Source organism: Kogia breviceps, chromosome 18 (assembly GCF_026419965.1).
Source record: "Kogia breviceps isolate mKogBre1 chromosome 18, mKogBre1 haplotype 1, whole genome shotgun sequence".
NCBI classification, from domain to species: domain Eukaryota; kingdom Metazoa; phylum Chordata; class Mammalia; order Artiodactyla; family Physeteridae; genus Kogia; species Kogia breviceps.
This window is the reverse complement of record NC_081327.1, coordinates 9,574,525-9,646,613: the sequence shown is the minus strand read 5'-3', so window position 1 is coordinate 9,646,613 and position 72,089 is coordinate 9,574,525. Positions and strand designations below refer to the sequence as shown.

At 41.6% G+C, this 72,089-nt stretch overlaps 1 protein-coding gene across 7 annotated transcripts; it reads right to left on the bottom strand.

The window, feature by feature from the left end:
* Positions 1–13,877: 13,877 nt before the first annotated feature.
* Positions 13,878–66,633, bottom strand: LOC131744718 (zinc finger protein 112-like). Of its 7 annotated transcripts, XM_067020148.1 has the most exons (8): positions 66,273–66,610; positions 65,353–65,410; positions 59,624–59,868; positions 55,974–56,120; positions 31,344–31,388; positions 28,232–28,358; positions 26,435–26,530; positions 13,878–17,301 (listed from the first exon to the last, which is right to left on the bottom strand). In XM_067020148.1, exons 4-8 carry the CDS (start codon positions 56,040–56,042, stop codon positions 14,801–14,803), a joined length of 2,838 nt encoding a protein of 945 aa, XP_066876249.1. In that variant the 5' UTR covers positions 56,043–56,120; positions 59,624–59,868; positions 65,353–65,410; positions 66,273–66,610; the 3' UTR covers positions 13,878–14,800. The 7 variants fall into 7 exon arrangements, with proteins under 7 accessions (XP_066876249.1, XP_066876250.1, XP_066876251.1 ...); XM_067020149.1 differs by lacking the exon at positions 59,624–59,868 and having other exon boundaries at positions 66,598–66,633; XM_067020150.1 differs by lacking the exons at positions 59,624–59,868; positions 66,273–66,610 and adding an exon at positions 65,550–65,583.
* Positions 66,634–72,089: the final 5,456 nt, after the last annotated feature.

Below are 72,089 nucleotides of genomic sequence, written 5' to 3'. Positions count from 1 at the left end.
AAGAGGATATGAAAATCCAGCAATTTTTCTTATAAAAAGTCAAGAATTAAAGAGATTTGCAAAAATGTAAAACATCGCTACTCTTCTCATTAAATATGTATATGGAAATACCGTTTTCTCATAAAAGCTAGTTCTGCTATAGGTTTATTTTAAAAAATACATTAATAAAAATTTTTAAAGTAATTTTTTTAAGGTATTACTATTCCTGAACAGTAAATATACTTTTCGTAGAGCCACTCTAAATGTAATTTGTATAAAGCCCTTAGACTGGAACTTAACAACTAAGGCTTAATTACGGGCATCGCTCACAACCAAATAAATACACAACCTACCTTTCCTCCCATTTATGTGAATATCTTTTACAGAAGACGAATGCCAAGTCCTACTCACGTGGGGCCCTGGGCCAGGAGCCAAGGGGTTACTTACTCCCTGCACTTCGGTGCAAGTCCTTCTTGTGAAGTCAGGGCTGGGGAAGGAAAAGAGGCTGTGAAATATCACCATTGCCCAAATGAACTACAGAGAACATTCCAAAGCTATTAGGAAGGTACTGCTATCAACCCATTTAACAGATGAGCACACAGAGGCATAGAGAGTTTAAATAACTTGCCCAATGTTATACTGCCAGAAAGTGGCTGACAGGTGGGGGAGGCGAGTTGGGGGAGTTGAGCGCGGGAAAGACCGCAACCCGGGCCCGCGCCCAACTCCGGGACAGGAGAATCTCCCCAAACTCGAGACGACTTCGCCTAAGTGAACTAAAACTGTCGTGCTTACACCTAAAATATCCGCTTTTTCCCTTAAACTCACAACCGGGTTGCTGTTGCGCGAGAGCAACTCGAAGAAGTTCCGAAAGGTGGCGGGACGCGAAACCAACAATCATTATAAGGGAAAAGATGGTCATAACCTCGCCCACCTGGGCCGGAAGTTCCTGCAACTACCAGGAGCCCTAGATCAACATTTCCCAGAATTCCCCATCACGGCCCTTTGGGAACGGAAGTGCCTGGGACTACACGGAGTTCCTGGACTACACTTCCCAGAATGCCCGAGGAGGACAACATCCACAGCCCCTCCCATCGGGGGCGGAAGTGCCTGCGAGTACTCAGAGCTCCTGAGACGTGTTTCCCAGAATGCCGAGGGGGAGCGCTGTCCACGGTCCTGCCTGCCTGGGGCAAAAGTGCTTGAGGTCATTGGGAGCGCCTGGACCACACTTCCTACAGTGCCCTACGGCAACAATGACTACAGCCTTGGCTTCCTGGGCGGAAATGTGGATTACTATACTGAGTACATAGATTAAATTTCCCAGAGTCCTGGAGGGAAAAATATTCTATAGACATGTTTTTCTGGAGCCCAAATGTCTCCAAAAGAAGCCAGAGCTTCAGTGGACTGAGCGCCACTAACCTGCTTGCCTGGACAGAAGTTTCTTTTTCTAGATCTGGATCTTCTAGACTAGTTTCCAGAGTGGCTGCACGGTGGTGTTTCCTGCCATGCGCCCTTTGGTGTTACAAATAATTGGGTTCAGTTTGGATGAATTCTGTGCCGCTCGTTGAGCCCAGTTTTCCCTTTTCTTTTTCTCACTCCGCCCCCGCTTCTCATATAACTATACTAATAAGCTGTTGTCAAGGAAATATGTTGTATAGGAGAGAAAAGTGAAGCTTGAAATATGGAAAGAAAATAAAAATCATCACAGAGTGGGAGCGACGTGTGGGTAAAGAACGGAGATCTTGAAAGAGGACTGGCCTGAACTGCACTGAACAATTTAAGGAACACAAGATCTCAGTCTTACCTTGACTGGATTGCCTTCTTTGTTTCATGTGTACCTGGATGCATCTGGAACTCTTAACGGTGTCAGCTGGGGTGGGCTGTTGATTCCAAAGTACCAAGAAATCACAAAAAGGCAAATGTTCATCAGGTCATAATGCAGAAACATTAAAAACTTCCAGCATTTTCTTGGTTTTAATTTCTCACTTTAAAAGTGAATGAAAGCTGCACTGGCAGGGAACTGGAATAAACACTGCAATATTGAAAGGGGTAAATCCTATATAAAACCTTGAGAATATTTCTTTTTTGAGTTTATCTTCAGATATTATATGACCTACTACCAATCTGCTCTTTGCACAGTAAATCCAATAAATTAATAATATGCTTTAGTATTCCACAAGCCAGCTGAAATCAGAGAGGCCATGATTTATCCTGTGAGATATGGGCTCAAGTCCAGAAAACCTGTAGAACAACAAAAACTACCACCAACACAACCAAAACCAAACCAAAACAAACAAAAAACTCCGAACCCAGAAAGGTTGTCCTGTCTACTTTTCTCTTGGATAAGAATGAAATATTCTATTATGAAAACTTTAAAAAACACCAGTGGGGAAAAAAGTTAAATGTGCATAAACTCATCTTACAGATTAAACGTTATTGATGTGTTGCCCCACATGCTTCATCTAACTCTTTTTTCTTCCTTTTTTATTACTGAAATAAAGTACAAATCCATGACATCTTGTCATTTCTCCCTAAAATATTTTCATATATTTCTCAAAAACATAAGGACATTTATTTGCATAACCACAATATTATCACACTGAAAAAATTAATAATACCTCCTTAATATTAATTTATTCTATCCTTATTTGAAAGTCTATGCTTATCTTTCAAAAGTCTTTCACACTTGTTTTTTTTTTGAATCAATATCAAAACACGTCCATTCATTGCATGATTGTTGCACAAGTCTCGTGACTCTCCTGCATCCTCTTGACCTACTGAAGAAATTATATCAGTTGTCATGTAGGATTCCCATACAGTGGATCTGTCTGACAGCTTCCTGGATCTGTCATTTAACTTTTTCCTCAATTGCTGTTTTATGTGGAGGACTCCGAAGCAATGCACACTGAGAGTAAGAGTGAAAAGGGAAGTAGACTTTCAGCCCAACTCTGAGTCATCTTTATCCCCTGAGAGTGTATTAAGGAAATCCTGGATTGCTGACGGCCTCACAGCTAACTGTCGGAAGAAAATGACATTTTCTGTGGAAGAAAGACATTATCATCCTTGGTTACAAATTATCACTACGTTAAAAACTATAACATAGGGACTTCCCTGGTGGTCCAGCGGTTAGACTCCGTGCTTCCACTGCAGGGGGCACCAGTTCGATACCTGGTGGGGAAACTAAGATCCTGCATGCTGCATGGCAAACAAAACAAAACAGAAAAACAAAAATAAAAAAACTACAACATAAATAATGGACAAAGTAAATTTTAACACCAAAAAACTATGCTGGAACTAGTATAGGATACACCATAGTGATAAAAGATTAAATTATTCAAGAACATAACACAAATATATATCTACATACATGTAATAAATATCCTCAAATATATTTTTTAATCTGGCAAAACTAAAAGGAGAAATATTCTGATTATCTAATAAAATACACGCACGTGCGTGCGCGCGCACACACACACACACACACACAAACAGTAAAAAGCAGTAAGTATATGGAAAAATTAACCCAATTAGGAAATCTGATCTAATTATATGTAGAATACACATCTGCTCAGGTACATATAGAATGTTTACAAAATTTGACCATATGCATAAATATGCATATTTAGCATAAATATGCATAAATAGCAAATTTCAAAACACTTTAATAGGGTTTCCCTGGTGGCGCTGTGGTTGAGAGTCCGCCTGCCGATGCAGGGGACACGGGTTCGTGCCCCGGTCCGGGAAGATCTCACATGCCGCGGAGCGGCTGGGCCCGTGAGCCGTGGCCGCTGAGCCTGAGCGTCCGGAGCCTGTGCTCTGCAACGGGAGAGGCCACAGCAGTGAGAGGCCCGCGTACCGCACAAAAAAAAAAAAAAAAAAAAAAAAAAAAAAAAAAAAAAAAAAGGAAAAGAAAACACTTTAATAATATAAAGTATATTTTCTGGATAAGGTGCAATTAAGCTAGAAATCAGTAATGAAATCCTTACTAGACAATTGTACCATGTCTGTAAATTAAGAAAATCAATCTTAACCATGAATTCTTTTTTCTTTTTAATTTTTTGCGGTGTTGGGTCTTCGTTGCTGCCCACAGGCTTTCTCTAGTTGTGGAGAGCGGGGTCTACTCTTCATTGCAGTGCATGGGCTTCTCATTGCGGAGGCTTCTCTTGTGGAGCATGAGCTCTAGGCACGCAGGCTTCAGTAGCTGCGGCACGCAAGCTCAGTGGTTGTGGCGCACAGGCTCTAGAGCGCAGGCTCAGTAGTTGTGGGATTAGTTGCTCTGCAGTATGTGGGATCTTCCTGGACCCGGGCTCGAACCCATGTCCCCTGCATTGACAGGCGGGTTCTTAACCACTGTGCCACCAGGGAAGTCCCAGACTAAGCATATTCTACCCTATTCCCCCTCCATTTACAAGTAAAACCCCTACACAGAAAACACAAGGAAACTAATAACATTCTGAAAGGTGGAAGAAGACTCAGACTGGCTAGGGACATCAGGACTTGAGGAATAATCTGACGGTGAGTTCCCTGGTGTCTGTCAGTGTGCAAATCCCTTGCAGGAAAGAACCCTTCTGACTAAGTCCATTCTCCTTCAGGGAACCACAAAAAGCTGCACTACTTCCCCTCTTCACTCAGCCCTACTGTGCTGGAGAGTGTGGGCAGCGCCTTGTTTTCCATTCCTGCCCTGCACGAATGAGGGGCTACAATCCCCTTCCTACGAGGAATTTTGGAGACTGAAGTGCAGCCCTGCTGACTATCCTCCATATCATGCACAGGCACTGAGTAAAAGTCAGCAAAGAGGAAGCACCTACCACATCCCAGCTAGAAAGGGAGAAGGATTTCAGAGAGGATGGAGCTGGAAAAGGGGACTTAAAGTACCTCAGAAAAAAGAAAAAAGCTAAAGAAAGAAAGAAAATTAAGGGAAAGAAGGGATAGATTAAGCAAATGTGGCAAAAATCTTTATCGTGGTGGAATCTGATGGGAACAGGGGAGTCCACTTTACTACTCTTTTTGAGTGTTGGCAAATTTCACAGCAAAAACTCAAAAAGTAATCAGAGCCCAATTAGTTCAAAGTCTTCTATTTTTGTGAAATAAAGCAGCCATCTTTATCTCCCTCAGCCTGTTTTTTTTTCACTTCTGCAATCAGGATGTGTCCACTTCATGAGAATAGGAACACTGTATTTAGGAAAAATAAAGCAAATCCCAAGTTACCTGGAACTTGGTAACATATCCTATTTTTGAAGAAAAACATAGTTGAGGGAGAAGGAAAAACCTATGACATCACTGTTGCCTGCCCAACCCAAGTTAGTTAGGTAGGGTCTACACAGGTAGGATGAGAACATTTAACTAGCTGGGCCTATTTGGTCTCTCTCACCTGTATAATTTCTTTACACATCCTTCTTCCCAAGTTTCCCCTTCCTCTTTTCTCACCTTCCAAGCTCCTCATGCCCCTATCCTGGCCTCTTACATGACTCTCACTTGCTACTGAGGCTTTCGGGTCATGTTCTTTCCCTTTTCTTAATTTCCTGAATGCCATCAGCTAGTCCTAAACAACTTGAACACGAGGCTACAGAATTGTCTTCTTAGAGACATCTCAGGGGAAATGCCTGTTAACAAAGAGTGGTGTCTTTTCTTGCTTTCATTTTCTGGAACTCTACTATTGTTCTGTTAGTTCTGTAGCCTGAGGAGAAGCTTTAAATTAGCTGAAATCTTAAATCTTGGCTTTCAAAAATCTCCACCAAAAATTTGATACTCAGGTTGTCTAAACTTTTTTTTAGAAGAGTGACAAACATTCATCAGTAGGACGTAAGTAATAATACATAAACATAGTAGAATACTATGTATGCAGCCCTTAAAAGGATGTAGCAGATGGGACTTCCCTGGTGGTCCAGTGGTTAAGACTCCACGATTCCAATGCAGAGGACCTCCGTTTGATCCCTGGTCGGGGAACTAAGATCCCACGGCTGCACAGTGCAGCCAAAAAAAAACAAAAAAAAAAAAGAAAGAAAAAAAAGCAGAGGTTTTAAATTTTGATGAAGTCCAATTTATCAAATCTTCTTTTATGGATCATACTAAAAACTCCTTGCTTACTTGAGGTGACAAAGAAAACTGTCTCATGTTTTCTTCAAGAACTTTTATTGTTTAGGATTGACTTTTAGGTTTAAGATCCATTTTGAGTTAATTTTTATATGGTGTGATGTATAGGTTGAGATTCATTCTTTTGCACATTGATGTTTAATTATTCCTGCACACTTTAATGAAATATTATTTCTCTCACTGAATTGCCTTGGCACGTTTTTCAAAAAACAATTGACCATACATATGTGTCTATTTCTGGACTCTATCATGTTCTACTGTTCTATGTGTTTATCCTTTCACCAATAACACATTGTCCTGATTTACGGTAACTTTGTAGTAAATCATTTTTTTAATCATATGTTCTGTTTTCTTTAATCTACATGTACAATATTTGATTCATGTTTGTTCATTTATTTATTTATGGCTGCACTGGGTCTTCGTTGCGGTGCGTGGGCTTTCCCTAGTTGTGGTGAGCAGGGGCTACTCTTTGTTGAGGTGGGTGGGCTTCTCATTGCAATGGCTTCTCTTGTTGTGGAGCACGGGTACTAGGCGCGCATGCTTCAGTAGTTGTGGCACATGGGCTCAGTAGCTGTGGCGCACGGGCTTAGTTGCTCTGCAGCATGTGGTATCTTCCTGGACCAGGGCTTAAACCTGTGTCCCCTACAATGGCAGGCGGATTCTTAATCACTGCGCCACCAGGGAAGTCCCTGTAGTAAGTCTTGAGATCAGATATTATGAGTCTTCCAACATTGTTCTTCATCTTTTAGTATTTTTAAAGCTACTCGTTTCATTGCTTTTTGTATAGATTTTAGAAATAGCTTGTCAATTTCTGCAGTAACTCCTGCTGGGACATTGAGTGGGACTATGTTGCACTTATAGATCAACTTAGGATAAACGGCTTAACAATATCGAGTCTTCCATTCCATGGAACAGGTCACATCTCTTTGAGTAGTCTTCTAAATCTTTCATCAGTATTTCATAGTATGCAGCATAGGGATCACACTCACCCCCACCCCACCTACCAACACACACACAAATTATATATTGGGGGCTACTGAACTGGTACTGCTTTTTTCTTTCTTAATCTGTTTCCAGTAGTTTAAGACTAACATAGTGATTTTGTATATTGACCTTGTTTCCTATGACTTTGCTAAACTCACCATTTCTACTAGCTTTTCTGTTGATTCTTTGGACTTTTCTACATAGAGAATCTTGTCTTCTGCAAATAGTTTTATTTCTTCCTTTCCTATCTGTATATCTTTTCTTTTTCTCACTTCAGTGCACTGGCTCTTAGCTCCTGTATGATGTTGACATGGTGGTGAGAATAGAAATCTTAGACTTGCTTCCAAACTTTGGGTGAAAGTATTCAATCTTTCACCATTAAAAATGATGTTATCAGTATTTTGTCAACATTCTTTATCAGCTCAAGGAAGGCTCCCTTTGATTCCTAGGTGTTTGTTTTTGTCTGAAGTCATAAATGGATGTTCAATTTTGTCCAATGCTTTTCCTTCATCTATTTCTTTTTTTCTGTGGATACAGTGAATTAGGCAGTTTGATTTTCATATATTGAAACAATCTGCATTTCCAGAATCTATACCACTTTCATGATGCATTATCCTTTTTATAAATTGCTGAATATGATAATATTTCATTGAGATTTTTGTGACTTTGTTCATGAAGGATATTAGTCAACAGTTTTCTGTTCTTATAATGTCACTTGGATTTTGTTATCAGGGTAATGCTAGCTTTGTAAAATAACTTAGAAAGGTTTCACTTCTATTTGTTTTGAAGCTTTTTGGGGTAGAATTAGAATCATTTTTTCCCTTACGTTTGGCTAGATCTTGCCAGTAAAACCATCTGTCCCTAAATTGTCTTTGCTGGTTTTTAATCTGTAAATTCAACTTCTTTAGGAGATACAGGACTATTCAGGTTGTCTACTTCATGTGTATGCATGGGTAATTTGTGTCTTTCAAGGAACTTGTACATTTTGATTAAATTGTCAAATTTATAGGCACAAAGGTGTTCCTAATATTCACGGGGACCTCAACACCTAGAAACTATGCAGTGGGTGGACACTCTGGGATGGTTGCTCCAGGTGGGAGGCAACAGGTATCACTTGCTCAATATAGTTTAATTACTTTGGGGTCAGAGAACATTGTATAGTTTTACTTCTTTTAAACTTGGCATGGCTTATTTTATGGCCCAAAATATGATTTATCTTGGTGAATATTCCAAATGCACTTGAAACGAATGTGTACTTGATCACTGTTGGATGAAGTGTTCTCTAACTGGCAAATACGTTAAGTTGGGTAGAAGTGTTGTTCAAGCCTTCTCTGTCTACTGATGTTCTGTCATCTTGTTTTTATCAATTACTAAGATAACTACTGAGGTCTCCAACTATACTTGTGCTTTTCTACCAGGTTTTTCTTCATGAATCTTGAAGCTCTGTTGTTAGATGCACACACATTTGGCACTGCACCCCTTCCTGGTATATCCTTGATAATATTCCTTGTATGAATTCTTTGTTGATATTAATATAGCTAGTCCAGCTTTTTCTTTTTTCTTTCTTTCTTTCCTTCTTTCCTTCCTTCCTTCCTTCCTTCCTTCCTTCCTTCCTTCCTCCCTCCCTCCCTTTATTGCTGTTGGATCTTCGTTGCTGTGTGCAGTTTTTCTCTACTTGCAGCTAGCAGGGGTTGCTCTTTGTTGTGGTTCATGGGCTTCTCATTGAGGTGGCTTCTCTTGTTGCAGAGCATGGGCTCTAGGCACGTGGGCTTCAGTAGTTGTGGCACACGGGTTTAGCTGCTCCACAGCATGTGGGATCTTCCCGGACCAGGGCTCAAACCCATGTCCCATGCATTGGCAGGCGGATTCTTACTCACTGTGCCACCAGGGAAGTCCCCTCCAGCTTTCTTTTAACTAATTTTAGCATGGCATGCCTTTTTTCCATCCTAGTCTTTAAATCTACTTATCTCTTTATATTTAAAAAGGGTTTCTTGTAGAAAACATAGAGCATATAGTTGGGTCTTGCTTTTTAATCCAATCTGACAATCTCTGTTTTAAGGGGTGTGTTTAGAACATTTACATTTAATCTAATTTTTGGTATCACTGGATTTGGACCTACTATCATGCTAATTGCTTCCTATTTGTGCCATGTGTTATTTGTTCAATTTTCCTGTCTGCTTTTGGATTATCTTTTAGAATTCCAACTTATCTCCACTACTGGCTTATTAGTTATATGCCACTTAAATTTTTGAAATGGTTGCTCAAGGGCTTATAATATGCATCTATTATTTTTCAGTCTACCTTCTAATAATATGATGCCCATTCACATAGTATATGACAGCTACTTCCAATTTCTCTGCCCTGTTTTGTGGTATGTTACATTTTATTTTTATATATGCTATAAACTCATAAAACTTTGCTCCTATTTTTGCTTTAGAAAGTTGTATTTTCCAGTGATTAGAAATAAGAAAAATTATTTTATATTTTACTTCCTTTTTAACCATTTTAAAACTTCTTTATTAGATCCAAGTCTGTTTCTGATATGATACTCTTCCAGCCTATGGAAAATTCCTTTAATACTTCTTGTAGTGCAGATCTGCTAGCAGTATATTCTATTAACTTTTGTTCATATGAAAATGTCTTTATTTTGCATACTTTTTTGGAAGATTTCTTTCATGGGCTTGGAATTTTTGATTCACAGTATTTTGTTTCAGAATATTAAAGATGCTACTCCAATGTCTTCTGGCTTACTTTTTTAAAAAAAAATTTTATTTATTTTTGGCTGCATTGGGTCTTCATTGCTGCACACGGGCTTTCTCTAGTTGTGGTGAGCAGGGGCTAACTCTTTGTTGTGGTGCACTGGCTTCTCATTGCGGTGGCTTCTCTTGTTGCGGAACACGGGCTCTAGGCACACGGGCTTCAGTAGTTGTGGCTTGCAGACTCTAGAGCACAGGCTCAGTAGTTGTGGCGCATGGGCTTAGCTGCTCCGCAGCATGTGGGACCTTCCCAGACCGGGGCTCAAACCCGGGTCTCCTGCATTGGCAGGTGGATTCTTAACCACTGCACCACCAGGGAAGACCCTGTTTTTTTTCCTTTAAGTTGGGGAGATAAGAAATCTCTCTAGTTTTTATTTATTTATTTATTTATGGCTGTGTTGCGTCTTAGTTGCGGCACATGAGATCTTTGTTGAGACGTGTGGGATCTTTGGTTGCAGCATGCGGGCTCTTTGTTGTGGCACACAGGCTTCTCTCTAGTTGTGGTGCGTGGGTTTTCTATTCTCTAGTTGTGGTGCACATGCTCCAGGGCACGTGGGCTCTGTAGTTGTGGCAAGCAGGTTCCAGAGGTCATGGGCTCTGTAGTTTGCGGCATGTAGGCTCTCTAGTTGAGGCACACAAGCTCAGTAGTTGTGGCACACAGGCTTAGTTGCCCTGCAACACGTAGGATCTTAGTTTCCTGACCAGTTATTGAACCCGTGTCCCCTGCATGGAAGGCGGATTCTTTACCACTGGACCACCAGGGAAGTCCATTCTGGCTTACATGGTTTTTAACGGGAAGTCTCCTCTCTTCCTCATCTCTGTTCTTTGTATGTAATGCGGCTTTTATCTGTCAATATTTCCTGCATTGTTCATTTGCTGCTGTTTGGCAATAACGTGCCTAGTTTTTTGGTTTTTGCATTTTTTGTTTTAAAATTCTGCTTGTGTATTCTTGAATTCCTGGATTCGGTGAAGTCTTTTATTTAAAAAAAATTCGCAGCCACTATCTCTTGAAATATTTTTCTTCGCATTTTCTCTCTCCTTTCACCCTGGGTTTCCAATTATACGTAAGTTTGACCGCAAAAAGTTTCCCCAGGCCTTCCCTGGTGACGCAGTGGTTGAGAGTCCGCCTGCCAGCACAGGGGACGCGGGTTCGTGCCCCAGTCCAGGAGGATCCCACATGCCGTGGAGCGGCTGGGCCCATGAGCCATGGCCACAGAGCCTGCGCATCCGGAGCCTGTGCTCCGCAATGGGAGAGCCCACAACAGTGAGAGGCCCGCGTACCAAAAAAAAAAATTTTTTTTCTTTTCTAGCATTTCCCATTTGATTCTATATTAATTTCCACTAAATTCCCTCATCTGTTCATGTATATTGTCTGCCCTTTTCATGAAAGCATTTAACACATGAACCAGTCATATAAAATTCTCTGGCATTTCCAAAATATAGTCATCTCTAAGTGTGATTTTATTGATTGGTCTGCTGTCTCTTGGCAGAGGGTTGTATTTTTTTTTAATCTTGTAATTTTTTTACTGAACGCAAGATACCATGTATCAAACAGTAGAGACTGAAATAAATAGTATTTTTGCCTGCAACTGGGCACACCTGTTCTGCCAGGATGTTAGGGTGGGGTGTTGAATCAGTCTGGTCAGGAATGAAGTTGAAATTGGATTCTGTTGTTGCAGTAGTTATCTTCAGTACACTGCTTCAAAATTTTCTAATGTTACCTTGTGCTTAGGGTGGGGGCTGGAGTGCTGGAGGATTTTCCTCAATGTTCCTTCTCCACCTTCAGCTTTTGGCTATCCCTATGCACCTGTGCCACAGAAGGATTCTGTCCATGTTCTTGCCTTTTCCCCAATGTAGCCTGTTACTGCTTGTCACGAGGAGAAAGCTAGCATGTTTATGGGAACCAGGGATGTTCTGTATTGTCTTGGTTTAGTCTTAGTCTTGAGTGGGGATTGGAGAGATCAGACACCTTGTGCATTTGGGGGAGCTAGGACTATGTAACACTAAAAATGAGACAAACTCTCTTCTCTAGGCTGTGAACAATAAAGCAGGTGATACTTTCATTTGTGAGCAAACTGAAGACAAGAGCTCACATAAAAGGATGAGGTAAGAGACTTAAAGAAAAGCAATATAAAGTCTCCTTGACTGACCCAGACCCAAGTCTTACCTTACCTGCATCTCTTCACTTATACAAACTGAGAAACATTTTTAGTCTAAGCAACTCTGAGCTACATTTTGTTACCTACAACTAAAGGCATCCTAACTGATAGAACCACCATGAGCTCTCATGATCTTCCTTTGGAAGTGATCATAGTAAAGAAATGCATTAGAAGCCCTGAATTTCTGATGATACTGTGAAACTTGAACTAGCACCTTGGAAGCCAGGTTAAGCCAGTGCCTTGGTCACCCCATTCATCCAATGGGCTGAAATCCGACAGAAAAACTATGGTGCACCAATTTATACTACTGAATTGTACTAGAACATTTAAGGCTGCATGGGCTTTGAGACCTAAAGAAATTTTATAGAAAGGTAAAGCTGCTGACACCTAATTTATCTGTATTCTCTAGAGACTTTTTGATGCCATCTAATGAAAGAGAGTGATCACATTATGAGTTCTTAACTATAAGGGACAATATCTCAGTAGCTTATTGCTTTGGCAAAATGTTAACTGTGAATTTTTAAAAATAAAGTACAAGAAACACTAAGCCAAAATTCTGCTTGCCACAGAAAACCACTGTATATAGGACAGTGAGTTATCTTTCACAGATAAGCTATTAAGCATGTATTTGAACATATATGTATACAGACCTAGGATAACTGGATATTATGAAGGTACAATCCGCATTTTTACTAAACAAGATGCATGAGTCTTCTCTGTCATTTTAGATTGATTTCATACTTTCTGTAGGTCCATATTGTAGGAACACAGAGATATTTAACTAAACTCTTATTAATTTCCAATTTAAAAAATTACCCTTATGTACACATCCTTTCTGTTAAAACTGTTTTATCTTAAATTATTATTCTATGATTTCCAGATGGGTACGTACACTTTACATGTTGATACATATTGTATGACTCTTCTCTAACTAACTTGTATTTTTCACTCCCTCCAACAGAATGCATTGTTCTTGAAGACAGAGACTAGCAAGTAAAAGGAAATCTTATCCTAATAATCAATACATTTGAAAAAATGTTTAGAAAAATTCAATATTTTTCCTTTCTTTACTAAAAATAGAATTACCATATGATCCACTAATCCCACTCCTGGGCATATATCTGGACAAAACTATAATTCAAAAAGATACATGCACCCCCTATATTCATAGCAGCACTATTCACAAAGCCAAGACATGGAAACAACCTAAATGTCCATCAACAGATGAATGGATAAAGAAGATGTGGCACATAAATACAATGGAGTACTACTCAGCCATAGAAAAGAAGAAAATAATGCCATTTGCAGCAACATGGATGTAAGTAGAGATTATCATACTAAGTGAAATAAGTCAGAAAGCAAAGGACAAATAACATATGATATCACTTTTATGTGGAATCTAAAATATGACACAGAAGAACCTATCTATGAAACAGAAACAGAATCACAGACATAGAGAACAGACTGGTGGCTGCCAAGGGGAAGGGGGTTGAGGGAGGGATGGAGTGGGAGGTTAGGGTTAGCAGATATAAGCTTTTATATATAGAATGGATAAACAATAAGGTCCTACTGTATAGCACAGAGAACTATATTCAATATCCTATGATATATCATAATAGAAAAGAATAAAAAATAGAATGTATATGTATGTATAACTGAATCATTTTGCTGTACAGCAGTAATTAACATAACATTGTAAATCAACTATACTTCAATAAAAAATACTGATATTTTTCTTTCTTTGTGTGAGTGGAAGAAGTATGGGGATGTAAAACTTGACAAAATTAAAGTCCTCCAAACTTGTCACAGATCCTGCCTAAGGAGGTCTGAATTGGACAAAGGCTAGAACTCTTAGAAATCAGTCAGATCAAAAGGATTTTGATGGAAATATGGAGACTAAAAAAACAAGTATTGTAATTTTGACATTTATTAAGAAAGTATTTGTCATTAGTAACCATTTCTGCCACTTTCCAAATATTACAGTAAAACTCTGTCCTAACACACAGAGCAGGAGTAAAAATTCAATTATGTGAAATGTAGTGTTCCATTTTTGTAAAGTTAACCAGAAACATTGTTTTATCAGTTTGTACTGTCCTTTAAAGTGTACACAGGTGTACATACTCACAGCCAAACTTAAATGGATAGTATACTGTAGAGAAAGAGACCAAATGGTAAGAAACTCAGTTCATCCCTGCTTACACGAGGGACAAAGGGAGAGAACCAATCCCAACAGGGTTGCAGCCAAATTCATGTAATTTCAGATTGCAATATTGCTGATACATTTCAAATAATAGTTACTTGAAGTGCTTACATGACTTGCAGTATTCCTCCTCCAAATGCATTTTTAAATGACTTTTGGGGGAAAATAAGCTTAATAAAAATTTCAAACATGATACCTTTACACACTTTTAGTCATTTAGCAAAAAGTACTGAGCACCTAATATCGAGTTCTGCAGTGTCGTGGCTTTGGAGACTTCACAGTGCTCGAAGCCCCTTCTCTCATTAACTTTACATTCCAGTGGACATGGATTTAGGCATGCTCATCACTGTGCTTCTGTTAAAATCCTGACTATACTCCTATCTTTTTTAAGCCCTAGTGCAACAACAGGTTAAAGTCACGTGCAATGACATGTTAAAGTTCTCACAAAATCCCGTATGGAACCCCTCTCGTTAGATGTCTCTGCTGTGTGGTCTCCTGACTATTGTGAATGTTGATGTTTGGCAGAAACATTACCTTTTCATGAAAGAAATTCTTTTTCTACTATAAGAACTGGAGTGAATGGAAAATTTCAGCTCTCATTTAAGGACTTCAGAACGCAACAGAATACCATTTTACAGAATTTCACTTTTGTATGGATTCTCTGAAGAAACATAATCCTTACCATACTCTTCACTTTTATAGAATGTGTCACCACTATGGACTCTTTGATGAATTAGAAGACCTGAGCTCCAACGGAAACCCTTACCACATGCATCGCATTTGTATGGTTTCTCTCCTGTGTGGACTCTCTGATGAGCCTGGAGGTTTGATCTCTGACTGAAGCCCTTACCACACACCTCACATTTGTATGGTTTTTCCCCAGTGTGGACTCTGTGATGGGCCTGAAGACTCGAAAACCCACTGAAACCCTTACCACATTGTTCACATTTATAGGGCCTCCCTTCTGTGTGGACTCTCTGATGTGCTTGGAGGCGTGAACTTTCACTGAAACCCTTTGTGCACACCTCACATTTGTATGGTTTCCCTCCTGTGTGGACCCTCTGATGTGCTTCAAGGCGTGAGCTCTGACTAAAGCCCTTCCCACACATCTCACATTTGTATGGCTTCACTCTGGTGTGGACTCTTTGATGACCTTGAAGATATGCTCTCTGACTGAAGCCCTTCCCACATACCTCACATATATATGGTCTCTCGCCAGTGTGGACACTCTGATGGCTTTGAAGGTACGATCTCTGACTGAAGCTCTTACCACACTCATCACATTGGTAGGGCTTCTCTCCTGTGTGGACTCTCTGATGGGCCAGAAGAGTTGAGGCCTTACTGAAGCCCTTATCACATTCTCCACATTTATAGGGTTTCTCTCCTGTGTGGACCCTCTGATGAATTTGAAGATTAAAGCTCCAACTGAATCCCTTCCCACACTCTTCACACTTGAATGGCTTTTCTCCAGTGTGAACTCTCTGATGGCCTTGAAGGTGTGAACTCCGACTGAATCCCTTCCCACACTCCTCACACTTGTACGGTTTCTCTCCGGTGTGAACTCTCTGATGGCCTTGAAGGTATGAATTGCGACTGAATCCCTTCCCACACTCCTCACATTTGTATGGCTTTTCTCCAGTGTGGATTCTCTGATGGGCTTGAAGGTATGAACTCCGACTGAATCCCTTATCACACTCCTCACATTTAAAAGGTTTCTCTCCTGTGTGGACCCTCTGATGAACATTAAGAATTGATCTGTGACTGAAGACTTTACCACATGCGTTGCATTTGAATGGCTTCTCTCCAGTGTGGACTCTCTGATGATCTTTAGGTTTTGAATTCCAATTGAAGCCATTCCCACACTCCTTGTAAGGTTTCTCTCCAATGTGAATTTTCTGATGGCTTTGAAGATATGAATTTTGGCTGAAGCTGTTACCACATGTATAATGTTTATATGGTTGTTCCCTAGTGTGGACTATCTGAAGGCCTTGAAAATGTGAGGCCAGACTGAAGCCATTACCACACACCTCAGAATTGTAGGGAATCTCTTCCATGTGAACTCTGTGCTGAATGTTACAATCTGAGTTACAAATGAAACCCTTCTCACACTCCACATCTGTGTATAGTTTCTCTTCAGTTTGGATTTTCTGATGGGCTCGAAGGCAAGAATTCTGGTTAAAGACATTCCCATTCTCCTCAAATTCATAGGGCTCCGGCTCAGTACGGACCCTAAAACTACTACTAAGGTCTAAGCTATGACTGAAGACCTTCTCATAAATGTTGCATCTGTTGGACATCTCTCCTGTGTGAGTAAGTTCATATGTGTTACGAGAGGAGCACTGATTGACATTCTCACCATATTCATATTTAAAAGGCACCTCCTCTGCGTATACTTTCTGATGACACTGCAGATGTGAACTCTCAGAAACACAGTTATCTCCTCTACAAACACTTTGATGAGTATGAAGAACTGAACTGTAACTACAGTCCTTTCCACATGGACTGTATGTACGGGCCTTTCCTACTAAGTATAACTGCTGAAGAACTTCAGAGCTGGAGTCATTGTTGAAGGCTCCTCTGTACTCATTACCAGGGTAGGGCTTTTGCCCTGTCTGAATTAAGTCTTGATTAAGCAATGAAACTTTCATGACGTCTTCTCCACAGTCATGGCAGCTATAGTTTTTTTCTGTCCTGTGTACACCCAGATTATCATTGTGATGTGAGATCCAACTGATACCTTCAGACATACAGAAATCATTTTTCATGGAAATTTTCTGACATCTACACTGATAATTACGTGACTCTGTAAGATACATTTTCCTCCAAGAATGCTGGGCTCTCCAAGAGGGAAATTCTTGGCTTTTTATGTCATGGGAACCATCTCCTATATGAGTCAATACGTAGTTCTCATCTTCAGAAATCTCAATCGGTATTCCTGCCCAAACTTGGCAGGGGGAATCACCTTGTTTTTGCAGCTGAGAAGTATTCTCTTGAAAAATTTTCATGGACTCTTGATACCCGGTTAATCTGCCTGCACCTTGTTGCCAGGTCTGCCAGGTGGAAAGCTCTTTGGGGGAAAGGCAGCTTAATCCCACTTCTTGAATACTTTCCATATTATGTTGACTCTTGGTTCCTATAAGAATAAAGAGATTTTAGATGTGTACACAGTGAATGCTTTTATTCAGAGATTTCAAGATTTTGCACTTAGATGATGATATGCAACTTCAATAAACTGGAGGAAAATTCACGTTACTATCTCTGATGATACTTAGAAAATGGCTCATCTTGGGCTACACCAGTAAGTAGGATCCACAGAATTCAGGCTATCTGCGTGCCTCCAAATCAGGGCTTTGCGACACAACCTGGACATTGAAGATGGTGGCCCTGTTCAAAATGCCTAGTTAAACCATACACATATTATCATGGGCTGCCTGGAGATTTCAAGAAAACAGAAGGGGATAGTCTCAAATTGGAAAGAGTATAGCTTCAAGTGGATAAATGCTTTTTTCCCTGATAGTAATGGGCATGGTAACGTTTTTGTTTGTTCTTAAGAAGAATGCATGTTAAATGCTGTGCAGATGAAGGTAAAAGTAGATCTTTAATCTATGCTCGAGGCATCAAACTGCCTATCTCTAATTCGCACTTTATCTTCATGAGACTAATAAGCTCTTCTAAGACACTGTAAGCCATTATCAGTTTTAACTCCTTTCAAAAGGTATTTTGCAATTATCAAGGGCCATGGTGCAGGTCAGAATGTAAAACACGGTGACAGAATTCAACTCCAAAGACATCAGAAAAAAATGGAGGCTGAGGGAAGCATAGGCAAGTTTTATGGCACCAGTAGGTGTCCTTTGTTATCAAACAAACAAAACTCAACGAACATTGACTTTGGCTTGCACCATTTTGCTGGAAAATTACTTTAATGTTTAGGGAATTTGAGGCTCCAGAAGAGTTGAAGATGGGTATGTTTGGGTGGAAATGGCTTGTCCCTTAGTTATGAAAGCTCAGATTATCAGCAGGCAGAAGATCTTCATATCCTGGTGAGAAGTATACTCCCTGAGGACCGGTGGTCCAATGGGGTTGAAGTAATAACATGCACTCTCCTAACACTTGGCAGTACATTAATTCTCTTTCAGCATCCGGCGGCGGGGGGCGGGGGGGGGGGCGGAAGCAGTAGAAGAGGATTTTTTTCATAACATGAACATTATCCTCAAACATAATAATTCTTTGTGTTTTTCTGTCTCTCCACACTGGGGTGGATTACCCGTAAGGACAAGCACTTTGCTGCATACACAGCATTACCCTCTCTGCCTGTAACACTCCTAGCGAATAGTAGTTGCTCAATAAGCACATAATGAATAGATCACAGCTTGAGTTACTCTCACTGACAGATCTGAAAGTGCATTTATGTGTTATTTTTCATGGGAAGGGAACTGGTGATGGCAATTTTAATGCAATGTTGAAAGGCTGTATGAGAGGTAGGGCTACACTCAGATATCACCTGCTGATGAGAAAAGCAAAGGTCACAAGAATCTTGTGGATTGTGTCTTTTTTTTTTTTTTTTTTTGGTGCGCGGGCCTCTCACTGTTGTGGCCTCTCTCCCGTTGCGGAGCACAGACTCCGGGCGCACAGGCTCAGCGGCCATGGCTCACGGGCCCAGCTGCTCCGCGGCATGTGGGATCCTCCAGGACCGGGGCACGAACCTGTGTCCCCTGCATCAGCAGGCGGACTCTCAACCACTGCACCACCAGGGAAGCCCTGATTGTGTCTTTTTAATTTTGAAAATAAATGGTGTCGTTTTTCTTGTATAAAATCTTTCCTGTAGCCCCACCCTATGCCCAATTTTTAAAAAAATTAAAAATAAAAGGCCACACTGATGATTGCGTGGCAGCAGGATCTGGGGCAGTGCACTGAGTGCAGGGTAACACTTTACGGCATGTCTATGAGTACTCATCTCAGTACTTTAAAAAAAAATGCCAACCAACTATATACGCCAATAAAAAATTAATTTAAAAAATGCCTAGTGATGTCTTTGGTTTCTCAAAAGCAAAGCTTTCAATTACTATACTAATATTTTATATAATAATGAAATGAAGGGACATAGTATACGAGGCATGTCAAATAAAGTAAATAGCTTTACTTCCCTTTTGGCAAATGTGTCTTTCAAGGAATTGGTCTATTTCATCTAGGCTGTCAAATTTGTGGGCATAGAGTTTGTTCATAGTATTCCTTTTTTATTCTTTTAATTCCCACAGGTTCTGTAGTCATGTTCCCTCTTTCATTTCTGATATTAGTAACTTGCATTTCTGTGATATTAGTAATTTGTGTCTCTTTTTCTTAGTTACCCTAGCTAAGAAGCTTATCCGTTTTAGGCATCTTCTCAAAGAACCAGCTTTTGGTTTCATTGATTTTCTCTACTGATTTCTTATTTCCAATTCTTATTCTTGTCTTCTACTCACTTTTCTTCTGCTTACAATTTGCTTTTCTTTTTCTAGTTTCCTAAGGTGGAAGCTTAGATGATTGATTTTAGACCCTTCTTCTTTTCTAATACATGTATTCAACGCTATAAATTTTCCTCTAAGCAGTGCTTTTGCTGCAGCCCACAAATTTTGGTAGGTGTATTTTCATTTTCATGTAGTTCAAAATATCTTAAAATTTCTCTTGAGATTTCTTCTTTGACCCATGTGTTATTTGGAAGTGTACTGTTTAATTTCCATTTGAGGTTTCCCAGTTATTTGATGTATTGACTTCTAGTTTAATTCCATTGCAGTCTGAGAGCAGGCACTGCATGATTTCTATTCTTTTAAATTTGTTAAGGTGTGTTTTATGATTCAGAATATGGTCTATCTTGGTGAATGTTCCATGTGAGCTTGAGAAGAAGAGTTCTTTCTAATCATGTACATTAACAATGGCTACAACATCCAACTCTATGCCACAAAGCTATCATTTTAGAAGCCATTTTAACTCAGTCTATAGGAAAAAATATACTCCATACCTTGTTTTATTGTGCTTTGCTTTATTGTGCTTTGCAGGTAGAGTTTCTTACAAATTGAAGGCAACCCTATGTTGAGCAAGCCTACTGGCACTATTTTTCCAACAGAATTTGCTCATTTCATGTCTCTGTGTTACATTTTGGTAATTCTCACAATATTTCCAACTTTTTCATTATTATATTTGTCATGGTTATCTGTGATCTTTGATGTTACTACTATGACTCACTGAAGGCTCAGATGACGGTTAGCATTTTTTAGCAATAAAGTATTTTTTAATTAAGGTATGTGAACTGTTTTTTAGCATAATGCTATTGCACACTTCAAATAGACTACAGTATAGTATAAACATGACTTTTATATGCACTAGGAAACCAAAAAATTTGTGACTTGCTTTATATGCAATATTTGCTTTATTGCGGTGCTCTGGAACTGAACCTGCAAAATCTCTGAGATCTGCCTGTTTGAAAACAAGAACAGGGTTATGTGGGGTGGAGACAGAAGAAGTGAAATGCAGAAAACAAAGACTATTCTAGCATAAAATGGCCAGCCTATCACAGCCTGAGATCAGATGTCACCACTGTAAATGATCAAAAAAGTAATCTAAAAATTATAGGAAGAAAGTAATTAAACATATGTATAATTTAAAAAACAGATGTGTCATATTTTATTAACAACATGCCATTTTATCCATATGTACTTTATGGCTGCAGTTAGTTAATGCAAATGTAGTAAGTCTTCTATTAAAAAGGAAATTCTGGCAAGGAATTGTAATGCTAGATCAACATGATTGGCATGTGTAAGACATCATAAGGTATTTATGAAAGGCTGCATTAAAACTTAAGGTTTAGTTAAGGTTAACATATAAGGTTAAGTTACGACTTCAGCAACTCTTAACCCAGTGATGTTTGATATTCTAATTAAGCCATAAAGGAATTAACATTATCAAAGGAAATAGCTGAGAACAGCTATGTGAGAACTACCGACAGGAATGGTGTTCAGATCTAGCTGGAACCAGCAAACTACCAAGGAAAGAGAAGAAAAAGCAAGATAATTTGCAGGGAGCACCTTATTACCTGCAAGATGGAGATTAGTAAAAGTAAGTATTTCCTGGTTAATGAAGTAGATGGCTTTGCTATAATTAGAGATGACACTGGAAATGAAAAACAGGAATAATATGCTACGGGGGAAAAAAAAAAAAAAAAAAGCCCAGAAGCCCTTGGTTTATACAGCAATGATGCTTGCCTGGCTCTACGGACCAGAAACTTCCCTTTCCATCCCTGCTGGGAGTTTCAGATCGCATCAGCGGCAGTCGGCAGTATGAAGGTACAGCGTTGGTAAAGGATCACCTTTCAGATCCCAGCCCCTGGAGATCGTGATGCCTCATGTCAACAACAGGTGCAGGTGGCTCTAACAGGTTGCTGACTCTGCACCTCTGATCAAATTAATCAGGCAATTTCATGAAACAGGTTTTGTTTACTTCTGTGGACAAGCTGATTTTATGTTACCGTGGACTACAGATCATCTTCTTCTCTCCAAGTAAAATTATTTTTCTTATCACTTTGCAACAGAAGACAAAATTTAATCACTGGCAGAGAAGGCTGGAAACAGATTATGGAATATTACTGGATGTATTTGGAATGAATAGCCTATAACAGCACAAGAACACTAATGGTGGGAAACCATTAGTGAGGCTTAAGATCAATTTAATAGATTGCGACATGCAATTTTAAAAAGGACAGAAGATATCACAGTTGTACTGCAGGTCAGGGTATCACTGTATAAATGCTTGTTTCAGACTTGCAGATATGTATACACACATAGGTCTGTACTGGGTTACATCACATACTGAAGGCCATGGCCAAAAAAGTATGAAAACCACTTGTGTAAACAGTTGAGGAAGGTATAAAGTTTGTAATGAAACAATTATTAAGGCTCAAACGCAAAGTTCAAATGCGGAAACTTGGAAAAATATCAATAGGTAGGTTTGTACCTCTTAGTTTCATGCCTACAAGGACTGAAGTTTCACAACACTGGGAACAAATTACCACTTGAGATATTCTTTCTTTCCCTCAGGATGTATGAAACCTGAGAGTACAACTTCTTTTTTCAGGTTATAATGGTCACCAGTTGAAAATTATACACTAGATCTTTATGGGGATGAAGGCTTGAAAACTGTCTAAAATCTACATTAACATTTGTTTATTTAATGGCTAACGTGTACAAAATAAAGATGAAGAAAGATATACTTATTTTTGAATAGGTGATGAAAAGAAAGAGAGGGGCTGGTCTTCCTAACTCTTGTTTTTCTCACCTTGAATCTTCCTTACCTGGTCTGAAAAAAAAACTAGGAAATTTATGCAGATGCTGACTTTGGGAGAGATGGATGGGTTGCGACTTGGAACATCTTGCAAGGAGATGGACAGTTAAGAAGCCATTACTGGGACTGCCCTGGTGGCGCAGTGGTTAGGGATCCACCTGCCAATGCAGGGGACACAGTTTGAGCCCTGGTCCAGGAAGATCTCACACGTTGCGGAGCAACGAAGCCCATGAGCCACAACTACTAAGCCTGCACCCTAGAGCCTGTGAGCCACGACTGAGCCCACATGCCACTACTCTCATGTACCTAGAGCCCGCTCACTGCAATGAAGAGTAGCCCCCACTCACCACAATCAAAGAAAGCCCACGCACAGCAACAGAGACCCAATGCAGCCAAAAAATTTTTTTTAAAGCCATTATTTATTGACATCGTTCTATTTCCTAGTGGAAACTGAGATAGTTCTTCCGCTAACAGAGTGGTTGTAAGACTATCATTTTTAAAATATTTCTTTGCCCACGTCAATTAAATTAGCTCCTAGAGGCTGCAGGAAAGTCAATGGGGATAATTATGTCTCTCTTGGTTACAACTCCAAAGTTAAAGCTCAGTAAGGGGACTTCCCTGGTGGTCCCGTGGTAAAGAATCCACCTTCCAATGCAGGGGACGTGGGTTCGATCCCAGTCAGGGACCTAAGATCCCACATGTGTGCCACAACTACTGAGCTCACATGAGAGAACCCGCCTCAATGAGAGAACCCACGCGCAGCAAACTACAGAGCCCAAGTGCTCTGGAGCCCATGCACCCTGGAGCCCGCGCACCACAACTAGAGAGAAAACCCGCACACTACAACCAGAGGGAAGCCTGAGCACTGCAACGAAGAGACTGCGCCATAATGAAAGGATCCCGCGTGCTTCAACAAAGATCTCATGTGCCGCAACTAAGACTCGGCGCAGCCAGAAGAAAACAGCTCGGTAGGATGGTTTTTTTCTCTTTGAATCTCTGAGTCACCAGGTAATTTATTCCACAAAAGTAAAATCACTAGTACCCAACGACATTTGGATTGCTGTACTTTCTATATTAGCAGTAAAAAAAACAAGGGGGACGGCGGAGAAATGAATGCCCATCAATTAAAAAATGGGTAAATGATGCATGTTATAGCCACATATTGGATTATGTAGTGATGATTATCTTAAAAAAGAGATAATCTCAGATTGGGAGGGATTTCTTGCTCAAGGTACCATGAAGGAGAAAAAATAGTATATTAAAAATAAGAATGTACATTTTCAAAATTTTGCATTAATATAAGGTATATACATGTTAGTATATGTAAAAAATTAAATAAAAAGATACTTTAAAATATGACATTACATTGCTACTGATGCTATCAGGCAGGGGGACTGGCACACTATGGCCCTAGCCCTGTTTTTGTGCAGCTTAAGAACAAGAATAGATTTCACATTTTTTTAAATGCTGTAAGAAAAAACAAAGAAGAATATGTGACAGAGACCACATATGGCCAGCAAAGCCTAAAATATTCACTATCTGGACCTTTAGAGAAAAACTTTGCTGACCCCTGCTCTAGAGAGTGCATTGCCTGTTATGACTCTGAATGTTAACTGAGATGGAAACAAAAAATTATAGAAGTGAAGTAATTTGTTTTGAAATTTTCAATTGACTCTCCTTCTCACCCAGGAGCATCCTTAGCTACACAGGTGTGACCATGGCTTCTGACACCAGGGTCTGAGGACTCAAAAACATCACTAAAATATCTGGACTAGCATATATGTCCAACTTGGAAGTTCCACTTCAAAAAGAAAATTACAGGCCAATATCTCTGATGAACATAATGTAAAAATCCTAAACAAAATATTAGCAAACTGAATTCAAGAACGCATTAAAAGGATCATACACCAAAATCAAATGGGATTTATTGTAGGGATGCAAGGATGGTTCAACATCTGCAAAGCAGTAAGTGTGATACACCACATTAATGAAATGAAGGATAAAAAACATTTTATCCTTTATCAAAAGCAAAACAAACAAAAGCAAAAATAAACAAGTGGGGCTACAGTCAAACTAAGAAGCTTCTGCACAGCAAAGAAAATCAACAATAAAACGAAAAGGCGAACTACTGAATGGGAGAAAAATATGTGCAAATCATATATTTGATAGGGGTTATATCCAAAATATATAAAGAACTCATACAATTCAATAGCAAAAAACAAACAATCTGATTAAAAAAATGGGCAGAAGACCAGAGTAGACATTTTCCCAAAGAAGACATACAGATGGCCAACAGGTTCATAAAAAGATGCTCAACAACATTAATCATCAGGGAAATGCAAATCAAATCCACAATGAGATTATCACCTCCCACCTGTTAGGATGTCTATTATCAAAAAGACAAGCGATAACAAATGGTGGCAAGGATGTGGAGGAGAGGGAGCCCTTGCACACTACTGGTGGGAATGGAAGTTGGTGCACCCACTATGGAAATCAGTATGGAGGGTCCTCAAAAAATTAAAAATAGAACTATCATATGATTCAGCAATTCTACTTCTGTGTATTTATCTGAAGAAAATGAAAACAGTAACTCAAAAAGATATATGGGGCTTCCCTGGTGACACAGTGATTAAGAAACCACCTGCCAATGCAGGGGACATGGGTTTGAGCCCTGGTCCGGGAAGATTCCACATACCATGGAGCAATTAAGCCCGTGTGCCACAACTACTGAGCCTGTGCTCTAGAGCCCTCAAGCCACAACTACTGAGCTCATGTACCACAACTAATGAAGCCCACATGCCTACAGCCCGTGCTCTGCAACAAAGAGAAGCCAGCAATGAGAAGCCCATACACCACAATGAAGAGTAACCCCCACTCACTGCAACTAGAGAAAGCCCGTGCACAGCAACAAAGACCCAACGCAGCCAAAAATAAATAAATAAAAATAAATAAGTTCATAAGAAAAAGAAAAAATGTATGCACCCCCATGTACACTGCAGCATTATTTACAACAGTCAAGATAAGGAAACAATCTAAGTGTCCACTGATGGATGAATGGATAAAGAAAATTCAGCCATAAATAAAAATGAAATCTTGCCATTTGCAACAATACAGGTAGACCTTGAGGTATCTGAAGACAAATGCCGCTCGATCTCTCTTATATGTGGAATCTAAAGTCACCACCCCCCACAACAAACACACAAAACCAACCAAGCTCACAGATACAGAGAACAGACTGTTGGTTGCAAGGGGCAGGGGTTGGGGGATGGGAAAAATAGGTGAACTGTTGTTTTTTTTTAATTTAAGTAAATGGAATAAATTTTTTTTAAAAAAAACCAAAGCTAGGTCAAGAGACTGTTTAGGTGTTAGGGGATGGGACGGTGAGAAGAGAGGACAGAATGGGAAGATAAAGAGCTGGGCATCTGAATGAGGAAGTTAATGCAAGAGTGTCTCACTTGAAATTGCTGCATGGGAAGGGTCAATTATAATGTTGGCACTGATCATTTTTGATATTTCCTTTAGCTAACTGGCTATTCATCTTTTAGGAGTAATGGCTACCTATCCATGAATACTCAAGGACACCTAAACAGTCAGAATTAGGACAGGCATTCATCAGTTGACAAACAATATTCTGGAGTATCCCTCCATCACACTGATTTATTCTATACCTATTAGCTGCCTCAAGGAGGACCGAAGACAGTCAAGACCACACATGCATTAACCAATTCACTCAGTCAAGGCACAGAGCATAGCAAGCCAAGTAACCTGAAGCAGAAGCACAATTCTGACAGGTCTGATGGGCAGCAACGGGCCAGTGCAGCTGGGACGGAATGAATGAGCTAGAATATGGAAAGCTAGAGGGGGTGAGGGGACAGACACCTCAGGGCCTGACATTTTCTGACTCATGTTTCAGGAGGGGCTCTCTGGCTGCTGGGTCACTGCTGGATGGTTCTCACCTGAACACCCATCTCTCCGGGTCTCTGTCTCCATCATCAAAAGCTCTTCTTCTCTCTCCAGCTGGAATATAAGCCCCGGTTTGAACGGCTGATTCCCTGTAAAAAGGCGAGGACAGCAAAAGTTTCCAATTTTGACCAAGTCCCACTTGTGTGTTTTTTTTTTCTTTTTTTCTTTTCTGAATCATGTTTTTGGGATCATATCTAAGACCTCTTTGCCTAACCCAAGGTCATGAAGATTTTCTCCTGTGTTTCTTTCTAGAAGTTACATTTTACATTATGTCTCTCATCCATTTTGAGTTAATTTTTTGGTAGGTGTGAGGCATGCAAATATATGCATACAGAAGTCCAAATGCTTCAGCACCATCTGTTGAAAAGATGAGACTTTCTCCATTGAATGGCCTCGGCACCTGTAGTACATCTAAAATAGTCTCAGAACTGCTTATTCCATATCAGAGCAATAAACAAATCCACTGAAAAGTGTTCAGGATTGCAAGTCATTCTCCCATCCCCCTCCCACTATTCCTAAAACTAAGGGTATAGAGTTATACACTGTGTTCCTTAGCTACTCCATGAATTCTTTCTTTTCTCTATTCATTGTGGTTAAGGTATTAATTTCAAATACAATTCATTTTTCTTCTAGATTATCATCGCTTTGCCTTCTTATTTGATTTACTTTTCAGAATGTGTTGAACCAACATATTTTCAGAAGTCCAAACCAGACAAAAAGGTGTATTCAGACAAGTGTAACTCTCTCAAACATCCCTTCCACCCACTTATAAGAAACTAACTTCATGATTTCCTGATTAATCTTTCCTGTGTTTCTTCTTATAAAGGTCAGCAGATATTCATATATTTACTTATTTTCCCTTCCTCCTTACACAAACTAGTATACTATTAATGCTCTTTTGCACTTTGTTATCTTTAGGGAAAATTCCTACAAGTGAACTGGGAAAAGGTAACTCCATAGTTCTGTTAGATATTGTCAAATTCCTCTCCTTAGGGGTGGTATCGAGTTGCACTCCTACTTTCAATGCAGGAAAGTTTTGCCCCCAAAATACAGTGTTATGTTTTTGAATTTTTGCTAACCTCATGGATGAAAAACCGTGTTTCAGTATAATCTGAATTAACATCTCTTATTTTGAATGAAGCTGAATAACTATTCATATGTATACATATTTGTATCAGTATGTGTGCATGTATATGCGTATGTATATGAATATACACACACAGACACACCCCTACCTCCTAGCTCTAAACCCTGAGACCAGGAAACAAAGAAACCACAGTGGCAAGGAGAATCCCTAGCATCCAGACCTTGGTGTTAAATACCATTCCCCAATAGATGACATAAATGATTCTAGAGCTGGGGCAAAGCAAAGGATGAGCCTTTACTCGGTGCTTTCACTGACAAAGGCCTAGGTTCAATCTCTGGTCAGGGAACTAACATCCCGCAAGCCATGTGGTGTGGTGACCCCCCCCCACCAAAAACAACAAACAAAAACAACTACAGTTACTGGAACCCTGAAAAACAAAGAAGCTGGAGCAACTCGCTAAACTGATTTTATGACAAACCAGCGGGGCAGCACCGCAAGGCACCCAGTTATAGTTCAAAGGACAGATTTTTTTCCTGGACAGAAACATCAGAAACATCTCGTCTCTGCTGCACAGGGGATTATTAGGACTCCTAGGTACCCAAGCTCAGAGAATGATTTTAGGAGTCCCAGAGCTTCAAGCAACTGCACGCACAAAGACACCCCAGGAGGCTGACACTGCATCACAGAGGGCGCCCGTCCTCACCCACTGAGAGCAGGTTCCGGAAGTTCTCCAGCATCACGTCTCGGTACAGCTTCCTCTGGGCAGAGTCCAGCAGCCCCAGCTCCTCCTCGGTGAAGACCACAGACACATCCCTGAAGGACACTGGCTCCTACAATACCAAACACACACAGACTGTGTTTATGGCAGAGGGGCAGCACTGAGAAAGCGTCAAGGACGGGAAGCTGCTGCGGATTCCGAGGGACCGAGTCAAATTTCAGTAGCTGCCTTCTGTTTGCTTTTCACACTGCCAGCTCCACCCACCAGAAGGGCTGCAGGAAAAGAAATCCTTGCACTTTATTTATTTATTTATTTTTTTTGCGGTATGCGGGCCTCTCACTGTTGTGGCCTCTCCCGTTGCGGAGCACGGGCTCCGGACGCACAGGCCCAGCGGCCATGGCTCACGGGCTCAGTCGCTCCGCGGCATGTGGGATCTTCCCGGACCGGGGCACGAACCCGTGTCTCCTGCATCGGCAGGCGGATTCTCAACCACTGCGCCACCAGGGAAGCCCCTGAAATCCTTGCACTTTAAATTGCTGCCTTTTGTTAGCACTCCTATAGGTAAGTCCCTGGAACTCTGGTGCATCGCAGGGGCTGCTAGAAAAGCTTTAGTTCCAACAGCGTGTGATGGAGTCTGTTTTCCCTCTTTTATGCACTTCCACCACTTATTTAATGTGCTGATCTTACAGGGCACGAGTCACCCTTTCCGTTCGAGTATGTAGCTCCTCCTCTGTGCCCCATCTAGATGTGCAGCATTTATGGGCACAGCTCTGGAGCCTGAATGCCTGTGTTCACATTAGGACGCTCTGCTGTGGGACCTTGGACTTGGTCCTCATCCCCTCTTCATTTGCAGGCTGATAACTGTACCTTAGGGTACTGGTAATAAAACGAGTGCCTATAGGTAAAGCACTTAGGAACAGTGACAGGTACATAGTAAGTACCCAATAAATGATAACTATTATTGTGATGACGATGATGATTTATCATTTCTGGCATCCCACTCCAGGGCTGCATAGTAATTCAAGAAACTGATGACTGAGAATACAGTGAACTGATCCAAATAATGCATGCTTAGTTTTAGATTACTTATTATAAACAATGTTGCAAAAAATCTTTCCATATAGACCTTAGTCCCTGGAACTCTGCTGGTGATCTCCTTAAAATAAATTACAAAAAGTAGAAATGGTAACGTTGAAGAATAACAAACTTTCAAGTTTTGAAACCATAATGGCAGATGTTTCCTCCAAAAAGATTTTTCTTAACTTATTCTGCTTCCAAGAAAGTATAAATCCCTAAACCTCTATACCCTGGCCAACAATGGACATGAATACTTAAAAAAAAAATCTTTGATAATCTCAAAAGTCAATTTGGGAAGTAAAAACTAGTTATTTAAAAAAATTCTCACGGAACTTCCCTGGCGGTCCAGTGGTTAAGAACCCGTGCTTCCACTGCAAGGGGCACAGGTTCGATCCCTGGTCAGGGAACTAACATCCCACCCGGTGTGGCAAAAAAAAAAAATTTTCACAAAGTTGATTTGTCATGAAGAACATTCTCTTTTCATAGGTTTGCTGGTCGTCTCTATTTCTTGTTTTGTAATAACATTCATTCATTTGGGGATAGTAAGGCCTTTTCTTCCATGTATGTTATAACGATTTTTCTTTCTACTTTGCTATTTATCTTTTTATTTTTGGCTATAGGGAAATTTAAAATTTCTACATGAAGACCTGCTCAACAGTGTATCTGTTCTGGCTGGAGCTCTGAACATCACAACTTCAAGTCTTGGTCTCTGAATGAGAATTCTGGTTTGTTTTTTGTTTGTCTGTGTGTTTGGGTTTTTTTTTTTTTGCCTCTCTTTCCACCCAAATGGTGTGCCTGATACTCTTAATCCAGAAGGCAAAGGCTTTGGAGTTGGCCAGATGCTTGCCTACTGCAGGAACTTGAACAGGTCTTCGACTTACATGAACCTCTTACCTTCAAGTTGACAGTGAAGATGATTCCAAGTCCCTCTTAGAGCAGTGAATAGCATGACAGATGGAAAGTGTGTCTTATAATATGTCTTATAGTATGACTAAAATTTAAAAAGTAAGTACCTGTAATGCTCTAATAAATTCATGAATGCACACAAACAGACACAGATACACACAAAGAAAGCTTTCAGGTCCTGGAAAGAAAGAATTTAGCTCTTTTTGAACGAAAACAGCGAACACTGTTTTTTTCTGAGTTCAGCCTCAGTATGACCCTGTTAGATAAAACCATCCTTTAAGTAGTCTTTTTTCAAAGGCACCACTTAAGAAAAAAAAATTTTTTTTTAAGTTTTGAGTCCCTAGAACATAAGGATAAGTAGTATCAGAATTCTCTCAGAATTGCTTTTTGAGTAAAGATTAGATGTAGAGAAACTGATAATGTTGTGTAAAACTGCGAGAATCCTCGTGAATTTAAAAGGTTGTGAATGACGAATCGTTTTCAAAAATGGGGGAGAATGGGAGTTCATTGAAATATTAGACGACAAAAATTAAGCGCTATAATTTTAAGTGAAAAAAAATTCAAAATTGTATCTATTATTGCAAGTATAGTTATGAATGCACATGAAAAATGAGCATGGAAAACACAGGTGATTTGTAAGCAGGGTAAGAATGTGTGGGCTTTCCCATTTTAAAAATTTCTATTCTCTTTCACACCATTAGCTGTGAAATACAATGATAATAAAGACTGAAAAGGGAAATTTTTAAAAAATGAAACAAAAGAGCACAGCACACAAATGGTATTAAATGTCTGCTGTCATTCTTTTTTTTTTTTTTTTTTTTTTGCGGTACGCGGGCCTCTCACTGCTATGGTCCCTCCCGTTGCGGAGCACAGGCTCCGGACGCGCAGGCTCAGCGGCCATGGCTCACCGGCCCAGCCACCCCACAGCATGTGGGATCCTCCCGGACTGGGGCACGAACCTGTGTCCCCTGCATCGGCAGGCGGATTCTCAACCACTGCGCCACCAGGGAAGCCCTGCTGTCATTCTTTACGCTTGGCAAGGAAGAGAAAAATGGTGTCCACTTACTAAGAAATGTAATACCTGTTAAGTGACGGAAATAAAAATCCAACTCACCTGGAACTTGATCATCTTCTCCGTTTCCTGGGGAAAGGCAGAGACCTGAAGAGGCACAAAAGGTAAAAAGAAAGAAGCCATGAGAGCGGGAAATGCATGTCTGTGCAAATCAGAAAAAGATGTCCCTCCTCCCAGGCACACACACCTTCACAAGCAGGGTGTGGGCTGGGGTCCTGCTGCCACTAGGCTATCCCGGCAGGATGCCCGAAAGCATAGGACAGCCTGCACTGCTATACCTGGCAGTTCTCACACACCTCGAGGCTCCCCAGGTACTCATTCTGATCCTGGGAAATGTGCGAAAGGAGAGACAGTTAAGTGGGAGAGGAGAGGTACTGGTTAAAAGTGGCCTCCGGGGACAATTCGTTTTCAAAACCTCACATTGCTATAAAATTGCTGTATATTGGCACTGATATATATATATATATATATATATATTTTTTTTTTAAAGAAGATGTTGGGGGTAGGAGTTTATTAATTAATTAATTTATTTTTGCCGTGTTGGGTCTTCGTTTCTGTGCGAGGGCTTTCTCTAGTTGTGGCAAGCGGGGGCCACTCTTCATCGCAGTGCACGGGCCTCTCACTATCGCGGCCTCTCTTGTTGTGGAGCACAGGCTCCAGACGAGCAGGCTCAGTAGTTGTGGCTCACGGGCCTAGTTGCTCCGCAGCATGTGGGATCCTTCCAGGGCTCGAACCCATGTCCCCTGCATTAGCAGGCAGATTCTCAACCACTGCGCCACCAGGGAAGCCCGCTATATATTTTTAATCATGATTAAATTAATTAACCTCTCTAGGTTTCATTTCTGCAAGCTGCAGCATTGGGATCATAATAGTACCAACACTGTAAGATTGCCGTTAGGATTATGTGGGTGAGTAGTGGAAAACTGTTGTAACTGTACCAATGTTTTCTATTATCTTGTAGCTGCAGGGAAGCAGTTACTATTCTACATCATAAAACTGTCCTTGCAGATGGGGTTGAAAGAAATCTGCATAGCAGAGATTATGGCTTTTCACTTAATAAGTTGTTGCCCTGATAATAACATTTGTTTAGACACTGAGCCCACCCTTCTGAAAAGTTTAGTGGCTGGTGAATATTCCTCCTGAAGCAGGAGGAGGCTCAACTGGTACTGATACTTCCCTCTTCCAACATGGGTACAATAAAGATTAAAGAAGCCCATGATGCTACTATATCTGTGTAAAGCATTGGCTCACTGCTTGACCTTTGGGAGGATCTGGAGAACAGCAGTTTAATTTCTTGGGTTCTTCCTCAAGGTTATTTACTGTTCTCGATAGTTATTTACTGTTATTTATCTTATTTACTATTCCCAAGCAACTTCAAAGCCATCTGTGGAAGAAAAAGAACTCATAAAAGGGCTAATCATGGGCTTTGTGGCCACAAACTGTCTCTGTGGAATGCTGTTCTTTTTGTTCTTTTTACAACCTTTCGTATGTATTGGGTTGGCCAAAAAGTGCCTTTGGTTTCCAAGTAAAAATAAAAGACACATTTTTCATTTTCACCAAGAACTTTATTGAACAGCGTATTCACCCTTTTGTTCCACTACCTTCTGCCATTTTTCAGGCAGCTTCATAATTCCATCTTCCCAAAACTTTTTACCTTTCTGAGCAAAAAACTGTCCCAGGTGCCTTTTACCGTCTTCCAGGGAATTGGAATTTTTTTCTATTAAGAGAATTTTGTAAAGACTGAAATAAACGGAAATCTGAAGGTGCAGTGTCTGGTGAATATGGCAGATGAATCAGAACTTCCCAGCCAAGCTGTGACAGTTTTTGCCTGGTTATCAAAGAAACATGTGGTCTTGCATGATCCGGATGGAAGATTTTGCATTTTCTGTTGACTAATTCTGGACACTTTTCGTTGAGTGCTACTTTCAGTTGGTCTAACCGGGAGCAGGACTTGTTGGAACTAGTTGTTTGGGCTTCCATAAGGAGCTTATAATTGAGGGCTCCCTTCCAATCCCACCATATACACAACATCACCTTCTTTGGATGAAGACTGGCCTTTGGTGTGGTTGGTGGTGGTTTATTTCACTTGCTCCACAATCTCTTCCGTTCCACATTACTGTACAGTATCCATTTTTCACTGCCTGTCACAATTTGTTTTAAAAACAGAACGTTTTCATTACATTTAAGCAGAGAATAGCATGCAGAAATATGGTCAAGAAAGTTTTTCACTTAACTTACATGGAAGCCAAACATCAAAGCGATTAACATAACCAAGCTGGCACAAATGATTTTCAACGCTTGATTTGGATATTTTGAGTATGTCGGCTGTCTCCCGCATGGTGTAACGTTGATTGCTCTCAATTAATGTCTCGATTTGATCACTACCAACTTCAATCAGTCTACCCAACCGGGGAGCCTCGTCCAGCAAGAAATCTCCAGCATGAAACTTCGCAAACCACTTCTGACACATTCGATCAGTCACAGCACCTTCTCCATACAGTGCAAAAATCTTTTTTCGTGTTTCAGTTACGTTTTTACCTTTCTTGAAACAATAAAGCATAATATGTCAAAGACGTTGCTTTCTTTTCCTTCCATCTTCAATATTAAAATGGCTACACAAAAATTCATAAGTCTTTTTTTAAATGAACACTGATAATGACAGCTGTTACATACAATCTAACGAAATTGTTTCGAATGAAGTTAAAGACAACTAAGGGCTACTAGAGCCACCTTACGGAAAAAATCGAATGAACCTTTTGGCCAATCCAATAAAAACCATTCTTAGCTGGGGAGGAAAAGGGGATTTACAAAAATAAGCCATGGGCAGTAGTTTGCCCACTTGCATCCTTGACCCTCTTAGCTTTTAACACTCAGCTGCTCTAGGATACCTTTTAACAGGTTTGGCTGCAGCCTTATTAATTCCTAAAACCCACTTTGCCAGTCTAATGAAAGCAGGGCTTTGGCCAAGAGCCCAGGCTAGAGAATCAGGCCACCAAGCTTCCATCTTGATTCTGCCACTTACTGGCAAAGTAAATTTTTACAAGCTAATTAACCTCTTGATGCCTCTGTTTCTTCATCTGTAAAATGGAAATAAAAATAGGGTTATTATGAAGAACTGATGAGTTAATCCACCAAAGCATTAGAAAGCCAGTGAGGTTCATAATAAACACCTAATAAATGTTAGCTATTATTTGTAGCATCCTCATTATCACCATGAAATACACAGAAGCCACACATTAGCCCTGGTTTGTTTCTAAGTATATTTACTTTGGGTAGTAATTATCAATAGGTGTATATTACCTTTGGAACAGTCTGAAAAAGCTGGTGGCTTAGGCATCCCACCAAAACTCACTGAGATAAAGGACAGGGAATAGTTATACTGTTTATTCTCCCACATCCATTTTCAGAAAATTTGAATACAATCTCACATAGCTGAAGATTCCTATTTTCTGCAGTTTTCTAGATACACATTTAGGATTGTTATGTCTACGTGGTGAATTGACGCTTGGTGTAATGTCCCTACTTCTCCCTGGTGATAGTCCTTGTTCTGAAGTCTATTTTGTCTGAGATTAATATAGTCACTTCAGCCTTCTTTTGATTGATGTTTGCATGGTACTTTTTAAAAAAATCCTTTTAACATATCTATATCCTTATAGCTAAAGTGGGGCTCCTTTAGGCAGCATATACTCAGTTTCTGTTCTTTATCCAATCTTAATCTTTTAAAATTAGCGTATTTAGGTTACTGGCATTTCATGTAATTTTTAATATGGTCAGATTTAAGTCTACCATTTTATAATTTTTCCCTGTTTTCCTTCTTGATTTTCTTCCTCTATGACCCTTTTTCTGCCCTCTTTTGGGTTGAATTTTTTTTAGAATTAAATTCATCTCTTTTTATCTATTAGTTTTTGGCTATTATCACCTATTTTTTTTTTTTCCTCCTCCGGGGTTGCAATATACATATCTTTCACAGTGTACTTAGTGTTATTATTTTACCAGTTCCCCCGTTCTTGTATTAGTTGTTGTATGTATTCTCTATATACAGTGCTCTAGCCAAGAAAGCTATAATTTTTATTTTAAACAGTTGCATTTTTAAGAGGAGAAAAACAATATTTTATATTTACAAAAAAACTTACTATTTTTGTTGCTCTTTTTTCATTTCTGAAGTTCCTAGTTTCCATTTGGTATCATTTCTGTTCAACCTGAAGAACTTCCTTTAACACCCCTTTTTAGCATAGGTGTGACATTTTCCCCCCTTCTTCCTGAAGGAAATTTTCACTGGATATATAACTCTGAGTTGACAATTTGTTTAAGCACCTCAAAGATGCTGTTCCAATGTTTTCTGGCCTACATGATTTCCAATGAGAAATCTGCAGAAGTATGAATCATTGTTCTACCACATATTTTCTCTAAGTGTACTCAAGAATTTTTATCTTTAATTTTCAGAAGTTTGTTTATGATGTATCCAGAAGTGATATTTTCTCTAATTATTATAGCATTAAACAAGAGATGAAAAACAAAAAGATATCTGGACATCTCCAAACATTTAGAAATTAAACAGCATACTTCTAGCAACCAATGGACAGTCACAAAAGAAAGTAGAGCAGGGACTTCCCTGCTGGTGCAGTGGTTAAGACTCTGCACTCCCAATGCAGGGGGCCCGGGTTTGATCCCTGGTCAGGGAACTAGATCCCACACGCATGCCGCAACTAAGAGTTCACATGCCACAACTAAGGAGCCTGCATGCCGCAATTAAGGAGCCGGTGAGCCGCAACTCAGGAGCCTGCCAGCCACAACTAAGGAGCCCTTGAGCTGCAACTAAAGGAGCCTGCCTGCCGCAACTAAGGAGCCTGCCTGCCACAACAAAGACCCAGCGCAACCAAAGAAAGAAAGAAAGAGCATATTTTGAATGGAATGAAAATGAAGACACAACATATCAAAAAGTATGAGATGCTGCCAAAGCAGATATTATTTTAAAAAATGTACTCAATGATGTATATATTAGAAAAGAGGAGGAGACTTAAATCCATTATCTAAGCTAACAACTAGGGGGAAAAGGGCAAATAAATTAAACCTAAAACAAACAGAAAAAAAGGAAATAATAAACGTAAGACAGAAGTCAATAAATCCAAAATAAACATAAAACATAAATCAATGTAACTGAAAACATGAAAACACTAGACAAAATCGGGGTTGGCAAAATATGGCCAATTCTGGTCCACTGCTTGTTTTTGTATAAGCTGTGTGCTAATGATGGTTTTTAACATTCTTAGAGATGGACTGAGTTTTTTAAATGGTTGGGAAAATTTTTTTTAAAGAATATTATTTTAAGACACATAAAAATTACATGAAATTCAAATTTCAATGTCCATAAAGTTTTACTGGAACATTACCATGCTCATTTGTTTACGTATTGTCTATGGCTGCTTTCATACTACAGCAGCAGAGTTGTGTAGTTACAACAGAGACCATATGTGCCCCTCTCATTTCTTTATACTGTTGCTAAACACAGTACAAATCATAGTGACCTAGCTATAGCTCAACAGCACTTCAAGTATCACGTCGTGTTATTTTTTTAAGTATCGCATGTAATGATGTACCACATTTAAATTCTTTTATTACTAGCACTTACTCATCATGTCAAAACGAGAAAAAGAGACTTCAAATGTTGCACTTTTAAGGCACACTGGAAGTAAAATATTTTGTTACAGAATTAGATGGCAAAGCCTTTTGCCTTTTATGCAGCAACAACATAGCTAAGCTAAAAGAATACAATATATGTGAACATTAGCAGACTAAGCATTCATCACAAATATGCTCAATTCACAGTAAAGCACTAGTCAGAAGAATTTAAAAATTTTAATGAAATGTCTCATTGGAACAGATATTCTTCACAAAAATAATGAAAATGAGGCTGCAACCAAAATAAGTTTTGGATATTCAGATATTCAGCTTCTATTTCTGCCCCAAGCAAATAAAGCAATTTACCAATGATGAGTTAATTAAATCATGTTTGACTGTGGCAGCCAAAGAAATGTGTCCTGAAAAAATAAACTTTTCTGAGATTATTAGACTTTGGGCAAGAATTGTTGCTCAAAGAGTTGAATACAATGGGAACATTATAGTCAATTAAAATACAAGGGAAATAATTCTGATAACCTTTATTGAGCTCTTGGCAATTCAGCATATGTCACAGATGTTGCTCAGTAACTGTTTATTGAAGGAATCATTGCCAAGTTTGAAATGACTAATCAGTAAGTCACAAGAATAGCCTGCGTGGAACAACTACAGGTGAAAATATTTTCAAAGAAGTTGAAAACAAACTAATGCAGTGTAACCTGAAGTGTAATCTTCTGGACTGTGTGAAAACTGATTACAAATTTATAAAGCTGGTAAAAATGTAAGTTTGTAGTCTATGGTTCTTTATTGTATTGTTCATCAGCAGGTACTTTGCAGAAAATATTTTAATATATCAGGTGCTACTGAAGCAGTAGCATCAACAGTGAACTTCATTTACTCTCATGGACTTAATCATCAAAAGTTTCATGAATTTCATCAGAAGCAGAAGCTAAATATCCTGACTTGCCTTACCACCCAGCAGTTCAATGGCTGAGCTGCAGTAAAGTTTTATTGTGACGTTTTAAATCTCGGGCTTTCTAAGTGAGAAAAGCTGCCCTCCACCACAATCATTGAACAATGAATGGCTTTGGAAATTAGCTTTAGCTGCAGACTTCATGATGTTTTTTAATGAATTCAACCTAGAAGGCAAAAATAGCACTTATACTGTACTAAAGTCATTTCAATGACAACTAATGTTGTTTGAATCCCAAGTAGTGCCAAACTACTTTATAAATTTCGATTGTTGTCAAAAGTTAAAACAAGGCAGATCGTCAATCTTAAAGTAAATAAAGATCACCTGGGGCTCCTATTAAAAGGAAGAGCCTTGGTCCCACCCCTTCAAAATTCTAAATAAATTGGCATGAAACTGGACCCAAGGACTTGTCTTTATATAGAGCTCCCAGGTGATAATGCTGCTTGAAAGCAGCCAGAGAAAAACAATGCATTACCTACAGGGGTACAATGATTCGAATGAACCCAGATTTCTCATTAGGAACCATGAGGCCAGAAGGAAGTAGCATAATACTTTTAAAGTAGTGAAAGAAAAGAACTGCCAAAGCAGAATTGTATACTAAAGATAATAGTTTAGAAAAATATTTAGGAATGAAGGTGAAATAAAGATATTCTCAGATGAACTAAGAATTCATAGGGAGCAAACCTGCTCTAAAAGGATTGGTGAAGGAAAACTTTCAAAGGAAATAAAAGAAAAATATTTGCATCATCAGGAAGGAGGAGCAAGAGAACAGTAAACATCCGGGAAAATATGATAGGTTACTCGTCTTTTGCGTTCTTTAAAATATATTTGACCACTGGAAGCAAAAATTATAACACTATAGGGTTTTCAAGTTATATACATGCAATACATGACAACTAGAGCATAAGGTAATGCATTAGTTTTCTCTGGCTCCTTTCTAGTTTCTTTCTTTGTCTTTAGTTTTCAGCAGTTTGATTATAATATGCCTGGGCTTGGATTGCTATGAGTTCATCCTGTTTGGGATTTGCTCAACTTCTTAAAAGAAAACCTATAAGTTACACTTAAGATACTAGAAAAGAGAAGCAAAATAAACCCAAGTCAAGCAAAAGAAAGGAAATAATAAAGGTAAATATAGAAATCAATGAAACTGAAAGTAGATGTGTAATAGAGAAAATCAATGAAATCAAAAGTAGTTGTTGTTTTTTTACCATAACAAAAACTCTAGCAAGAGTGGCAAAAAATAAAAGAGAGATAACAAACGTTACCAATATTAGGAATGAAAAAGTAGATATCATTACTTCTAGAGGAAAATATAAGAGAAAAATCTTCCTGACTTGGAATTAGGCAGAGTTCTTAGACATGAAAGGCACAATTCATAAAAGAAAACACTGATAAATCAGACTTCATCAAAATTAAAAACTTTTGCTCTGCAAAAGACACTGTTAAGAGAATGAAAAGATAAGCTATCGGCTGAGAAAAATATTTGCAAAGGACATATCTTGACAAAGGACTTGTATCTAGAATATATGAATAACTCAAAAATCAACAATATGGAAAACACAACTTAATTACTCACTTTAAAACTGGGCAAAACACTTTAGTAAAGAAGGTAAAATAAGCTGAAAAAAAGGTATACCAGCTGAACATCATTAGTCATTAAGGAAATGTATATAAAAGTCACAATAAGATACCAACACATGCCTACCATAATGGCTAAAATTTAAAAAAACAAAACCAGAAAATACTAAGTGCTGACAAGGATGTGGAGAAACTGGTACTCTCATATATCATTAATGGGAATGCAAAATAGTAGATACCCTGGAGAACAGTTTGACCGCTTCTTACAAAGTTTAACATACATTTTCCATATGACCCAGCAATCCCATTCCTGGTTATGAATTCTAGAAAAATAAGCAAAGAAAACCTTGTACACAAATATTTATAGCAGCTTATTCATAAATGCCAAAAGCTAGAAACATTCCAAATATTCTTCAATGGGTGAATGGATAAACTATGGTATATCCATAAATGTAATATTAATCAGCAATAAAAACAAAGTATTGATACACAACTAGGATGAATGTCAAAGGCATTAAGCTGGGAACAGTTCTTGGAGCTCTCTGAGATGCTGTTCCCAGGTTATAACCTTCGATTTGGCTCAAATAAAATTTTTCATTAAAAAAACACATTATACTGAGTTAAAGAATCCAGCCCTAAAAGGTTACACATGGTATAAGGCCATTTATATGACATTCTCAAAGAGATGAAATTATAGGGTTATAGTGGTCACCAGTGGTTACAGATGTGGCAAGGGGTGATTATAAAAGGAAAACAGGAGAATGTTTTGGTGTGATGGAACTGTTCTGTGGCTGATGAAAGTGGTGATTATATGAATCTACACCTGTGGTAAAAGTAATAGAATTCTACCCCAAACAGGAAAAAAATAGTTAATTTTACTGTATGATGATTGTTTTAAAAAACCTGTTTCTCATCTGTAAAATGAGGGTATTGATAGGTTTGTTATGAAAAATAAGTTAGTATCTGTAAGTCACTGGAAACACTGCCTGGTCTTCTATAGCACACCAACATTAAAGATTAAGGAACATCTCCATAGGTTATTTCTATTCTGTTTTGTTACCTAATTCCAATTTCAGGAATTCTGCACTGCAAACTCTTGATGCCGGCAGTCTGTTGAGTAGCTACTCTTAACTCCAAACCCTTGCCAATCTTGTACTGTGTGCTGGGCACACAGAGAAAAATATGACATGGTCCCAGCAACAGAATAACTTTCAGTGTATGAAAAGAGAGAGATGAGAAACAAAGAGCCCCAAGACATAGGTAAGTCAAACTGTATATGGGAAAACAAAGAGCACTGGACTTTGGAACCATCCCTCTCCAAAGTGCAATGCTCTTGTGTCCCCTAGCTTTCTCAAATGAGTGCCAGTCTCCAAGCTGCAAAAATAAAAACCTTGGAGTAGCTGCTAACATCTCCCTTTCTTGGTCTTGGATATAAACAATGGATGATAATCAATTTTTGGCAATTATAACAATAAATCAATCACTATCATACTGACTCAATGTTGGGGACTTGCTTTAAAATACTGAAACAAAAAAAATTGGAGCAGGGGTGTGTTGATACAAGACTGACAAATGTTAACAAGGGTTGAATTTGGGTGATGGTTCCACAGGGGTTCATTATTTTATTCTTATTACATTTTGCTCTGTTTGTAAATTTCCACAGTAAGAACTTAAGGGGAAAATAAAACCTATGATACCTATTTTGAAAAACGTAAGTAAAAGTCCAAAAATAAATCTACAGAACAGGAAAACATTAAAATATTAATATTGTTATGTCTACATCCTGTACTACATCCTTCATAACTTTTCTTAATTCTCTATAATATGCAATTATTTTTATAATCAGAATATGAACTATAATATTATTTCAAATAAAAGTCAATTAAATTGCAGATAACTGAAAAAAATCTCATAAAAAACTCAAAGCTTTCATGGTCCTCTACAAAAATCCAAACATGCCTTCACAACCTGACACTAAACACATTAACAACTAAGGCAGCAGATTGAAACTACCTAAATTCAAATCCCAGCTAAGCCTCTTACTAGCTGTGTGACCTAGGATAAACAACTCAGGCTCTGTGTCTGTTTCCTCATCTTTAACATGGGAATAACAGTATCCCCAGTTCCTATAGGGCTCTTGTGAGGATTAAATATGTTCATTCATATAAAGCTCCTAGATTAATGTTTAGCACTAAATGTTTAAACATTATCATTATTACTCATGCCCACGTATTCCCCCATCCCTTCCTGCATTTATTCAACAAATATCAGGGCATCTTTGTAGCAGAATTTGCCCATGAGTGATGGAAATGTCTTTTCCCCTGCGAAGAGATGACATAAGAGGAAGAAGGATGCTAAGTCCTAGTCAGGTGAGTCTCTGCAGCCTGCGGCCAAAGGGTCATTCCCTCTTCACTGCAGCCTTTTGCAAGATAAGGCTGGGAGAGGAAAGGAGGCTGAAAGAAATCAGAACTCCATCAGTACTCCCACATAAATCACAGTGCACATCCCAGACAACAGCCAGAAGTGATCCCCTCCAAAAATTTTAATTAAAAAAATTAGGAGTCTGGGTTCAGCCCCGATTCTTTCAGGGATCAGAGAAGGGCCAGGGACACTGTAGCAGGAGCTCTGACCCAATCCCGGGTTCACAAAAGCTTTCAGGGAACTGAGCGCTTTTCGGGAAATTAAAAAAATACTAGTAACAAGGGACCTTGTGATTTTTAACCACAAGCCAGCCTCTGTCCTAAGTCTTCTCCTGTACATTCTCATTTAACTCTCAAAATAGCCCTGTTAGGTAGACACTAAAGCCAACTTTAAAGAAGAGGAGACAGAGACATGAAGACACTCGCCGAATATACTGTTAGGAAGCGGCAGCGCGGGCTGGTGGTCGCGAAAAGGGGGGGGGGCGGGCAAGTACAGAACCCAGGAGACCCCCAACCCCAGAGACATACGGCCCAGGCCCCTAAACCAGAGATGCACCAACAGTCCCACGCTCCAGGAGGCTCATTCAAAGGGAGCACCAACCGCGCCCCTCGCCGCAGATGGATTCCTTCTCCAAGGTCGAGGGCCGGGTCGCCATTGGCCCACAACAAAGAGAAGAAAGGTCAGTGTAGACGCGGGGAGGGGGCCCCGGGGGAGGGAAGGCTCACCTTTCCGAGAGGAAAGAAGGCCGCGGCCTCGCGTACCTGGGCCGGAAGTGACTCTGCCTACAGAGACCTTCTGGACTACGCTTCCCAGAATCCCCAACGGGAGCAGGGACACAGCCTCATCCTCCTGTAGCGGAAGTTATCCAACTACGGTGTTCCCAGGCTACACTTCCCAGAATTCCCAGGCACCTCGTCGCCTTCCCAGGGCGGAAGTGCTGGCTGCTATACTGAGCGTGTGGCTTGCACTTCACAGCGTCCCAGAATGAATTTCGTAACCCCGCCTTCCCGGAGCCGAAATACTTCCAAACCTAGAGCGCTCCACTACACAATTCTGTATTTGCTTAAAGGCGCCTTTTCGGAGCCTGTCTCTGATTCTGTGGATCTTCTGAGCTACCATTACCGAATCTTCTGGGGGGCAGCCCTATCCGCAAGACTGCCTTTTCTCTTTTGGGTAGACAGTATTTGGATAGCCGGTATTCTCTTTAGGATAGTCAGTATGAATCAACTCTATACTGTTAGTCGAGCTTGGTCTTCCTCTCCCTTTTTTCTTAAAAAAAATTTTTTTAACATGACCAAAACAAATCAAACTCAACCAGAGTAAACCCTATTTACCTATCCACCTACCTACTCATAGAAACTACCCATGAAGACAGACTAGAGAAGCTTGAAATGTGAAAAAAGAGAGAGAGGGAAGGAGGGAGGAAGGGAATAGATTATATAAAGAAAGCGATTTGTAGGCAAAAAATGCAATACTAAAAGAAAATTGTGCTGCCTGCACTGGGCACTGAATGTAAGGAATACAGGATCTCAACCTTACTTTGACTGGATTGCTTCTTTCATTCTGTATGGGTGTGAATGCATCTAGAACTCTTGACACTGCTACCTCCCATGAGCTGTTCATTCCAAGATCCACAAGAATGGACATGAACGTGAAGAATCCACAAGAAGCAGATGCAACCACTGACCAGGGCATAAAGCAGCAGCAGCAGCAAATGTTTTCCACATTTCCTTGGCTTTAATTGATAACTATGAAATGTGGGCCATAAGGCAAATGGAAGGAGCTGTAGTGATACAGATAAAACATTCCAATATGGGAAGGGATAAATCCTTTATGAAATCTTGAATTTTTTTCTTTTTTGAGCTTCTAGTATATTTTCACCCTGCTCTTGATATCATAAATACTATACGTTGTCAGAAAACTAGCAGAAATAAAGAAAAAAAGAGAGGAGAAAGTTTAATTGCCCACTCTTCTCTTGGGGAAGAAATACGTATTATTTTCCTTGGACTTCCCTGGTGGCTCGGCGGTTAAGAATCTGCCTGCCAATGCAGGCGACACAGGTTCGAGCCCTGGTCCGGGAATATCCCACATGCCTGTGTGCCACAACTACTGAGCCTGCACTCTACAGCCAACGCGCCACAACTACTGAGCCCGCGTGCCTACAGCCTGTGCTCCACAATAAGCGAAGCCACCGCAATGAAAAGCCTGTGCACCGCAACGAGGAGTAGCCCCCCCTCACCGCAACTAGAGAAAGCCCGCGTGCAGCAACGAAGACCCAACACAGCCAAAAATAAATTAATTTTTAAAAAAGAAATGCATATTATTTTCCTTTATGCTGGTACATTAATTGTATTTGATGTTATATCACTTGACCCTCTTGTAATCTAGAACAGCTCCCCTTCCCCTTTTTTTGTATGCCCTTCATCTACTGAACTAACTAGGTCAGTTGTCATGTAGGATTGCTTACATTCTGCATTTGTCCGATGGCTTTTTTGACCTGGCATTTATTGCCCTGAAACTTGATATATTCTGTGAACTGGAGGTTAAAGGTTAGATTTTTGGCAAGAATAAGGAAAATATGGTGTTGAAAATAGCTGAACAAGGTCCCATACAGTGTCCAACTGTAACCAGTTCTAATGCTGGGCAAGTACTCTCACTAAGGAGTAAAAGAAAAATGACATAACAGCCACTATGTGAAAATGCTCAGTGGTTAAAAGAAGGGGATCATTTAAAGAAATTATACCACGTGACTCTTTAACAACCCCTCCCAAAAGGAAATGTTTTTAAAAATACTTATCTAATATGTAGCTTATGAATTAAGGAAGATCAATCTGATAAAAGGTAAGTTTGGGGGATAAAATGACAGGGAAATTTAAAAATACACTAGACAAAATAAAGAAAATGTTTTGTATACTTACACTTCCAGTAATAATAAAATAGGTAATTTGGGACAAACACCTGGCACATGAAAGGTGGATACATTTTTTTTAAGTATTGGAAGGCATCAAAACACAAGGTAATGGAGAGTTAGTGGACTAAAATTCAGAAAAAGTTGGGGAGTCATGTATTAGGAGCTGCTTTTCTCCTGGGGTGATGGTCTAGTCAAAGAGCCAAAAAGCCTAGAAACTCTGTAACACTCTTGACACCCATTTGGGGCTAGGGGAAACAAAAGGTGCTGGCAATACCTATAAAATACAGATCTTTTCAAGCACACATAAAATATTTACAGAGGCTTCCCTGGTGGCGCAGTGGTTGAGAGTCATCCTGCCGATGCAGGGGACACGGGTTCGTATCCCGGTCCGGGAGGATCCCACATGCTGCAGAGTGGCTGGGCCCGTGAGCCATGGCTGCTGAGCCTGCGCGTCCAGAGCCTGTGCTCTGCAACGGGAGAGGCCACAACAGTGAGAGGCCCGCGTACCGAAAAAAAAAAAAAAAATTACAGAAAGGGGTCATAGGGTGCGCCAAAAAGAATAACAAATTTCAAAATATTGAAATAAAACTAAATGCTTTCTGAATACAATGAAATTCAGCCAAAAATCAATAACAAAAAGATAATTAAAAAATTTCCATGTATGCATTTAGTAAATTATCTCTTAGCTCCCAACCCAACCTTCTTTACATTGCTTTATGGGGCTGGAATGAGAGGGAAATCTGCAGCTATTCTCTTTACTTTGCCATGTGGGTCTATGTTAGGCTCTGCCAATAGAGGGCGACAGTGATTCACATACTTGGTATCAGGATTTTAAAGTCATGTGTATCAGAATCATCTGAAGAGGGACTTCCCTGGTGGTCCAGTGGGTAAAACTCTGCACTCCCAATGCACGTGGCCCGGGTTCGGTCCCTAGGCAGGGAACTGGATCCCGCATGCATGCCACAATTAAAAGTCCGCATGTCGCAAAACTAAAAAAAAAAAAGATCCCGCATGCCCGCAACAAAGATCCCGCATGCCCGCAACAAAGATCCCGCACGGCCTAAATAAACATTAAAACAAAACAAGAACACCTAAGGACTTCCCTTATGGCACAGTGGCTAAGAATCCGCCTGCCAAGGCAGGGGACAAGGGTTCAAGCCCTTGTCCGGGAAGATCCCACATGCTGCGGAGCAACTAAGCCCATGTGCCACAACTACTGAAGCCCGTGCTCCGCAACGAGAAGCCACCGCAATGAGAAGCCCGCGCACTGCAACTTAGAGTAGCCCCCACTCGCCGCAACTACAGAAAGCCCACGCACAGCAACGTGGCCAAAAAGAAAATTAATTAATTTTTAAAAAAGAAGTTAAGGCTGGGAAAGGAAACAAGGCTGGGGTAATCAGAACTGTGTCTCCCTTCTGCAGGAATCACAGAACACAAACACACACTATCCTGGAGACACAGACACACACACACACACACACACCACCACCACACACTTCTGAAAGAGAGAGAAAATGAACCCAGAAGAAAGTCAGGAATAGCCTGGATTACTGCAGGGGTCAGAAAAAAGGACTGGTAGCACTGCAAGTGGGACTCATCTCTTCCTGGGCTCATGTAAGTTGTCAGGTAACTCAACATTTCTCAGGAAATTAAATACATAAAGGAATGCAAGGCACAAGCAGATCGTTAGCTGCTTAATCTCGCACCACTAGGAGGTGGCAGAGCTGCCGGGTCAGTTGGCGATTAGGAACAGACAGCACAGAATACAGGAGACTCAACCCTAGACCACCAGTCGTGGCATTCAAGAAGGCTCACTCCAGTAGGGCCCAACCCCACTCTCTGCCTCTGCCTGCACATTCCCTCTCATAAGGCCAAGGACATGTCACCGTTGACCCCAGCCAAGCAAAGAAGCATTGCCGTCCCGTGCCTGACTCAGTTTCTCCAGAAGAAGGACTGCCACAACCTCACTTCCCTGCAGGAAGTGACTCTACCCACAATTCTTGGTTAAGCTCCCAGAATTCCCGACAAGATACTAGTCACAGCCACGCCCCCTGTAGCGGAAGTTCGCCGCCTACAGAGCTGTTAGACTACACTTCCCAGAACCCTCACGTCATTGCTCTCCTAAGGCGGAAGGTTGGCTACTACCCTTAGAGCCTAGATTATATTTCACACGATTCCAGAGGAATCAGTGAAGAACTACTTGTTTAAACATGTTGCTTATTTGATAATTAATCACATTTTTCCATGTATTTACTTGCTATGGCGATTGCTTCTTTTAAAAACTTGACTATTCATATCCTTTGCTGTATTCATATCCATATTCCTATTGAGGTTTCATTATCTTAAGATTCCTGTTAAGGATTTTAAGCCATTTTCTAGCATATATGTCAAATAGGTCAATATTTTCAGCCCAGTTTACTATGTCTTCTACCTTTATGTATGTTGCCTTTTTAACATACGGAAATTAATTTTTTTCCATACAGAATTATTGTTATATTTGCTTTGCTTAGAACTCTGTGCATCCATAACAAGCAACTTTTTCTGTGCTCCATTACTATTCCACACGTTTTAAAAGTATTAATTTCATTTAACTCTCACAATCCCACTAAGTACTATATAATTATACCCTGGCAACTGATTCACAGAGAACTCACCCAAAGTTATAACACTAGAAAGTGGCTGTGCTGATTGAGAGTCAAGGAGAGGCTGGGGGAGGACAGAACCCAACAGACCATCAAATCAGCGATGCATTACCCCAACCTGGGACGCGCTAACCGCTGCAAACGCTAGGAGGCTCTGCCGAGAGGGAGGCGCAAATGCCTCTACCCCTTGTCCTCCGCCGACCATCGCTTCTCTTCCTCAAGGCAGAGGGCCGGGCCACTGTTGGTCCCTCGTGTGGGTTGAGGAGGTGCGGAGTAGTTGCTGGGACTGAAGTCTCCACTCCACATGGTGAATGATGGCCGCAACCTCCCCTGGAGCGGAAGTTCCTGCAACTCATTTCCCTGGATCCGGAGACCATCCGAGAGGGGCCGCACCCCGCACTCCTGAAGAGGAAGTGTTGGCGATTGCACGCAGCTTCTGGACTACACTTCCCAGAATTCCCAATGGGTCTACAGCCCTGCCTGTCTGGGGTGGAACTGCTTCAGACTACAACTCCCAGAATGGTCTGCGTGGTAGTGCTTCCGCCTTCCCTCCACTATTTCTTTTGGTAAAATTCAACCTTGTATTTTTTTTTTTCCCAAGGAAAAACTAGAACGTGGGAATTTAAAGGAAATATGGATATTTAGGAGGAAAAAAGAGAAGCATTTCACATTAAAAGAAAATTAACACATTTTAGCAGGAAAGCTATGCCTATGACAAAAGACAAGGGACTTGGTCTGTGCTACACTGGATATCGACCTTAAGGAACATGGAATCTCAGACTTGGTTTGACTCCATTGTCTCTTTATTTGTGCCTGTCTTCATCTACTTCTGACTTTGCTGTCTGGCATAAACTATTTACTGCAAGATGCCAAGAATCCACAAGGAATTTCACGTACTCTTCAGGCCGTAAAACAGAAAGTGCAGTGTTGTTTCTGACAAATGAGAGGAGCTGCACGGGCAAGGAACTGGAGAAAATATTGTTTTAGGGAAAAGGTCTCTTTCCTCGAAATTTGTTGAATTCAAACTCAGGCTTCCCCTTGACTACTCCTGTGTTGTTCTCTTTGACATCATATATTTGCTAAGAATATTTCTTTGCTACAGATCTGTTTAAACAAAGTGAGGTCATGATTATTTGAGGCTGTGGGGTAGGTAGGTTGATGTAGGAGATGGAGTCATATAACTCTAACAAGTGAAACTACAGGAAGTATGTACTTACCGCTTTCCTTCTGGACAGGAAATAATTTTTAAAAATGAAACTTCTAAAAATAATATGAAAGTATGGAGAATAGTAATATGAAATATCAATACTAAATACATATACCTTAAATTTAACACTTATCAACATGCCACACTGGCTTCACTTAGCATTTTAAAATTTTGTTACTAAAGGATTTTAAAACAGACTTTGACATTGTCATTTCCTTCCAAATACCGTATTGCTTAAAAAAAATAATATTTTACAGCTGGTTTATTCCAGTCACTATCCAAGTAGATCAATTCATTGTATTTGATTGTTATCTCAGCTGAGGCTCATTTATTCTAGAACTATATCCTACATACATACACAAGCACTGCCATTTTTTAATGTCCTTGAACTGTTGGAGAAATCAAGATGTCAAATTAGGTGTCTGAATTCTGGATTTGTCTAACGGCTTCTCATACTTTCTCCTCTCATCTTCTAAATTTCCTGTAAAGTAGAATTTTGATTTAAAGGCTAGATTAGATACAGGTTTTTTTGTTTTTGTTTTTGTTTTTGGCAAGAATACTTCATAGAAGGGACTGAAAGTATTTGAACAGAAACATTCCGTTCAACCAAAGCCAATGCAAATCCTGGGCCAGTTTCTCTCCAACAAAGAGAAAAACAAAAAGAAATAACAGCAAATATGTAAAAAAACACACATGGCTTAAAACAAGGAAACCACTATCACAAATCACATCACATGATCTCCTATATAACAGATTCTATCCTTGTGAGAGGAAAAAGAATATTTGGTAATCTCAGTTTTGAAGTTTCACATATATTAATAACAGGGTAAGAGAAAAGCAAAGATTTTTCAGATGAGGAAAATAATTTGGGGAAAGCATTACAACACTGAAAAGTGAAGTGTTGAGTGGTGGAGGGGGATGGTTCCCAGTGCTGCTCTGCATTCTAAAAATCTTTTCTATTAGTCACAGATTGTACTTGATCTTTTATAACTTCATTTTTTTGTCCTCCAAACAATATGTGAAAAATTTGTAGGTCTAGATCATTTTTAATGGTGTATATTATTCCATTACATGGGGATACCATAATTTGCTCAACTTTTCTCTCTCTCTCTTTTATTAAAACATGACTCCTTTTTTTGGCCACACTGAGCAGTATATGGGAATCTTAGTTTCCTGACTAGGGATCGAACCGGTGCCCCCTGCAGTGGAAGTGCAGAGTCTTAACCACTGGACCGCCAGGGAAATCCTTGCTCAATCTCTTATTCATGGATCTTTAGGTTCTTTGCAATTTTTATTATTGCACAATTGTTAGAAGGTGTTCCCTTCTGAAACCATCTTTTCCAACTTGTGCAATTATGTCTGAAAGATCAATTTTGAGTAGTAGGGTTAGTGGATCAAAGACAATGCTCCTTATACACTTTGATACATATATACAAAATCCCCTCCAGAAATGTTACACCTGGTTTTTCCTCCCACTAACTTATGTGAGGATGCTAACTTTTTTCTACTCCCTTACTGACAATGAGCTTTGTTAATCTTTCACTATTGCCCACCTGAATCGGTAAGAAAGTAATACTTCAGGGATGGTTTTATTTGCATTTGAATGGCTGTTTCAGCTACAGACAATAACTAGTAAGAAAATGTAATGTAAGAAAAACTAGGAATAAAATATGAACCAAATGAAGAAACCTATAAATAAACTAAGATACAAAAAAATACATTGTTATTGAAGATGAATAAAGATATTGTAAAGGTATCTCCTCCTCCCAAATCCAACTATAATCTGAAACTAAATCACTATTTTGGTAGGAACTTGACAAAATGAGGACCTTCTAAAAACCCATCATTAAACAAGACTGCTGAGAAACAGTGGTGTCTGCTTCTGACAATGAACACTTTGGCTTGGCCTTCTGTAGTTGTTACTCACTTCAGTAAATGTTAGTTTTACTTAATTTTATTAAGACTATTTGCAGGACACCATTTTTTAAAATTGCATTTAAGATGTGAGCTGACAAACTTTTTCACAACACATTATGGAGGTTCTCTACTGCATGGGATTTCTTATGTCCATAGATTGCACTTTTGGTAAAGTTTTACACATGCACACCACTTGGAACAGGTCTCTTTTATGTACAGACCAATGAATGAAGATTCTCACTAAAGAAGTCCTACCTACACCACTTAAACGCCTGCGCTGCCACAGAGCGCCTCAAAGATTTAAAAGTTTTAGGGACCTCCCTGTTGGTCCAGTGGGTAAGACTTCATGCTCCCAATGCAGAAGCCCGGGTTCGAGCCCTGGTCGGGGAACTAGATCCCGCATGCATGCAGCAACTAAGAGTTCACATGCCGCAACTAAGAAGTCCGCATGCCAGAACTAAATAAATATCCCTCATGCCACAATGAAGATCCTGCGTGCCACAGCTAAGACCCGGCACAGCCTAAATAAATAAATAAATATTTTAAGTTTTGAACTCGAATTCTAATGTTGCTTCCTTATGTGGATACCAGTGACTGTGAAATATGTTGCTATTAAATCCCTCTGTACTAGGCAGTACAGCCTAGGCAATGTTGTAACAAATAAACTGTCCAAATCCCAGTAGTGTAACACAATAAATGTTTATTTCTCACTCAAAAAAAAAAAAGTCTAACACAGATAGCCACCTTCCCCATCATTCCCGTCTGGAAGAAACAGCCTCCAAAATCACTACGACAGGAAAGAGAAGCCTGGAGGACATCGCCAGATGCTTGTAAGCTAGTCCTGGAAGTAGTGTATATCATTTTTGCAGACATTCCATTGGTTGAAACTCGATCACATGGGCCCACCCTTAACTGCAAGGCCTGCTGGGAAATGGAGTCTTCCTATGTGCCCAGCAAAAAGAACCAGTACGAATATGAATACGTATCACTATATCTGCCACACCCTTAAAATATCACTTCTACGGAGCTTCTCCTGTGTGGAAATTCTAATGGATCTGAAAACCTGAGTATGGCCTAATTCTTACCATACTAATAACATAGCTCTCATGTCTGAGCACTATTTTGAATGTTCTTAACGGAGACTATCTTTCTAGAGGAGACTCCAAAAACAAAACAAAAAAACCCAAAATCACCTAAAGATTATGGCTGGACTGAAGTTCTTACTCTCCTCATCCCAATTAGAATTTCCTTCCTGGGCATATCCATTAATGGAAATTTGACCTGTAACTATTGCCACAAACCATCCATTTGTCAAGAATCACTTTCTAAATTCAAAAAATAAATAAATAGGGCTTCCCTGGTGGTGCAGCAGTTGAGAGTCCGCCTGCCAATGCAGGGGACACGGGTTCGTGCCCCGGTCCGGGAGGATCCCACATGCCGTGGAGCAGCTGGGCCCGTGAGCCACGGCCGCTGAGCCTGCGCGTCCAGAGCCTCTGCTCCGCAACGGGAGAGGCCACAACAGTGAGAGGCCCGGCGTACTGCAAAAAATAATAAATAAATAAGTAAAGCTTCAAAACCTAAAAAAAAAAATCACTTTCTTTGCCACGACAGCAGAGAGCAGTTGATGAGAGCTTCAAGGAAGGTGCTGAGATCCACAGTGGTTTCCTGGAGTGCCCTTAAGAACCACGTGCTTCAGTGCCGCCAGCTGACACCATGGGTGGTCGTGTCCCTGTCCTTTGCTCCCTCCGGCCCTCCCAATGGCTGAGTAAGCCTCTGTCATCTGGAATACATAAGTGGCTTCTGTTTTCCTGATTGAACACAGACTGACTACACGTATAATGTTTCTGTTCTCTTGTGCAGTCTTGGCTGAGTAAGAAGGTCTGAGCTGCATATTTCCGGAGCCTTGCCGTGCTCATGACATGCATGGTCCACCTCATCCCTATGTGCTGCCTGACGGGCAAGAGGATAAGAGTTACGACGGAAGCCCTTCCTGCATTCTTTATACTTACAGGGCCTCCCTCCTGTGCGGACTCTGAGATGAACGTGAAGATCGGCGTTCCGAATGAAGCCCTTCCCACACTCATCCCGTTTATGCGGTTTCTCTCGGGTGTGATCTCTCTGATGTAACTGAACATAGGAGCTGTAACTGAAGCCCTTACCGCACACTTGGCACGTGTAAGGCTTTTCTCCCGTGTGAACTCTCCGGTGAGTGTGCAGAAACGAAAGCTGTAGGCGAAAGCCTTCCTGCACACGTCGTATTTGTAGGGTTTCTCCCCCGTGCGGACCTCTGGTGAATGTGCAGGTGTGTGCTTTGGCTGAAGCCCTTTCCACACTTGCCACACCTATGAGACTTCTCCCCACCACGCGCGGCCTCCAGTGGACTTGCAGGACGGAGCTTGAGCCGAAGCACTGGCTGCACTTGCTGCATTTGTAGTTCCTCTCCAGTGTGGACCCTCTGATGGATAAGAAGTCTGGAGCTCCGATCGAAGCCCTTCCCACACTCTGTGCCTATATAGGGCCTTTTCCCTGTGTGGACTCCCTGGTGGATACACAGAAGCAACCTGAATCCGATCCCCTTCCCACACACGTCACATGTGTAGGGCATCTCCCCCGTGTGGACTCGGTGATGGTTGTGAAGAGAGGAACTGCGCTTTGCCACATTCGATGCCTTTATAGGGTTTGTCTCCCAAGGGGCCTTTCTGATTCCTGGCAAGGTCTGGGCTCTGTTTGCAGCCCTTAGCCCGCTCCTGACCCTCACAAGTTTTCTCCCCTGAATGGGTGTTATAGTGAACAGTAAGTCCTGAGCTCTGACTAAAGTCCTTTCCACGCTGGTCATATTTATAAGATTTTTTTCTCCTGTGTGAGCGCTGAGCGCTTGCATCATCTACGAAACCCATTCTATAGTTATTACACCTGGAAGGTTGCCGCACTGCATAGACCACGTGACTGTGCTGGACTGTTGACTTCATAACCAAGTGTTTCCCACAGCCAGTATATCTGTAAGGTTCCTCTCCTTTTCTTGGAAATCATTCCAATCACGTGAGGTCTGAAAGAAGCTGCCATCACACTGAGCACATCCATCCAATTTCTCTTCCATATGGATTCTCTTGTATACTTTCCCTGAGAATTCTCAGGCTCAGTCATTATGTTGGCTTTCTTCCAAGATTCTAGGGTAAGGACCTGTGTCAGGCCTTTCCAAGCTGTGATGTCTTGATTTTCTCAATTAATGGCACTTATTACACATAGCTTTCATTTTCAGACACTCCTGCTCACTCTTCACAGAGGGAAACATCTCCTTCTAAATATCGGGGACAATCTCCTTGAAGATTCATGACATAGTCCTGACTCACACTCAATTCACTGATCCTTCGTTTCCCAATCTGCCAAAAGTAGAGCACTTCTGGTGAGAGGTAACTCAACCCTTTTTCCTGAAGGTTCGAGATGTTGTTTTTAATCCTGTCTCCTATGAGGAGAAAGAGAATTTGGCTACGTGAACAAGTAGATCATCTATCCAAAGGCTTTGAAGAAATGAAGTAGGATGGGATGAGAGTTGCCACTGGCTCCTGGTCATATAGGAAGCAATTAGAAACCCCGTAATTCTAATCTGTGAGCTGCTGATTAAAAACCAGGTATTTCAGGGAAATCAGAAGAAATCTTGGAAACAGTTTATAAAGGAATAAATTCACCTCTCGGCTATAAGAGTAGTTGATAAAAAGCCTTTAATCATTTTGCTACAGAAGGCATGGGGAAGGCTCCCATATGCTTCATGTAATATATATAATAATGGAGTTCTGGACATGGTGAGAGGCACAATCACAGGGACCTTCCAGGATCCTGGAAAAGGCTGCAGAAACAAGTAACAAGTCCTATCTCCTAACCCTGTCCCTTCCCTTAAATCACTGTTATACGGGATAGAACTATCACGTATGTTTGCGTACATCCTTCACAACTGTACAGGGTGGGCCTACAGCTGCAGTGGGGAATGAAATGGGGTAACACTGTGAAATATGAGACATCCTTTTTATCTTTCCTGAGGTTCCCTGGCTTCATGAAGAGACAAAGTCCACCAAGATCCTGCCATCCAATTCCTTAACTTCTCCCCTTTGAGGTTACTGCAGAATCTCAAACAGCCATGGCTATGAGAATTGGCAGCATGAAACTGTCAATGGCCTGGCACCCAGGGAAGCAAGATTTTACTAAAGGGTCATAAGAAACAGGGGTGTCAGGCAGAAGAGGATGGTTACACCCCTGGAGCCCCAAAACGGGCTTCAAAATGTCACAAAAACCACGGTTAAAACCATCTGGACACTGCTTCTGGTTCAAGGTAATTTTCGGAGTCATTTTATTGAGAGTGACTTTGGTTCATAAGGTCGTGTCAGAGAAGATGGAAACAGGTTTAAAGCAGCAGTTTTCCACCTGTTTTGACTGGACCCATAGTAAGAAAAGCATTTACACTGTGACCCTGTACGTACACGTAGACACATACCATAAACAAAAATAGTTTTATCAGCTGAGACTTACCTTACCAGGTGCAATGTACTCTGATAAATCCTTTTGTGTTCTAGTCTATTAATCTATTTTGCTTTTCAAAAACTGCCAGCTATGACATGGTCACTTGATTTCAGGACTCACCAATGGGGTTGCATCCTGCAGATTCAGCCCAAGGAGCCCTGCTTATAATCTATGGACATAGTGGTACTTAGTGTCACCTGGTTATTACAAGCACAGGGTCTACAGCCAGATTGGGAAGGTTCAAATCCTAGTTCCTCTGACAAGCTGGGTGACCCTGGACAAGTTATTTCCCCACACTCTGTGCCTCAGTTGTTTCCTCTGTAAAAGGGGGCCAATGATAGCAACTATCTCATAAACTAAACTGAGGTAGTACATATCTGTATATGGGGCTCTGAGAAATTGAAATTAGGTTAGATATTGATCAGCAAGGAAGCAAATCAGCAGTCACTTATATTGCACGGACTACCAACCAGATCCTAATTTGGTTCCTTTAACACTAGTTTGTCCGAAACGTTGGTTTTGCTCTAGAGGCAACCAAGGGACCAAGGCCTTGGTAGTGTGTGAATTTTCTCAATCTCACTCTGAGAAATATGAGGAGAGAATGAGAGCCTAAACGTGTGAGGAGCTCAGGGTAGGTTTGCCAACTGCATCAGATGCCCACAGGGCAGGGGACGCAGAGTTGACAAGGGCTCCCTCACCAACACCTTACAGGGGACCACCTACTCACAGTTATCTGCGAAAACTGATTAACTTCAGGTTCCCACCTGCACACGCATCTCTTAGGAGAGTTCTCTCTGGTGGCCAGAGTTTCTCTTTGTGCTCCAACTGGACTATTCTATCTGGTTTGAAGCTGACCACTTGAGAAAACAGGACCAGTGGTTTGATGCTTACTTACGGGGAGGTCGCTGTCCTCACCCACAGAGACCAGGTTCCTGAAGTTCTCCCGCATCACATCTTGGCACATGTTTATCTGGGTGGAGTCCAATGGCGCCAGCTCTTCCTCGGTGAAGACCACAGCCACGTCCTTGAAGGTCACAGTTTCCTAAAACATCAAGCACATGTCACATGCATCATCTGCACAGATGAGCCCTGGAAGAAGAGCCACGTGGGAAGCTTTTGTGCGAGTCATTAAGTTGTGGTCTTCTTGCTCCAAACCCTCTTCGTTCCCTGAGCAGGGATTGAACCCGGGGCCACGGCAGGGAAAGCATGGAGTCCTAACCACGGGGCCGCCAGGGGATTCCCCAAACCCTCACTTTTAAACCACACTTTGTAACGCTGGAGCTGGGACACTGCAAATCACATTTCTTTCTTTTCTAAAAAAAAAAAATTTATTTATTTATTTTTGGCTGCGTTGAGTCTTTGTTGCTGTGTGCAGGCTTTCTCTAGTTGCAGAGACCGGGGGCTACTCTTCATTGTGGTGCGCGGGCTTCTCATTGTGGTGGCTTCTCTCGTTGCGGAGCACGGGCTCTAGGCACGCAGGCTTCAGTAGTTGTGGCACTTGGGCTCAGTCGTTGTGGCTCGCGGGCTCCAGAGCGCAGGCTCAGCAGTTGTGGTGCACGGGCTTAGTTGCTCCGCGGCATGTGGGATCTTCCCGGACCAGGGCTCGAACCCGTGTCCCCTGCATTGGCAGGCGGATTCTTAACCACTGCCCCACCAGGGAAACCCTGCAAATCACATTTCTAATCTGACAACTGGCTCTCGGTTAGGCTCTGGAGCTGGGGGGCGCTAGAGGGATTCTGCAAGGCTAGGGGAGGAAATGGAGTTGGAGGTAGTGAGCCAGGAAATATGTACTGATGTCCTACAGCCCACGTGGCACAGACACTGTAGGGAGAAGGGATTAAGAATGAGGGCTCGCCCAGCCTACCCACCTTCTCCCTCCATAGCCTCAACTATAGAGTCTGGGAAAACAAAATACCCATTTGCTGGCCACCCTTGCAGCTGCATGGATCCCTTGCTGGGATCCTATGCAGAGATTGCTACAGGATTCCGGTACAAGGACAGTCCAAAAATATTAATTAAATAAATGTTTAAGTCAATAAACATGAATGCAAAAATTTTAAAATCTTTTCCTTAGCACCCAGCACCATCTATGAAGTACCCTTGTAACAGCTCGAATGCTTTCACCTACAGGAGATACTGTGGAACGAGAAACGCACTGAAGGACACCAAAAAGAAGCATTTTTGAGATAATCAGGGAAATTTGATTATTGTCTGGGTATTATACAACAGCAAAAATGTATTAATACTCTCATTAGTCCATTTCTGTTTTTAGAAATACATACTGGAATATACAGGAGTGTGTGGTCAATTAGATTGCTATTTAGAAATATTCTCTCTTGTGCTCTCCAATTCCACTAAAAACCTGAGTGTATTTCCTTGCCCCTTGATTTTGGATTTGGCCACATGACTTGTTCCAATTCTAAGCTTAGGCCTTAAGGGGTCTTGCATATTTCTGCTTACTCTCTTGCCCCTCTGCCACTGTCCAGCACAACCGAGCTAACAGACCCAAAAACTGTTACCACAAGCAGAGTGCATCAAACAAATACATATGGCACTGGCTTTGGGGCCAGGCTGCAATAGCTGAGGAAACTATTAGAAGAGGTTGGGAAAATGGTAACCTGGGTGATGTAGCCATGAAACGTTTTGTAAAACTCTTGCTGGCAGTAACTTAGAAGACGGAAAGTGTAACCTAATGAATTTGTGAACTTGGGCAAGATGTTTTCCTGGCAAAGGGTGAAAGTGTGAGCTTGTTTATTTTAGCTGCATATAGTAAGTTACTTTAAGAAAGTGATAAACTCAGAAAAAAACAGTACAGTATGAAATAACATGCTACTTGCATTAGTCTTTAAAATTCTCTGAAAATGCTTTGGGAAAGAATATAGAAAAAAAATTAGGCAAATGTGGCAAAATGTTACCTGTTAAAACTGCATGACAGGTGTTATATATGGAGATTCATAGTACTATTTTCTCTTTTTGTGTATTTTCATAATTAAAACATTGCTCATGATTTTTAAAAATCCTTGCCTCCACCCCACGATGGTCTTTTTGATGTATCAGCTTGGCTAGACTACAGTTCCCAGTTATTGAATCAAACTCTAATCGAGGTGCTGCTGTGCAGATATTCTGTAGATGTGATTAAAGTCCATAATCAGTTGACTCTTAGGGAGGTTACTCTACATAATCTGGGGGGGCTGGGGGCTGCTTCAATCAGGTGAAAGGTCTTAAGAGCAGAGCTAAGGCTTCCCTGAGAGAAGGAGAACTTTCACCCGCAGACAGCAGCTTCACTGGGTCAAGAGTTCCAGCCTTGACCTTCCTAACAGGCTGCCCTGCAGATTTCTGACTTTCCCAGCCCCCACAATCGCATAGGCTAATTCTTTATACTAAATCTTTAGGGACTTCCCTGGTGGCGCAGTGGTTAAGAATTCGCCTGCCAATGCAGGGGACGCTGGTTCGAGCCCTGGTCCGGGAAGATCTCACATGCCGCACAGTAACTAAGCCCGTGCGCCACAGCTACTGAGCCCGCGAGCCACAACTACTGAAGCCCGCGTGCCTAGAGCCCGTGCTCCACAACAAGAGAAGCCATTCTCAATAAGAAGCACATGCGCCGCGATGAAGAGCAGCTCCTGCTCTCAGCAACTAGAGAAAGCCCGTGCACAGCAACGAAGACCAAATGCAGTGAAAAAATAATAAATAAAAATAAATAAATAAATTTTAGGGACCTCCCTCGTGGTGAAGCGGTTATGAATCCGCCTGCCAATGCAGGGGCTCAGGTCTTTACTCCCAGCTCCTGTTTTTAAAATAAGGATATTAAAAGTTTGTTGTTCATGAAGCTTTTGTCACCCACTATGCCGTCTTTTAACTTTGTTCATGGTGTAAGTTTCGGTAGCGTGTATCACGTGGAGAATACAACATCTGGAAATGAATAAGAAGAAATGTCCCACTGAGGAGAAAAGCCTGGGTAGGGAAGGAGGATTCATTATTTGGAGTCACCTCGCTACATAATGCGGGCTCAGGGCCCTTAGATGAAAGCATTATTGACAGGCCACATGCAGAGCAAACAGGCACATTACAGAGTCCTACAGACCTGGGCTCAGATCCAGGATTCACCACTCATTTCTTCATCTCGAAAGCAGAATCATACCACCTCTCTCACGCAGCTATTTTGGGCATAAATGCACTGAGTAATGTAATGTGCTCACCTAATATGTCTTCTTCCTTTTACCAAGGGAGGGATGTATGTTTACTCTCCGATGCCTTACGTCGTTATTTCTGGGGAGAAAAGAGAACTCGACCCACCCGAAACTTGGTTTTGTCTGCCCCATCTTGGGAAAGGGCTGAGGCTTGAGAACGCAGAGCTGCAGGAGAAGAGAGAAGCCTGAAGAAGGCTGGGGCGTGCCTGGGCGCTCTGACTGCCCACCTGGACCTCAGGAATGTCGGCCCCCTTACAGCCTGGTTTCTTTCCATTGGACGCAACTCTTCATCCACCTCACGTTTCCTCTCTCCACACCCGGCTTAGATTCTCCCCTACCCTTCGTAAGCTCTCACCTCTTTCCTCCCGCCTTGAGGAGGAAAAAGTCTCCATGGTCACCCCTCCTAGGTTTCTGGAGCATCAGCAGTTTTATTTATTCTCTGATCTTCCTAAACTGGAGAAGCAGAAGATCCAGTGGTTCTTCATTCTTGAGACTGTCCAAGCTCTGATGAGGACCTCCAGATGGATATCCGGGGTCCCAAGTACCCACCTCCACCTCCACTCTCCAGAGCCTGCTTCTCGGTTTCCACAGTCCAGAGACCTGTGGGCTCAAGAAGGAACTTGACTTTATCTGAGTTCTTCCTTCTGGCCCCAAAGTTCACACCCTCTGGATGCCATTCATTCAGAGGACATGCACTGAGCGGCTATATATGCACAGTCCCTGCTCTGGGGGAACTCACAGTCCAGAGAGCCATGACTGTCACAGATGGCTGTACAGTCAGAAGAGTGTCTGCTGGGAGGGCCCAGCAGCAGAAATCTTGCAGTGAGACACAGGGCCTTACAGAAGGATACAGATCCCACAAACATACAGGACCTGTGCCCTGTGAAGGAAAACCTGGAGTGTAAAAGCTTCACTAACGCAACAGTCTGGGGACTGCAAAAAGAAAAAATCCACATCCCTGTCCTCAAGGATTCTAAAAATCAGGATATGACAATGGAATGCTACTCAGCCATAAAAAAAGAATGAAATAATGCCAGTTGCAGCAACATCGATGGAGCTACAGGTTATCATACTAAGTGAAATAAGTCAGACAGAGAAAGACAAATACCATATGATATCACTTGTATGTGCAATCTAAAATACAACACAAATGAACTTATCTACGAAACAGAAACAGACTCACAGACATAGAGAACAGATTTGTGGTTGCTGGTGGAGGGGGCGGGGATGGATGGAGTGGGAGTATGGGATTAACAGATGCAAACTATTACATATAGAACGGATAAACAACAAGGTCCTACTGTATATCACAGGACCTATATCCTGTGATAAACCACAATGGAAAAGAATATGAGGGACTTCCCTGGTGGCACAGTGATTAAGACTCCATGCTCCCAATGTAGGGGGCCTGGGTTCGATCCCTGGCCAGGGAACTAGATCCCACATGCATGTTGCAACTAAGAGTTCACATGCCACAATTAAGGAGCCTGAGTGTCGCAACTAAGGAGCCCATATGCCGCAACTAAGGAGCCTGCCTGCCACAACTAAGACCCGGCACAACAAAACAAATAAATAAATAAATAAATATTTAAAAAAGAAAAGAATATGAAAAAGAGTGTATATGAATGTGTAACTGAATTGCTTTGCTGTATAGCAGGAATTAACACAACACTGTAAATCAACTATTCTTCAATAAAATAAATTTTAAAAAATAAAAATCAGGATATGGGTGAGCAAATGTCTTCTAAATCTGAGTTTGTAACCTTTCCTGTTCCATGACCTCCTTTGACAGTCGGGTGATATTTATGGACTTCTGTTCAGAATAATGTTTTAAATGCATAAAATAAAACACAGGATGATTTTAAAAGCTAATTACACTGAAAGACAACCTTCAAAAATATTAAAACATCAAGTGTGTGCTTCTTTATTAATTATCAAGAATGAATCAACTACTGTAAGTTCAAAATAGTAATGAGCAGAAGCAATATTTTGAAACATCTACACCAACTATAAGAATATCTATGATTTATGGGGCTTCCCGGGTGGCGCAGTAGTTGAGAGTCTGCCTGCCAATGCAGGGGACATGGGTTTGAGCCCTGGTCCCGGAAGATCCCACATGCTGCGGAGCAACTAAGCCCGTGTGCCACAACTACTGAGCCTGTGCTCTAGAGCCCGCAAGCCACAACTACTGAAGCCCACGCGCTTAGAGCCTGTCACCATCCAAACCACCATCTTCTCTGCCTGAAATACTCCAGTAGTCTCCTAACTGGTCTCTCTGATTCTATTCCAGTCCTGCCTGCAAGTCTATTTCCTACAAAGCAGCCAGAGTGGTCTCTCTCTCTTATTTTTTTTTAGTTAAAAAATACTTGATTGTTAAAAAATGCTAACCAGGGCTTCCATGGTGGCGCAGTGGTTAAGAATCCGCCTACCAATGCAGGGAACACAGGTTCGAGCCCTGGTCCGGGAAGATCCCACGTGCCGCGGAGCAACTAAGCCCGTGCGCCACAACTACTGAGCCTGTGCTCTAGAGCCCGCAAGCCACAACTACTGAAGCCCACGCGCTTAGAGCCTGTGCTCCGCAACAAGGGAAGCCACTGCAATGAGAAGCCCATGCACCGCAAAGAAGAGTAGCCCCCGCTCGCCGCAACTAGAGAAAAGCCTGCACGCAGCAACAAAGATCCAACGCAGCCAAAAATAAAATAGATAAAATAAATAAATAAATAAATATTTTTTAAAAAGCTAACCATCGTTTGAGCTTTCAGAGAGTAATAATATTTGGGCTGGTGGAGGGTCCTGCCTTGATGCTGACGCTGCCGACAGATCAGGATGGTGGTTGCTGAAGGTTGGGGTGGAGGTGGTTAATTTCTTAAAATAAAACAATGACGTTTTAAAAACATGAAGTCGGGCTTCCCTGGTGGCGCAGTGGTTGGGGGTCCGCCTGCCGATGCAGGGGACACGGGTTCGTGCCCCGGTCCGGGAGGATCCCGCATGCCGCGGAGCGACTGAGCCCGTGAGCCGTGGCCGCTGGGCCTGCGTGTCCGGAGCCTGTGCTCCGCAACGGGAGAGGCCACGGCAGTGAGAGGCCCGCATACCGCAAAAAAATAAAAAATAAAATAAAAATAAAAAAATAAAAAAATAAAAATAAAAACATGAAGTCATGTCACTTCTGTGGCCAAAACCTTCACTTGACTCAAAACCTTCGTCCTTTCAATGGCCAAACGACCTTACACTATGAGGCCTCCCAAGACCCCATTTCCTACTTATCCTTCCTCTTCCTCATTCTTGTCAGCCCCTCTGTCCTTCTTACTGGTTTTCAAATAGACCAGTCATATGCCCACCGCAGGGCCTTCACTGCCATTCCCTTTCCCCAGATGTCCACAGGCCCCCTACCTCCTTTGGGTCCCTACACAGGCACCACCTTCTCAGTGACAGCATCCCCGGTTATCCCACGTAAAGCTGCCAGCCCCCCCGCCAGCACTCCCAAAGCCCTCCTCCTGCTTCGTTCTTCTCCATGAAACTTATCGTCTAAACTTCCATCTGTTTTTCTTGTTTACTGTCTTTGTGCGCCCACTAGAATGTGAGCTCTCTGAGGGCTGGGCTTTCAGTCTGCTCCTGGCACAATGTAGGTGCTCAATAAATATTTATTTAAAAAAAGGTTTTTTTATTATTGAAGTATAGTTGATTTACAAGGTTGTGTTAATTTCTGCTGTATAGCAAAGTGACTCAGGTATACACATATATACATTCTTTTTTATACTCTTTTCTATTATGGTTTATCCCAGGACATTGAATATAGTTCCCTGTGCTATACAGTAGGACCTTGTTGTCCATCCATTCTATAGATAATAGGTTGCATCTACTAACCCCAAACTCCCAGTCCATCCCTCCCCCACCCCTCAATAAATATTTACATGGAGACTGGGACTTGCCTGAACTCAGCCTGCTGCTACCTGGATCCTGGGTCTGCTGATACCAGTTATAGAGCAGAATGGATTTTGTTCCCCAGCTCGTTCACTTAGCAAATTACATGCTAAGGACCATGCGGGGTGCGTGGGGACACGGTGGTGATCAGGGCAGGAAAGGATTCTGTACTCAAGCTGGCATTCCAGCTGGGAAGATAGCACACATTGACGGAAATTCTACCATGTGACAAGTGCGTGCGATATAAAGAAAGATACCGTCCTTGACCATGTTATGCTCCCACTGCAGGGAGAAAGAGGATGACAGAAATAACTGGTGACAAAGGCAGTGGGATGAAGAGGTAACAGGAATAACAGATACTGCAAAGGTAGGAATAACAGATACTGCAAAGGTGGGAATAACAGGGCTTCCCTGGTGGCGCAGTGGTTGGGAGTCCGCCTGCCGATGCAGGGGACACGGGTTCGTGCCCCGCTCCGGGAAGATCCCACATGCCGCGGAGTGGCTGAGCCCGTGAGCCGTGGCCAGTGAGCCTGTGCGTCCGGAGCCTGTGCTCCACAACGGGAGAGGCCACAGCATAAAAAAAAGGTGGGAATAACAGATGAATAAAATTATGAGGAATAAGATGATGTACGGGGACGAAAAGGAGGAGAACTCAAATGTGAGTCTGGGTTGCAGCTTGAGGAAAATGGGGAAATTATGATGTTTTAACCTAGACAGCAAAAGGAGGAGCAAGGTTTTGGAAGTTACAGCTCTTGTCTCTCAATACTGGGAGCTGTGCAATGGTTTGGGTTCAAATTCTGGCTCAGCCACTTGGTAGCTGTACTAACACCAGATGAGTGACAAACCTCTGAGTCTGTTCTTTATTCTGTTAAATGAAGATAATATTCCTTACTTGCAGAGTGGAAAGAATTAATTCTTTCTCATACACATATACATGCCTATCTATTTGAATAAAGCTCATAGCCCAGTTCCTGGCACATAGTAAATCCTCTATAAACTATTATCATTGCTGTTATTCATTCATCCCCAGGCACTAACCTCGGAATACAAGCATCCCTTCATTTAACAAATATACGTTCAGTGCCAGCTACATCTTGGATGCTACAGCAAACACTGCGGATGCAGCAGTAAATGAGACGGGCAAGGTACTTGTTCTTACGGTGCCTGCCTTCTGGTGGGTAAACAAATCTACAAAGGTGATCGGCGATTACAAAAAGGGCAAAATGAAGAAAAGGAAACACATGTGACAGAATCTGGTTTACCCCCCAGAATGTAAGTTCTCTCAGACAGAACATTGGAGGCAGGTTTGGGAGGGGCAACTTTAAATCAGGTGGTCATGGAAGGTCTCTAAGACCCACATGAAAATAAATCGGTTGTGTAAAGATCCAGCATGAGAAGAGTACAGAGGGAAGTGCAAGGACAAAGGCCCTGACTTCCGGTGATAACATCTCCTGGCCAAGTGACACTTGTTAAGTTTCCTAACCTTCCTAAGCCTCCGTATTCTTATCTGTAACATGGGACTAATATTATCTAACTTCTGCAGTTGCTGAGCAAATTAAGTATACGTTAATTTACTCAGGGACTTCCCTGGTGATCCAGTGGCTAAGACTCCACACTCCCAATGCAGGGGGGGCCTGGGTTCGATCCCTGGTCAGGGAACTAGATCCCACATGCCACAACTAAGACCCCGGTGCAGCCAAATAAATAAATAAATAATGAAATAGAAAAATTAATTTACTCATTCAAATATTTATTGACAGGCTACTATATGCCACACATCGTTCCAGGGACCAGGGATACAGCAGTGAGAGCCCTCAACATAGTAACTGTCATATAATAAGCGCTTAATTAACGCATACCATTAGTTACTGTTATTACCTCTTTCCTATACGTAGCACATCCTTGAAACAGTGTAAGCCTGAGCGACCTACTGATCAAATGAATCACTACTAGGAGCCACGGAGAGAACATACTAATAAGACACCAGGAAATTCCCCAACCTTAGAAGAAACCCATTTCTGAGTGAAGGCGGTAAGCCTGAGGGGCCTGAATGGGACATTTGTCAAAACCATGGGATAAACAATGAGGTCGGAAAAACAGGTCTTCATTTGGGAAGACAGCAAGTGTTGACATAAAACAACAAGAGACCAAAGTCCTACTCACCTGGAGCTCCAATGGCAAGAGACCTGGGATTATTCCTTCCTCTTTTACGCAGTTCTCTCTGGCAAAGGAACAGTTGGAAGAGAGCAAAAAAATAAATGAGCCATGAGATAACATGATTTTACCATAATTCCCAACACACCACAGAGAAAAATCTCTGAGCACCAGTTGGATGTCATCTACTCCTCCCTTTAACCTACCTTTCCTGTAATCTACTCCTATTACTTCCTTCAGGTGTCCTGGAAAGGGACCACCCTCCCTACAGGACTCAGAGAGAAGGGCCCATGCCAGTCCTGCTTCGCGCCTTGTCTACAAGCCTGCACTCACTGTAGCTCCCAAAAGACAAAAAGAATCAGGACACAGTCTCGAATTGAATTCAGAACTGTGACTCCCACGTGCTATGTGACATTTTAATTTGGGGCGGAGGGGTAAGGATTTTTTTATTGAAGTATAGTTGATGTACAACAGTATATGTTACAAGGTGTACAATATAGTGATTCACAATTTTTGAAGGTTATACTCCATTTATAGTTATTGTAAAATGTTGGCTATATCCCGTGTTGTGTAATAAATCCTTGTAGCTTATTTTATACACAACAGTTTGTACCTCTTAATCCCCTACCCCAATCTTGCCCCTCTCCCCACTGGTAACCACTAGTTTGGTCTCTATATCAGCTGTGTGACATTTAGAGTGGAATTCAACCTGTGTGTACCTCAGACGCTACAAAAACCAGATAGAGCAACAATACACCAGCAAAAGAATCTTTCACAACTTGCACAGTGCTTTAAAATTCCCCAAGGAACACATACAGAACATGAAGATTCAATTTCAGCAGCTCTTTACAGAAATGCCTTCACAGACAGAAATCTCTGAAATTAGTACAGAAGTGGGTGGGCGGCTACCGTGAAAGAATTCAAGACACCATCAATCCGCGACTGCCTGGTTTGGAGTCTCCCAAACGGAGGATGCCCGTCTCAGAGTCGGAGCTGCCGGCCTCAACCTGCTCCTTCCAAGCCTGAGGGGTGCCAACGGCTGCGGGCCCGGGCCCCGCCCCCCATCCCACCCCGGGACGCTTGGCGACCCGCCTCTTCAAACCCTTCCTTCGCCAAGCCGAGCTCGTTGAAATTCCCTGGTTCCGACCCTCCGCCATTCGCCGCCCTTTCCCCTCAGATCCTTGAGATCTGGCCCCTGTGGCTGCGGCCGGAACAAAGACCTCCAAGAACACTCAAGTCCCTTTTCCTACTCACCATCGCATAAGAAACCAAGGCAGGGGTGCGCCGACCGGAAGCGGAAGTGGGCGACTAGAGAGGGCCCAGACTACACTTCCCAGAACCCTCTGCGGCGCGCTGTCTTAGTTTGAGTCCAGATGGTGATGGAAATAAGCGTCCCCCTGGAGCTTTGCCAGACGCGTGGCAGAGTGCAGGGGGCGCTCAACGTTGCAGCGCTCAGCACTGGGGCGCCGCTACACTTTTCTTTCCTTAAAACAAAAAAGTTCTTATGGCTGAGTAGTATTCCATTATAAATATATATATATACCCCACATCTTCTTTATCCATTCATCTGTCCATGGACATTTAGGTTGTTTCCATGTCTTGGCTATTGTAAATAGCGCTGCTATGAATATAGGGGTGCATGTATCTTTTCAAATTAGAGTTTTATCTGGATATATGCCCAGGAGTGGGACTGCTGGATCATGTGCTTGCCTTCTTGTATATACTTGAGTGCCTAGAAAAAGAACTTGATAGCTCATAGTGATTATGTGGCAGGCCCCTTTACTGCTATAGTCTTACAAATGACCACAGACTTAGTGCCTTAAAACAACTACTTTATTTATGCTCATAGGTTCTCTGGGTCATGAGTTGGAAAGGTCACAGCAAGGATGGCTTTCCTCTGTTCCATGATGTCTGGAGCCTCAGCTGGGAAGACCCACAGGCTGGGTGGTAACTTGACAGCTAGGGAATGGAATTACATGACTGGTAGTTGATGGAGACGGTCAGCTGGGACCTCAGCTGGCGCTGTCAACTACAATACCTACACATGGCCTCTCCATGTGGTTTCCGAGGCTGCTTCACAACATGGTGGCTGTGTTCCAAGTGTGAATGCTCCAAGAGAACAAGGGGAAAGCTGCATCACTTTTTATGATTTGGCATCGAAAGTCACATATAGTGTTGCTGTCATCATCATCAAAAGCCTGTTCAGATTCAAGGGCAAAGAAGATCAATCCCCCTCCCCCAACTTCTCAGTGGGAGGAATGTTAAAGTCACAGTGTAAGAAAAGTATGGATTTTAGAGGATTTGTTGGAAAATATAATCTGCCATATGGTGCTTCCCCCGAAGTTATATTTTCTTCCCTTTCTTTTCCCATTTAGCCCACTTGGAATTTTAATACAAATGAGGATCTGTCCACATGGCACCCATAACAATCAGCTATACTAACTCCCTATTCTCAGAAACCTCACTGTGATGCCTAGGGGACGTGGCCCTCTCCCTCCATCTTTGAAAACCTACAATGGATCACTCTGGCCTGACACTTCTGCCTACCTCTTCCCCATTTATGGATACTTGTGATTATATTGGGCCACCAGTACTCAGGGTAGTCTCCTTACATTAAGAGCAGCAGATTAGCAACCTTAATTCCATCTGCTATAACTTACCCAAGTAACATAACCAGTAAGATGCCAATGAAATGCTGAAACGAATTTGTAATCAGGAATTCTTGGCTTCAAAGCTTGTGTTCGGGGCTTCCCTGGTGGTGCAGTGATTGAGAGTCTGCCTGACAATGCAGGGGACACGGGTTCACGCCCTGGTCTGGGAGGATCCCACGTGCCGTGGAGGAGCTGGGCCCGTGAGCCACAACTACTGAGCCTGAGCGTCTGGAGCTTGTGCTCCGCAACAAGAGAGGCCACGACAGTGAGAGGCCCGCGCACCACGATGAAGAGTGGCCCCTGCTCGCCGCAACTAGAGAAAGCCCTCGCACAGAAACGAAGACCCAACACAGCCATAACTAAATAAATAAAAAATTTTTAAAAAAGACGTTACTGTATTAAAAAAAAAAAAAAAAAAGCTTGTGTTCTCTTCCTTAAATCCCGCTGCCCCATCGCAGAAACATCGGAGCGCAGGAAAATTGGAGGTTGAAGTTTGATTCAATGACTGAATGATATCTACATCCACCCCTCACATTGAAGGATTTGGGTGGTAGAGGATTCTTAGAAAATTTCTTCCTTGCTCCTCTGGAAAAGTTACAGGATGCCTTTCTCTCTCAGTTCAAATGGTAATGATAAAGCTGTAGATCACATCACATAACTCTGGGAAGAAACCATACATTGAAGCATTTCTTGTGGACAGCAGAGAGACGAAATCAAAGTGAACCTTGATGATATTGTTAAACCAACACACCAACCAAACAACAGCAAAAGCCACCCCAAATGTGGAATAAAATTTTCTGATGATTGTGGGTGAAAGCATTACTTCCGATAGAGAAATGGACAGTATTAACCTTGATATAGTCTCTGTAACAACTACTTTATTATGCTCGTGGATTCTTTGGCCTGACACATGATTTTTGTATCCAAAAATCATGTCAGAGGTGGACAGTATTTTCAGTGATAAAAAATGTGATAATGATTATGTCATGGGAATAAGCATGAATTGTTCAATGTGAAATCCCCTTTGCTTTTGTTTTTTCAGATATGAAACACTGTGTGGTGTGCTCAAGTCATTAGTCCACAGATGCTGAGAGACCGCTGTCTCCCCCCAAATCGTGACCTTCCTGGCATTTGAAGACACTGTAGGGATGGTGCTGGCCTGCACTGCTCTTCCCTTGTCTGTACTCACAGCAGTGATTCTCGGGATCTTTGTGAAAGATCAAGAAACCTCCACTATCAAGGTCAAAAGCTGGGTACTCAGCTACCTTCGGCTCATTTCTCATTCTCCGCTTCTTCTGCCCCTTACTTTTCATTGGTCAGCTTAACATGGTAAACTGTATCCTCCAACAAATGACATTTGGAGTTGTATGTACTATGTATCTCTACTATTTGGCCCAAACAATCACTGTGGTTCTGGGCTTCAAGGCCACGGGTCAAGGAGAAGGATGAGGTGGTACTGGGTATCAGGTGCTCCTACCGCTGTCATTCCCACCTGCTCTCTGGATTAAGGGACCCTCTGTGGAATCAGGCAGGAGGGTCACACTGCCCGGCCAAGGGCTGCCAATGGCCAATGTGGTAAAGTCGGCCATTAGAAGTGTCCCTTCTGCGGGCAAAGTGTGTGATAGTAGCTGGGGGACACACGGGATTCTCTGAGGGCTGTGGGTGAAAAGATAAGGGACACGGGGGAGGAAGCTGGTGAGTTCTGTGAGTTAGTAGGTATTTCCTGTGGGCGATGGGCCGACTCCCGCAGAAATCTGGGGATGGTTAGAGAGTAGCATGTAGCTTGGTGAGTCAGGGCTGGGGGACCCTTCAGGGGAGAAGCCAGAGGGGACTTCCCTCTCTTTAGATGAAGACATGATTGAGGAGCCTGCAGCTCCCAGAGCCTCCTCCTTTTTTTTTTTATGACCCCACAAATGGAGACTAGTGTGCGTGTGGCAGGACGGGGGTGGGTTAGGTGGGGGGTGGACCACGGCCTCGAGACAAATGCAGTAATAAACAAACAAAATAAACAAAACAAACACAGACTTACCAAGTGTTCTGTCCTCTGTCTTCTGAATCGGGTTCCACACAGGGAGGACTCTGCAAGGACCAAGTGCAGGCGGCTCAAACAACCCACACTGAACGCTGCTCTCCCCTGGGAAGATCTGAGCGGAGAGAAGCCGGGGTGGGCTCAAATACCAGGGAGGAGCGCGGGGTGGGGGGACGGGGGAAAGGGGAAGGGGCGGGGCTTCACACCTTCTCACGCATCTCGTTCAGCTCTGGCTGCCAGACTCTGCCCAACACAAACTTCCTCTCCTAATTTGATTTAAGGTTAAAAGTTTGGCACAATTTAAGGCAAGAACTTAGAACTTTTGTGAGCCAGATATATTATAAGTTAATTCCATTTAAATACGTAAAACCGTTCTAGAGCTGTGGTTCTCAGCTCGTGGTCCTGGACCAGCAGAATCATTGCAAAACCCCAAACTCCACCCCAGACCTACTGAATCAGAAACTCTCGGGTCGGGACCCAGAAATCTGTGCTATAAGAAGCACTCCCTCTGCTTCTAATGCATAGCAAAGTTTAAGAAGCACCTATGTAAAGGAAAAGTTGTGTCTGGTTTTTTTTAAGTTGAGATATATGTTGTATAAATTAAGATTTTGTTCTTATCATCTGGGGAAATCGAAGCTAGGTAGGTGGTGGATTGATTGCGTTCGGGTGATTAGGTTAGGAATTCGATGGCTCTAGATCATTAGATCATCTAATTATTTAAATTATACTAAATTGTTTAAATTGTACTTGTGTAAATTGGGGGGCAGTAGGAAACCAATTATAGTCTATTTGTCCCAGATGTTTGATAGATGGAATACTGTTTTCCACAAGAGGAAGTAAGCCCATATTTCAATCAGGTTCTAGCACATCTGGCTGAGTAATGTGAGGCTCTCCAACCTTGAAAAATGGAAGCAACTGTTAAAAGCAAGGGGATTAAGAAAACCATACAAGAAAAAGAACTATCGACCAGAATTCTACCTGGATATTTGGTTCCCAAACCTCCCTCGGCCATATATTTAGCGTTGCTTTAGAGTTGGTTATTTGTATTTCCCCCCCTTTATGGTTTGTCTCCCGGATAAATAATCTACACTTCGCCTGCCCCACCTCCACTCCCATTTCATGAAATGGGCCATATTCATTTACATATTTTTTCTTGTTTTCTTCCTAAGTTTTACCAAAAGAGTAAACGAGGGTCTCATGGAAGGTGAGTTATCATTAATCCCAATCACTTTTTTCCCCTTATCTGCTCCCTTCAATGATAAACATGACCAAATACACCTGGGGCTGGGCTCCCTTATTTTTTATTTATTTATTTAATAGATCTTTATTGGAGTATAATTGCTTCACAAGACTGTGTCAGTTTCTGTTGCACAACAAAGCGAATCAGCCATATGCATGCACATGTCCCCATATCCCCTCCCTCTTGAGTCTCCCTCCCATCCTCCCTATCCCACCCCTCTTACATCATCGCTGGGCTCCTTTATTAATGGCATACTTATGTGTCCTTATAGAGCCCGTGGCCTATCCACCAGAGGCAAGTTAACGAAGAGATCCACCTCCAGTGTCAGTCAGTGAGGGGCCTAAGCTGGAATTTTAGGTGCCCCTTTCATTGTGAGATTAAAATGTGTAGTTTCCAGATCTTCATCCTAGGGAAGGTGCCTTTTTCTGTATGGCCCTCCATATAAGCCTATTTTTCATACGTTATAAAATTAATGATGACCAACACTTACCTTCAGGGCAACTGGGACTGACCAGTAGAATGCACCTTTACTTGAAGGCTATTAGAAGTTGAGTTTGTGCCTGTTGTGGACTGAATGCTTGTGTCCCCTCACCCAATTCATATGTTGAAATCCTAACCCCCAATGTGATCTTAGGGGGTGAGGGCCTTTGGGAGGTGATTAGGTCATGAGGGCACCTCACAAATGGGATTAGTGCCCTTATCCAAGAGGCCTCAGAGACCTCAGAGTCCTTGTGAGGACAGAACAAGACGTGCAGCTAACGAGCAGGAAGTGAGTCCTCAGGCGCTGATACAGCCAGTTTAAAGTATTCTTGTTAGCGCAGTCTGA

Coding starts and splice junctions, on each gene's coding strand:
- LOC131744718 (XM_067020147.1), bottom strand. CDS start 47,647: ATGGTCGGCGGAGGACAAGGGGTAGAGGCATTTGCGCCTCCCTCTCGG. Junction 28,359..31,343: donor AGAAGATGATCAAGTTCCAG/GTGAGTTGGATT, acceptor TTGGTATTGTAG/GAGCCAGTGTCCTTCAGGGA. Junction 17,302..26,434: donor CCGGAGAGATGGGTGTTCAG/GTGAGAACCATC, acceptor TTATTCTTATAG/GAACCAAGAGTCAACATAAT.